The following is a 72,089-nucleotide window of genomic DNA, read 5'->3' on the forward strand; positions in this document are numbered from 1 at the left end:
TCTCAATGACCTCTTGCGCGCATCTCTCTCCCTCAATCATCTCTGGTGGGGGTGTCGCGTGACGGGTTATACAGGCCACACCCTCAAACCTTCGCGAACCTCCCCGGTCGTTGTTTCTCCGCCCTCTCAAGCCAAACCCTTTGTACCTGATTGGTCGGCAAGGGCTGGCTCACTCCTCCTTCCGATGACGAGGGCGGAGACACGCCTTTCTTCTCCGAACCGACCGCGTGTTCAATGGAGGGTGAATGCAGTTGGCAATTGAGGCTTTGCACTAGACAGGGGATTCTACCTTATTTCAATTTGATGCAATGCAGAGTCAACTAATGGGAAACACAGCCTTAAGCTAATATACATAATAAGGAAATAACTATTTAGAAGGGTATATGGTGGCCTGCATGTATGTATATGGAGTAACTAAGAGGACGACCTTTGACCTTTACACACAAAACGGAGATATTTACAAGAATTCATTAAACTTAGAGGGTGATATTTACAACAATTACAAATCTGCAACAATATATATATATATATATTTATATGTGGGGAACACTTCTTGATCATAACAGAAGTTCACCAACAGATTGAGAATGATGAACTTTATTAAATACCAATTAATACAGATCTGGAGGAAACGGAGACGTCTACAGCACGAATGACCGTCATGCCATGTCCACCTTCCTAAAAGCACATTGATTCACAGTTCAGTTATATAGGGACACGCTTTATCAGGGAATCTCCGAGAGGACAAAGGAACTGGCAAAGGTTCCTCCCACCGTCATCCCCAGTGGGCCGAGCCCCCACCATCATCCGTCCTTTCGTCTTGGAGGAGTGAAGCACGCACCGTCAGGATCCGGACCAGATGTGGTTTCAAGGCTCCGAGGTGACAGAAAATATAACTCACCGAAGGGGGATTGCATTCTTGGTCCTGATAAGACCATAAAGTGTATGAGGCCGTTCTGATGAGTTCCAGGTGTTGAATGTACCTTCCAGTTCACATTTCTCATTTAAACTTAAATTCAGAGCATATTTATCGTAACTCAAGCGTCACTGTGATTATACAAAATATAGTTAATGTTTTAACAGTTTATCAAAAGGTTTATGTCTACGATCCAAGCATCCTACATAAAGTTTCACATTCCACACGCATATAATCCGTTTTCCTGCCTGCTCGAGGCGCCGTCTGCGCAGAAGGGAGAGAGTTTACAACTAGGCTTATCTAGCCTTCAAAGGGCGCACGTATACAATGAGGCCATCTGTTCAGCACAGATGAAGCGAGTATTTTCTCATTTTAAACTATAGCAAAGCGAAAACCTTTTATTAACTTATGAAATAGCATTTTTAAACAGCATTTATAACATAGCTTAAGCAGTAACATATCAGTCAAACGACATCTATAACAGAGCATTAAGCAGTAACAAATCTGCGACCTGACATCCCTTCCTCTTGTCTCGTCGAGACAAAGTATCTCAAGAGACAACATGCCGCATCGGGCTTTATTGAAAGACAATCGTGTAATGCGGGTATCTCCCAAGGGCATACCGTGCGCCCATAGCGCCTCGCCCGTGCATTTGGGGAACGTGTCGTGTGGTGCGTGCTTGGAACCTGAGGGCTCAGAACATGAAAGTCCATTAACGTTTCGGATCCACAACGAAGGCGTCTGGTCCAGATGAGGTTCTGCCCCGCCAGGGGGCCAGCCACCTCCCCTGCGGAACTTGCTCCCCCCACCCTTTGCAGACGCGGTCCTTGCAGATCTTCGAAGTTAATCAACGATCATGCCCATGAGATCTCTCACGTGCTGCTGTTCTGGGGAATACATAATGTTGTCAGTATCTTGTGTCTCATTTTCCTGGTCAGGGTACAGAGCGTTAAAATCCGAATCACTTGAAGCATTTGAACTTGAAACTTTTGAAGCAAAGAGAGGGACTTCCTTTATGTCAAAGTCTCCCATGGACGCCTGGTCGGCTTGCGGGTCTAGGATATCCACGTCGGGTCCCTCGACTGCCAGACCCAGCGTCGCAATCAGATCCATAGTTGGGTCGGAAGGGGGTGTACAGCTGTGAGCTTGTAATACATAAGAGGCGTTAGCCAGTACACGCAAGGGGTTTACAGCACAAGTATCACAGTCATCACAAACATCAATACAGGCAGCAGCCAGTTCCCACATGGGATTTTCAACACAAGTATCACAGTCATCACAAAAATCAATACAATTTTCTGGAGCGCCGGTCACATCTGCCTTGTTGAAGGACCCATTCAGGTCGACGGCCTCTGTGGTCAGAACCATAGTCGTTGTTGGCGGCTTCTTCACTTTCCATCCTGTAAAGTACTTTCTCATACAGAGGAGGACTAAAGATTTCATTAGTGCCCCCCAAATTACTACCCCGATTATCACGGTCAGTGCGGTCAATAACCACTTCACTATAGTGCCCGTCCATCCCCGGAACCAGTCAGTGAGCCAGCTAAATTTATAAGAGTTCTCGCGCGCGATCCGATCAATCGTCAGGGCGTGGCTAGTTTCCCTTAGTCTGACTATTGCGGCTGACACTCCTTCGGATGGATCAGGTATGTAAGTGCAACATTTTCCCTCTATTATTCCGCATACCCCTCCTTTCTCTGCCAGGAGCATGTCCAAAGCCACCCGATTCTGCATCACCATTGTACGCATGTGAACTACCGTGTCCAATAGTATGTCATGAGCCGTAGCGGTGTCGTTTGCCACCTTTTCTAGGGCCAGAGCCAATTTATCTATCCGGAAGCTGTTCATGGCTGTGCCCGCACCTGGGAAGAAGAAACCTAACACCTTTTCCCATAGGCTCCCGTGTAGTTTAGTGGTTCCATCTTCGTTCATGACTGACCTCTTATGTCGCCTGTCCAAGGACTTTGGGTCTAGCTCATCCAGTATCTCAACGTCAGGAAGGACTGAACCAAGATAACATGTGCCCCCCCCAATTATTTGGTAAATAGGGGTAAGCCTTGTCGCCGCATATAAACATTGTCCCATGGGGTGGGACCAGGTGGGTGGATAAGCACTGGAGTCCCTTTATCACCCCATTAATCCTACTACCCCCCCTAGAGAATGTTATAGCCGTTATGTTGTGGTTGTGTTTATCTTTCAGTACTATTCGTAATGTAATCCCCGAGCTCCCTTGTCCCAGCTTCCCGGGGAGAGTGTAGGCGCATTCTGATTCTCCCATACGCAAGTGGCCGGAACCCTGGAGGCAGACCATCCCTTTCTGTGGTTTGACCCAGACGGGGGCAGGCCTCTCGGCCACATGGGCAATCATTGACGGGCGATAATTAAATTGTCGATTGCAACTCTTGCCGTTGCCAACCCCTTCTCTTTCCAGCATGGTGACTAAACATGGGGAATCAATAGGTTGTGAGCAAAGGTCATTGAGGGACAGAGGTAGCACTATCATGTGTATTCCTGTGGTGCCTGCTTGGGGAAAGTGCATGCACGACCAGCAGTGTGTCCTATTTTGGATTGTCGCCACCTCCCTTGCCACTTTCCAATATGTGTTTTCACCCTTCTTTGGGGCCTTGTCCTGGGGTTGCGGCGTGAGTATGTATTCGATGCATGGTGTGTATTTAGTTTCGCCACTGGCCGCGCCAGGGGTCCAGACGCTGCACCGGACCTGCATAGTCATGCCTTTCTCTAGGCGTGTGCGTGTTTGTAGCTTAAAATCAGGGGTTCCCTATTTGTATCCTGGTTGGGCCAAGGTCTTAATGCTAGCTTGCCCGTTTTCCCGGAACTCTCGTTGCTTTCGTAGTACAATGCCAACGCGTCCAGGCCCTGCCGACAGTGCTAGCCATCTTACGCTTACCCAATTTGTGTGCAGGGCTTTCTGTTCGAAACATGGTAGTGATACTCTTTGTCCCCATGTTACGGTGAGGTGTCGGGTTCCGTTTTCGCATCTATTGGAATCGGAGCTTCCCCTAGCTGCTGTCGCTATCAATAGTATCGTACCTATGATTAGTCCCATCCTTACTGTGGTTGCTGTGGTGTAGTGTCTGGTGCTTGTATGGCCAACTTACAGTGCGTGGCGTGGATCCACGAGGTCTTGCCCTCGCAAAAGACAGCCGTTGGTGTAGTCAGCAATACCTGGACTGGTCCCTTCCACCTTGGTTCCAAGGCGTTCTTGCGGGTGAAGTGCTCCACGAACACCTGGTCTTTTTCCTCTGGTGGAACACCTGGTCCACAAGCGCCCTGGGAACACCTGGTCACCAATTTCCTAATCCACTTTTTCCAAGTGGATCCAATTTTATCCAATATTCGATTTTAAATTCAATCCAATTTTCTCTAATCCTTCTCTCAGCATCCCATTTGCCTGTTTCCTACATCAATAATAAATAAAAAATAAAAATAAACGAAAATTATTTCAGCTAGAGTTTCAACTAGAATTACCACAAACAAACCACCATTAACCTCCATTAACACAAACAAACCACCATTAACCTCCATTAACACAAACAAACCACCATTAACCTCCATTAACACAAACAAACCACCATTAACCTCCATGAACCTCCCCCTATTATTTATTTATTTTCGCGAATAAACAAATCATAGAAATAACCTGGTCTATTTATTGGAAATATGTCTTACTGTCTGGTCAATTTCAATTCCAATTTTTGGTCAGTTCTGGTGTCTGGTCACACACAATGTTTTTCTCACCCACTGTGATTCGCTCAAAATAGATTCTCACTGTTATTATCTATCTATAATTCCAGTAATCTCTGTGTGTATGTATGTATGTATGTATGTATGTATGTATGTATGTATGTATGTCTGTGACTGCTGTTTCTCGACAACCACGGGTCCGATATACTTTAAACTTGCCAGGTATATTGCTGGGGACCCGAGGATGTGCCTTTTCAAGGTTTGAAATTAATCGGACAAGTAGTTACCGAGCTATGTCCAAAAAACGATTCAACCAATCAGAGAGCAGCGAGCTATCACGTGTGCCGAACGTGGCGAACAGACTCTGCCTCGGACGGCACATTTGAGAGCGTATTCATTTATTTCACGTTGGCAAACTATGTTGGCGTTCAACTATGTTTTAAAACTAATTAAAACTAATTTGCGATTCATCGTAACTGCGATTTGCGACCTTCCGGACAGTGAAGACTTCACTTCCGGCAGCCAATCACAGAACGAGCCGAGCCGAGCGCGTGCGCCATTACGGTTCGTAATTCGATTTCTTCCGGAGAAAATAATAATTTCTCGATTTCTTATGCGCATTATTTCTCCCAATTCAGTCAGAGCGAAGGGCGGAAGCGAAGAGCGTTGTTTTTTTTGTTTACGGGCGTACGGGCGGGGTAGAGCGTACGGGTAGCGTTTTTTTTTTTTTTTGGCAAGGAACGGGCACCCACGTACGGGCATGCCCTAGTGTCTGAAATTCGTCTCATGAAAACCCATTCAAGAGTCCGGTGTAACAGACAGACAAACACATAGACACGCCGAAGACCCCAGGGTACCCATCAAACTAGCTTGTCCCCAAATCAACAAAACAAAACTTCTAATTTACTCAATTTTTTCTTTTCAATTGTCGTCCCAATTGTCATTCCCTGTGCAAATTAGAACACTCCGGACTATGTCAACAACTGAACTTCCAAGACAACAACGATAACACACACCACCTGTCATTCACAGTAGACAACTGCATCTCCTTCCTTTCATTCATCCAAAGCAAAATTGATGACCTCTACAACGGCTCAATCACCACAACCCGCTCTATCCTGACAAACTGCATCACTGAAATAAAATCCTGGCTTCAGATCAACAACAACCAACAACGACCTCAACCACCCATAACTCTGCCCTCAACATTGATGGTTTCCCAGTATCCACCTTCCCTCACATCCGGAATCTTGGCATCATCATTGACCAAACCCTCTCCTTTGACAAATACACTAAACAGATCATAAAGACAGCCTTCTTTCACCTTAAAAACATCGCCCGTCTCCGTCCATCCCTCTCCTCCATGGCTGCAGAAACCCTCATCCACGCTTTCATCACCTCCTTCCCACACACTGTATCATTTAAGCTGACTACTCCCTTCTGAGACTTGCGCTTCCCAGTCGCCTCTTATACTATTGCGCTCCCCCGTCATTATAATCCACCAATCTGTTACGTCCCCTACTACAGGTAACTCTCCCTCGGCGAGCTTACACTGCCATATTTCCATTACCTATAGCTTAATTATGCTATATTTCACACCTTACCTCCATGGAACAATGATGCCTGAGCACTCAATTAGCCCTCCATAGGATCGTACCACTGACTTACAATCAGACAGACAGACAGACAAATAACAGAGGCGTGTCACCAGCCTCAGCACAGGACATCACCTCTCCAGACAGGCACAATATAATCCACAGTATCGAAATGCCAACTTCTACCTGGAGCCTCGCAAAGCCAAAAATCGGGCATGTTCACTGCATTTCACGCAATTGCAACCTCCAACCACACGGGGTGTTCCATCCTGCTCCATGCTCCATGCATGCTCCAAGCTCCACCAAGCTCCATGCATGCGTGCTCCCCCATGCAACCCGATCTGTACTTGGTGCGCCCCCCATAATCAGCAAGTTATAATAACCACAATACACCTGGGCACCCACCTCTTGATACCACAACTTAATCCATGTTACTTGCATCTCTTTGCATCCTCCCAAATGTCCTCCATTTAACATGACTATCCCCAGAGCTCGATCAAACACGTCACTGTACTCGGCCCGGTTAAATTAAATTCAAAGCATACTGTACCTGACGCTTCCGGTCGGCACCGGAAATCTGTTTATTTCTTGAGTCCCCTGAATCACCTATTGAGAGGTCAACGACAATCACAACAACAAACAGAACTCGATATTCTCTGTTCACTAATTACGTACATGATTTCAGTTTTAACCAACAGTATATGTCCTTTCTTTCCAGATTTAAGTTCTATATCCTGCCGTTAAAGCAACACCCAGTAGACTGACTCAGCCTGTCGTTCTTCCAAGGTTAGTGAATTACCTCTGACCTCTTTCCCTTGCATATCTCGAACAAAGGTCAAATAAACTTCAAAAGGTCAAACTTCAAACGAAGAAAGGTGGTACAACCGTCGAATTGGGGTAACCAGCGCTTTCATCCCACAAATAATACAAGTCCGGCGACATTCCACCCCTGCAGGAACTCCACATCCGGACAGACAAATGACCATTATTGAGGCTCCACATCGCAAAATGCCAACACCCTATGAATCAAACAACCGTCAACAATCCGCCCAGGAACTTCCGTGGGAGACGTGCTCTACCATGCAGCACCCTTACTACCTGGTGCACACCTTTCGCACATCCCTCCTCGTTCGCACACTTCATCAACACACCTCCTCGCGCCCACACAACTGCAACCCCCAGTGCCCACCCAGAGTGCCCGATCTGCGACCCACAATCCTCTCGGGGCACACACCTCCTCCATTAAATCCATGCCTCAGAAATATAACTCCACAGAACAGACAGCAATGAAACCACAACCTCCGCTCTCCCTTCAGATCAAAGGTGTGTATTTCGCACCTCTGGCCGCATTTCCCACCATGACATAATTTCACACCAGCAAAACTGTAATCTTTCTCATTACACGACCCATTGACTCCCAAGGTCACATCGGCCTCAGGGATATACTCATACAATCCACAAGTCACCAATACACAATATAATCGTTAATCGCATAATTCCTGCCATTAAATTCAAGAAACCCTTTGCCAATCATTCCCGGACCTCCCACCGTGCGGGGCACATCCTTTTTGAGTAGGCAGGTTATCACCTGCACTCTGAGCAAACTCCGTATTCTAAATTCAACTTCTGAATTCAGTTGAGTTGACTGAATTCTTCAATCTGCCATTGAATGAACTCTTCAATTCAAGTCAAACACACATTTCGATTCAAATTCTGAATTTAGTTCAACAAATTCCAAATTTCTGCCCGACTGCCACTCGAAAGACAAAGGCAGCCCATCTTGTAACCATCTCCAAGAAACCGCTTCATATCAACGTTCCTCCGAGTGCTCTCCTGACCCGATTTATATCAAATCGCTCCCAAACACTCCCAAACAAATGAAAATCCGGACTCAGTTAAGGACCTCACCTGGTCCCTCGGATAGACGCTAAAATCGACATTCCCGGCCTGGATTTCCGCACGTCAAGCAGACAATTTACAAAGCTTCACACCGAAACCCTCTGCTTTGCATATGTCATACAGACAAATACATCGGCCAGATACACACGTCAATTAATATCCCAATATACATTCATTCCTCATTCGTATTCCAGTGAGTCTCCCAGACTTCGCGCGAAAATCAGATCGACTCAAATCATGCCCCTCCTCCAGCCACTCACATGTACAATCTTTGTTCATTCATATTACGTCTCTCATTCAAGGAAAAAGGATTTTTGGGACGGGTTGGACGGGGTGGGTTGAGGTGGAAAGGGTATGGCAGGGCGGGGTGTTGTGGTGTTGCCTAGAGCCCCGGGACTGAGCTCAGGTCTTGGGGGGGGGGGGGGGGGTGTGGTTTGCACGGCCCAATTCTGCGGCTGTGGAGGGGGCCCCTGCATGTTCCAGTTTTGGGGAGGGGGCCCTTTTTTCCTGGACAAGCATTTGCAACATGTCGTCCTTCACATCGGCCTTCTTATCGTCGCCGTCGCCACATTGCTCGGCCGCTTCAACTAATTGGTCGGTTGGCATCAGTGCGGCTGGCATCAGTGCGGTGTATACCCCGGCCAACAATAGGTCGACAAGGGCATTCCAATCGACGAGGGTCTGGGCCACGGTTTGGGCCGGGGTTGGTGCTACATTTGGCCAGCGTGCGTGTATTTTGGCCTGGTCCCACACCCGCGCGGGCAATACAGCCTTCCCCATATGGCAGACGTCCCGCCAATCTGCGCCTGTATCGTGTATCCACAAACGCATAAATTCCGGTATCTGACCGGGCTCGTCGGCCAGCAAGGCTCTCACCCGCTCCTGCATAGACGCCAAATCTGATTCTCTCCAGGGTACCCTGATGTTAATGGGTCCCCCCGCTCTCAGTCCTATGGTTTTTAAGGGACACATCCCGATTGTAGGCTGTGGGTTCTCCGATTCCGTGAACCCTTCCTCTGAGGGGTACAGTTCTCCTAGCCCTACTGGGGCCGCGAACCCGCTGTCCGCCCCACTAACCTCTTGTCCTCTAAATGGATTACCCGGGCTAAGGTGAACCTGAGGGGCGGCTGGTCTAGTTCTCTGGGGGTCTAACCCCTGGGGAAACAGGGGCGGGGGTGGGAGAGGTGGCGCCTGTGGCCCGGGGACAGGGCTCAGGGCTTGGGGGGGGGGGGTAGAGGCATGGTAGCTACCTCCCCTACCGCGGGGTCTTGGTCCGGATTTTGGACGAGCGGCATTAGCCGCTGATTTACTTGCTTAACTGCTTACTTAATTGTCCTCTGTCCTTGTAGCTTCAATAACTACAGCTGTAATGCTTAAATTTTCAATATTTCAAAAACCACTTCTGTCCTTCCTACCTGTGGTTACCTGGCCCCTTGCTGTGAGCCTATTTATTTTCTCTTGTTCACCGGGTCCTGGTTTGTTTCTATCTGGATTTCTGTTGCTTGCTTCCTCTGTCCCTACAGCTTCAGCAACTTTCCTGCCCTCTTGTCTAAAGCTTAGTCTCGAGCTTCCTGGCTTGACCTCGTAGTTGTCACTACCTTCTTGTCAAGCCTACCTGGTACCTGCGCATTTCCCTTTTCCTGGCCATGTTCCTTTGGCCCTCTACGTTAGCCACAGCCCTTCTTTCCCTGGCATGCAATGGCATACCCCATCTTGTCTCTGGGCTGATCCTTCCTGGAAAGTTCTTGGCCACCGGCGCAGCTTTATGGCTGTCCGACCTCACATTTCCCCCTCCTCCTTGCTAACTGTAACGTTATCCTTAGCGTTACCCGTTACCCTCTTAACGTTATCCTGGTGAATTTAACAAAGGCTCGTCATTCTAAGGCTGGTAATTAGCCTTTACTTACAATTTTCGTTCGGAGAGCAGGCAGTGCAGATGACAAGGAAACGGACTGAGCCCGCTCGAGGGAGGGAGGTTCGAATTTGGAAAAGTAGCCCTTTAATACAAGACGATGCTCACCTTAAAACAAATCAGCGTGCCGGCGCCGGCCTCAGGCAGCCTCCCTCCTGTCGTTCAGGGTCCACTTCTCTTGTCCCTGCTCTGCTGCAATCCGAGTCACGGCACCATAAAAATGTGGGGAACACTTCTTGATCGTAACAGAAGTTCACCAACAGATTGAGAATGACGAACTTTATTAAATACCAATTAATACAGATCTGGAGGAAACGGAGACGTCTACAGCACGAATGACCATCATGCCATGTCCACCTTCCTAAAAGCACATTGATTCACAGTTCAGTTATATAGGGACACGCTTTATCAGGGAATCTCCGAGAGGACAAAGGAACTGGCAAAGGTTCCTCCCACCGTCATCCCCAGTGGGCCGAGCCCCCACCATCATCCGTCCTTTCGTCTTGGAGGAGTGAAGCACGCACCGTCAGGATCCGGACCAGATGTGGTTTCAAGGCTCCGAGGTGACAGAAAATATAACTCACCGAAGGGGGATTGCATTCTTGGTCCTGATAAGACCATAAAGTGTATGAGGCCGTTCTGATGAGTTCCAGGTGTTGAATGTACCTTCCAGTTCACATTTCTCATTTAAACTTAAATTCAGAGCATATTTATCGTAACTCAAGCGTCACTGTGATTATACAAAATATAGTTAATGTTTTAACAGTTTATCAAAAGGTTTATGTCTACGATCCAAGCATCCTACGTAAAGTTTCACATTCCACACGCATATAATCCGTTTTCCTGCCCGCGGCTCGAGGCGCCGTCTGCGGAGAAGGGAGAGAGTTTACAACTAGGCTTATCTAGCCTTCAAAGGGCGCACGTATACAACGAGGCCATCTGTTCAGCACAGATGAAGCGAGTATTTTCTCATTTTAAACTATAGCAAAGCGAAAACCTTTTATTAACTTATGAAATAGCATTTTTAAACAGCATTTATAACATAGCTTAAGCAGTAACATATCAGTCAAACGACATCTATAACAGAGCATTAAGCAGTAACAAATCTGCGACCTGACATATATATATATATATATATATATATATATATATATATATATATATATATATATATATATGTATTTATATATATATATATAAATAAAGGAGGAGTGTCTGTGTGTGTGTGTGTCTGTCTGGATGTCCGCTTATAACCCAAGAACTACACATCGGAGAAACGTTTTAGACACAGATTCGGAATCAGCATAAAATCCTGGTGGTTATAGGCTACTTTTTATTTTAATATCAATGGTTTAAAAAAACCGGGCCAGCGGCAATTCCATGGTGTAGTTTGTGGCGGCGCTATTGCCCCTTTCCGATCCCATGACGCATTGCGGTTCCGATTCGCGATAAGGTCTGTGCGCTATCACCGACACTTTTCCACCTTTTCCATACCTTTTAATCAGATTTACCTTATCGTCCATCATAACCACATTACGCTTGGAAACACTAGCATTATCCTTCTTCGGACCCATGGCTAACACAGACACAGTAAAGGAATACTGTACGTCACCTCTGTTTTGAATGAGAATCAGCAGTTGCGCGTATGTACAGTATACTGTGCGTACATATTTATATATTTATAATGTGCTATTTATTGTATTTGTTTAGCTTGTTGTTTTTTAGCTTCTTTTATTGTTAATTTATGTACTATTTTATTTATTTTAAATATATTTTTAAGGAAAACAAATGTTTTCACGTCCGTAGGAGTGACGTAAAGTCGCACATAATGACGTTCGCTGCCCGGTCATGAAATAAATTATGATTCTCTTGACAAAGTGACATGAAGATCAGGTAGTAAACCTCCCAACTGAGTTTCTCAACAGTCGTCAGCCTCAATTCTAAAATCCTTAATTTTCATCCTATTGACTTGAACTTTGAATAGGATTTACATATCGGCTTACTGAATTAAACCACCAACTATTTTTGAGATCGGCATAGGCCAAAAGGTCAACGTAGGCCAAAGGTCAACCACTTTGTTTTTTAGTTTCTAAAATCCTCAATTTTCATCCGATTCACTTGAAATTTGAATGGGATTTACATATCAGCAAACTGAATTCAACCAACAACTATTTTTGATATCACCATAGGCCAAAAGAGCAACATAGGGCAAAAGTCAACAACAATTTCAAATTTCTAAAATCCTCAACTTTCATCTGATTGACTTGAAATGTGAAGAGGATTTGCATATCAGGTCACTGAAATTGAACCACCAATTCTTTTTGAGGTCAGCATAGGCCAAAAAGTAAACATAGGCCAAAGGTCAACAACTTAAGGTGAAGTTTTAAAAATCCTACATTTTCATCCAATTGACTTGAAATTTGGATAGGATTTGCATATCGGGTCACCTAATTCAACCACCAATTATTTTTGAGGTCTAAAGGTGAAAATATCAATATGGGCCAAATTTCTAAAATCGTCAATTTTCATCTAATTGACTTGAAATTTGAAGAGGATTTGCATATCAGATCACTGAATTAAACCACCAATTATTTTTGAGGTTAACATAGGCCAGCCAAAAGGTCAACAACTTATTTCAGGAATATTTCAAGACATATTTCTGGCGCAGGGGCAATCAATGAAGGTTGTCGGCCTGAACTTCACAGAACAAGTGTTTGCCCATGGCCAGCTGTACGTGGGCTGCTCGAGGGTTGGAAAACCAAGCAATCTTTGTCTTGGCACCAAGTAAGAAAACCAGAAATGTTGTATACCCAGAGGTTTTGAGAAATTGAAAATTGAAAAAACGTCATGTAGGAAATGTACTGTGATATTGCTCTAAAATATACATGTTCTTTTCATCATATATTTGTATTATTCTTATTCAACCCGGGCGAAGCCGGGTACCTCAGCTAGTATATATATATACATATTCGCATGTAATAGTGGCCATGACGGTGTAGGTAGCTGTAGTATTTAGATTTTTTTTTTTTTCATTTTGTCATTCGTGAATGGCATACTCCTTTGTGTTTCAAGTTCATTGTAAGCCATGAAGCAAAGAGCAGAATAAAATGGGTAGAAATGGATGAAAGTCAGACAAAAGGATTTACAAGTACGACTTGCTGCCTGTTGTCTGTCGGTTAACATTTTTATTAACTTATATGTTCCATTTCAAGGTACTTTTGCTGCAGGAGGCTATTAATATTATTGCCAACCTATGGTTGTTTGTCCGTGTTCTATCCTTTTAAATGCTGTGTCAAGCAGGAAAAGCAACACGTATCGTTTTTAGTCTTTCATACGAGTCGGCCAGGTTTGAACCAATGACCTCCCCGACTCAGAGCGGACACTGAAAGGATTGATTAAACTTTTTCTTGAGTGTGTATGGGGTATGTCATCGTCATCATGCTAAAATACGCAATTTGGTGTCTGTCCGCGATACATTCGGCCGTTACTTATCCAATCTCAACCAAGCGTGAAAGGAGGAGTACCGGTAAGGTAAGGGTCACACGATGTAGTTTGCAGCGACCTCATTTCCTCGTCCTCAAAGGGTTTTTGCGTCTTGGGCGAAATCAGTGTTGAGGTGTATATCTGTGTTAAGATAGCTTATCGTGTCGTTTCTCCAATGCCGCTTGTATTAGTAATAATAAGGTAATAACACGAATGATAAAATCGGAATGTTAATGTTATTACAAACAAAATTAATAATTTGCCCTTCCCAAGGGCTTTTTCCTCCTTGAACAAACGCAGTGTTAACGTTTACAAATAGCTTATCATGGCGTTCTTTGCCTAGATCTACTGTATTCTATATATACCTCAGAGAGGTAATAACATGACCCTTCCTGCTGCTCCTGGAGGGAATGAGTGTACTAATCCTAGCAGAAGCGTAAAATGGCATTGAGAGGTAAAATAAATAAATAATAATGCCGACGCGGATTGCTTACGTCATTAAATGCGCCTGCTAGAGTGCTAGGCCTTTGGCCTTCAGTTTAAACATCATTTTGATTTGGATGGTTTTACGTTTTTTTCTTTTTTTTTTGCATTTAGTCATCGAATTGTAACGTAAGTGTTTTCACCAGTTTGTTCTACCAATGGAAGATAAGCAGCTGAGAATGTAAGTTTAAATAATAGCGACAGTAGATGTTTTTTTCTGTTTAATGAAACGGTGGGTGCGACACGATGGATGGTGCAGAGTTCGATTCCCGACCCGACTATAAACTGTCTGAATGGTGCATTGCAGGCAGGGCTTTAAATCACAAACGGACAAAGTGCGCCGTCCTTGGGATGTACTTTAAGCTGGGTGTTCCGTCTGCTAGCATTAACTGGAGGACATTAAAAAAAATAGAATGCCGCGGTGTCTTTCACGAAGAGTGGGCCAGTTATTGCCGGAACGGTGAAACCAGTTACAAATGCCTGCCGAAATCGCCTTTAGTCGAACGTCACGCCTGGACAGCCGGGTCGTGAAAGACCCGTCGAAAACGGTCCTCTGCGACCATGGTCGTACGTGATACTGATATCATTGCCCACATAACCAGGAGGGACGTTTATCGTGCTCAACCATGGCCGTACTGTACATGATCATTGATCACGGTGCTGAAGGTCTGCAGTGGTTCATCGTGCGTGACTCGTGGCTAGTGGCTTTCAGGGACGCCATGTGATTGGTTGTGTCACTCGTGTTGTAGATTGGTGAGTGGAGATGTGTGTGGCGAATATGACGTCATGTTCCAACGGGTGCGCAGCGTGATGAAAAAGAATGGCGATTTTAACGTGAGTACAAGAAATCACACGATTCTCCACCCCCTCCGCCTTCTCCTGCTTCCCTTTTCCTTCTCCTGCCCCCCTTCTTCTCCTGCCCCCCTTCTTCTCCTGCCCCCCTTCTTCTCCTGGCCCCCTTCTTCTCCTCCCCCTTTCTTCTCCTCCCCTCCCCTTCTCTTCTCCCCTCCTCCTCCTTCATTTGCATTTATTTATATTATAACAGGCTGATATTGTAGCACCTCCAAGCACTTGTCATGTTTTCTCTTGTGCAGATCTTGCTTTGTGTCGGAAGTTTTTTTGGTGACTCAGAAGCATCTCGAGAAGTTTGGCGAGAATACAAAGAGGGGAGGCGGGCAGGTAACATGAATATGACGATTTGTCACAAAAAAAAGATTGCCTGTCTTGACGTGGCCCAAACTGCTCGGCACATTCTGTTCCACCTCCAAACACCCTTTGATGCCCTATGACCCGTAGTTCCGCTGCCAACCTACATCCTTGGCCCGAATGATGCCTCCACTGTGGATTTGTTTCCTGGTGCAGATGGTACAGATGGTGAGGAGGTGGCTCCCGGGATCACCTACCTAGGTACAGTGAATATAAAAACGGCATTATTCATGATCATGTCTGGCTTAGTACCGGATGTATTGTGGCAGTTTAAGAAGTTTTCTTCTGATATTGCGCTCATAACCAACGGTTACTGTCATTCGAGTAAAAAGGCCGGAAATGTTGTACGCAGCAGAATTGCACAGAGAAAATCTGGATAGTCAGCTTGACTTCAGCTTATGAAGAATTTGCTCTGTGAAGTGAGGGTGGATTTTGATTAAATTATTTTACATTTCAATCTAGATGTAACAATTTGAGGTGAATGGAAACTTTTTGAGTGATTGTCAATTTGAGGTGGATATAGAAAAAAAGAAAATGAGCTACATGGTTGTGCCATGAAAGTGTGGGTGTACATGTGTATTTTGTATTTGGTCACAGGACATCATGGTGTGCTACGCACACCTACAGGCCTAGTTGTGGCATATTTGAGTGGGCATGAAACACGGAATGGAAAGGCTGAGGCTTGGCAACACACTGCCGCACATGGAAATGCTCTGCGGGAGATGGGGAGTAAAGAAATGGACATATTGCTGTCATCTACTTGGCCAGAGGGTGTCTGTAAATACAGCCCTGAGCCGGTACGATTGAGAGAAGGAAACAATGTTGAGCTATGTATGTGGTGATCTCAAGTATAGAATGTGAAATATAATGTGTGATTCCTCATGCAGGTATCTCATCGATAAGAGGTACCGGTAAAATTGCATTTCTACATAATTTTTCTTTCATTAATGGAATATTTTATTGCGAGTGTGATGTATAAAACGGGCTCGGTGGTGCAATTGTTGGAGTGTCCACTCTGAGTCTGGGAGGTCGGAGGTTCAAACCCGGGCCGAGTCATACCAAAGAATTTATTTTAAACAAGTCAGGAGACGACGATGGTTCACGAGCGAGCGGTATTCAATGACGAAGGACGGACTATCAAGTCGATCATCGGCGATTGATGCATCAAATCGGGACCATAATCAGTTATGAGGTTAGTTAGCTACACAATACCGAAAATTTGGTTCGATTCCAACAACTTTGAAAATTTGACCTTTGTGACCTTGAAAGGTCAAAGGTCGGAGATTCTGAAATTTGTTGGAAAACTTGTATTTCATGATGTATGTGATAATATAAGATCATGTATGACATTTCACCCTATCAGGAAGCGAACAATGTAATAAAACCGTCAAAAATCGACTTTTCTAAATTTCGTGACCTTGTGACCTTGACCTTGGGGCGAAAATGAAAAATCGAGCTCCGTGGGGCTGGACACATGACATTGGTTCTCACCAAATATCGAAACCCCTGTCAGATTCCACCAAACCCCTCAGTGAAGATGTAGCTTCAACTCGATTACCCCCTAAAAAGACATCTTTTTCGGGTGTGGCTCCGCCCACAATGGGCGCAATACGCCCACTCTAGGCAGGACACAACTAGATCATGATATCAACCTCCCACCCAAGTTTCACCAAGATCGGATGATATCATCGGGTAGTTATGCTGCGGACAGACAGACAGACAGACAGACACACACCAAATGGAGTGAAAACTGAGTACGCCTTTTGGCACTTTTCATTGGTTGGCGATAGAATAGGGAGGGGCTGTGTACAATATATAATATAACAAACATATCCTTCCCTTTATTGGTTTCGGGTAAAAGATAAATATCTGGAGATAACAGCAAGTTACAAATTGAACAAGAAATTGAGGCTGCAGATCGAACTAAAACGCACCATTAGAATTAATCATAGATGATGACGCGCACGATGAAAATGGAAGTGCTCCAGTCGCTGTTGTACATGCACACAAAAAGGTCCCAAAAAGTGATCACGCCCACGTGCGCAAGATTATTTTAATTAATCGTGAAACTGAGAATTATCAATCATATCAATTAGTGGTGGTGTACTGTAAAGCGCTATCGCTCTCCTACATAAATCTATGGTCGCTGTCGGCTTGTCAGGTGGCGTCATTCGCTGCTAGGATATGTGTGGTGTATTATCCCAGTGAAAATTGACTAAATTCAGGCCAAATTGGAATCGGCAAATCATTTTGAGGTTTGCCTTCTATAGGCTCCGAAAGACTTGCGATGACAAAATTATTGGCAGTCAAAGGATGTGATTCATTTTATAAACCTCTTACACTCTATTAGATCAGCAATGTTGGCAGCCCTTTTTGGCATCTGTATGATAGGACACTTTCTGTCCCGTCCCCCCCCCCCCCCCCCCCCTCCCTCCCCATCCCGCAAAATTGTGTATACATATATGAAAATAATGTTACATGTATATCTGACACTGAAACAGACAGGATATTCTTCCGTTCTTGCCATATACAGTACAATTGGCTCTATAAGACTCCAAGGCTTCCTTGAGGTTGAATTGCGGCCCTAATGGTTAAGCTAATTGGCGTTGCTTCAAACTTGTAATGAAATCATCCTTTGCCTGTCACAAACAGTTGCTGTTAATAATTGAGAGTTATTGGCCACAACTGCCATCGAGGTTGTGAAAAATGATTGTCAATGAGTTTCTGGTGTGCCAAATGGAACCTCTCATTTCCGCAAAATCTCACTGTCTCACCTTGTCATTCCGGCTTGATTGTCGAATGAACCTGCTTAACTATTTCCACTGTCAGGCAGTGGAAGAGGTTCTGTCTCCAACTTTTAAGCCTCACCGTCAGACATAAGCTTTCCTGGATATGTAGCCAAGCTGGCCCCCAAAGCAAGCGGCAGACTGGGTAGTGGGTATCCTCCGTCATTGTAAGCCTTTCCTTGGAAAATCAGAACTACTCACAGCTTATGTAGCACAGCGGAGTACTGCTCTCCCTTGTTGTCTGGTACTTTGGAATTACATCTGAGTCACCTCGATTCTGTGGAATCTACAGCTCTAAACAACATTGGAATCTCTCGTGATGAGGTTGAAGCACAATATATTGTTACGGAACCCAGCGTCGGCCTCTGTTCCCCTTATCGAAGGAGGATTAATCCCCTCGTTTATGACTGACCGACGTGGTCCCTGACGCTGCCCAGCTACCTCCGGAAAGGCAGGTGCACAGCCCCGTTCGTACCGCGGACAGATGTTTAATTGCCGAGCGGTTTTAGCAACCGCGGCACGAACTATTAACAAGGACTAGACCCGATCCTTGAACGTTGGCCAAATCGTGCCACAGGTTTTCAATGGGGAAAAGACAAAGACGAACGGATGTGAAGAAGAGGAAGACAAAAGTAGGAAGAACAAATATAATTTATTACTACTATTTACACAATCAAAGAAACCAAGGAAGAAGGAAGGATAATAAAATAAAGACAGAAAGAATGGAAGGAGACACAGTGCAAATATTAACTTATTCTAAACAGGTTTAACTTATACCCCAGGACATGACACACAGAACAAACTCACGTACACAGAAGGATGGAATGGCAGGGATGAAGGACTGGAAGGAGAGAGGAAGGTACAGCTGGGGCAGATGGTTCGGGCTTGATCCCGCACGGGACGTCGAGCTGGACCTCGACGGTCACCGATGCCACCGATCCTGGTTCCCGCATGGTAACGGGTCGAAGCTGCCTGGTGGAGTCAACGCTACTTGGTGGAGTCAAAGCTGCTGGGGGGAGTAAAAGCTGCTGGTACTGCTTGTGGTACTGCCTCGGGGCTCATCTGCCGCATCTCTCTCTCTCTCCCTGTCTGAGCTCACTCCCAAAGGCTTCCGCGCGCGCTTTTATTGCCCCTGGGGCGATCAAGCCGCCGGCCTCCAGGACACGCCCATCGGCGAGCTCGCCTAGGCCCTGATTGGCCGCGAGGGCCCACCGATCCCGCCCCCAGAGGAGGCGTTGGAAAGGCCACGCCTTGTTCCTGGCGCTGGGCTGACTCCTCCCACCTTCCGCTCCGAGATGACCTCGTGCTCAATGGAGTTTGGGGTGATTCGAGCGAGCCCCAGCCAAAGGGCAGCGAACGCTGCCGGCAATTGCGTTTTGGGGGCAATTGAAAGGGGATTCTACTTTATTTGAATTCGGTGCAATGCAGTGTTACTAGTGGGAAGACAGAACCTTAACCTAATACACATAATAAGGAGATAACTACTGAACAAAGGAAATCTATGATTTGCTATGTGATGGTATATGGATTAACTACGGGAACGACCTTTGACCTTTATACACAACAAATGGAGGAAGGAGGGTGATATTTCAACAATTAAACACAATTCTCATATCCATAACAATATGTTGCCTTCACATCACAGACAGGCCATTGGCCTCTGTTATTAGTCCGCTACCGGTGTACACCGGAGGGGACTATAGGTTTGCACTCTGTCCCTCCGCTGTCAGTCTGTCACGCAAAGAACAGTTTTCCGGACTTTTTTTTTCGAAACTCTTAATGCTAATGATTTCAAACTTGGCACATGGTTTCCTCATGATAAGTTACAGATCAAGTTCGAACTTCACGACGTTTCGATCATTTTTGACAAAGTTATGGCACTTTGAACTTTGGTAATTTCCCCAACAGTTTTCCGGACGACAGAGTGCCACATGTATTGTATTGCCACATGATGAGGGGACATGTATTGCAGCGCAATACTCAGGATGCTTGTTATTTTTATTTTATTTTCTTTACTGATTCTCTTTCTGCTTTCTCAGCCCCCTCATCCCCACCACCTTCCACCCCAATCTCCTCGAGGACATGTATTATTCGACAGTAGAAGCCCCTCTCTAGTTAAACTACCAACATTTCTGCTCCACCTCCGCTCTTTTGTTTCTCTTTTCTCACATTTGTGGAATTGACCTCCAGGTGTGGTTTAATTTCTCTATTCTTTCGAGAGCTGCAAGCAAATTGTGTACCCTAATCCCAAACCACAATCCCCCATCCCTACCCGTGATCTTTTATAATAACTATACCCAAGCCATTTGCAGGTTACTGTGATTTAACCCCTACTTCAATTGTGGCCTCACTAGTTGTTTTTGTCCCCCGTCGCACCGCGGAGCGAAAGGGGGACTATGGTTTTCCCCTCCGTCCGTGCGTGCGGACGTGCGTGCGTGCGTGCATGCGTAAGCGAAGGACCGAATTCTAATTTGGTGTGTGGGTGCAACTAGGCATAAGGAAGAACCCTATTGAAAATTAGGTCGCCACGTCAAAACCCAAGATGGCCACCGCCATGCATGTCTGACGCCATGTATGTCTGAACCTTGTGAGCGGAATATCTTGAAAAACAAGCATTCTGAGTATTGCGCTAAAATACATGTCCCCTACCAAAGTTCAAAGTGCCATAACTTTGTCAAAAATGATCGAATATGCAAATTTATGCACGGTTGATGCTGGTTTTCAAACTTGATCTGAGGTATGCTGAGACACGTGTGTCACGCCTCGCCTCGTTGATAAGCCCGCAAGGTTGCTCCGTGGAGCGGCCTGCACGTATTGCACTGTGTGAATTATATAAATTATTACCAACTCACGGTCTGACGTACTAGCGATTCAAGAGATATCCATTTTTTATGGCACATTGGAGAAGCCAATGCGAGGTTTCTTCTTCCTCAGCTTGTCACAACTCTGTCGAATGCGATCGAGTTTAAAAAGTCAGAATTTGACCAAATCTGTTTTATTTGTTTGTTAATATACCGCAGCTATTGACAAATCTTAAATTAGAATTTTATTTGAGGTTAAAATGACCGCGACAGGTTGTGTCCAACGATGCTTTCAGTCTGTACATTTGATAAATAATTAAATCTGCACACTTGACGCCTCTTAATCTTCACGCAATAACAACTTCTAGCTTCCAGACCGTACATCCAATCATCTTGAAATTTTGCACACTTGTTACTCTTCATGAATTCTACTACAGTATGAAGTTTCACGTCGATCAATAAAGCGATTCAAGAGATATCCATTTTAAAAATATTTTCGTTTAATTAAAGATATCTGCCAAACCACGTGAGCTATTGTAAATTCCAAAAGGACATTTTAGTAGACTGACATGCGGAACAGATCTGTGAAGTTTCCCCTCGATTGGATCAAAAATGAGGGAGGGGCTCGGTTTTAAAGGTTCATGCTTAAAAACGTCATAACTCTGAAACCATGTGACGCATGACGTCATGCTCGCTGACTTATTTGTTCGTCATGGGTATGCGATTCTGCCTGCAAAGGTTGGCCTCGATCTGTTCAGCCGTTGCAGAGAAAAAGGGGTTTTCGTGTTTTCACGGAAAAATATGGCGCCCGAACCACGTGACCTGTGACGTCATAATTACCATTAAAATATTCTACAGACCGAGTCCGTCCTATGGTGAAAATTTGATCTCAATCGGTCCTATTATTGCAGAGAAAATGGTTTTTAAAGGAAATTAAAACTTTAAATGGCACTGTGTTAAGGATCATCAGAATTATCAGAATTCCCAATGTTCAAAGTGCCATAACTTTGTCAAAAATGATCGAAACGTCGTGAAGTTCGAACTTGATCTGTAACTTATCATGAAGAAACCATGTGCCAAGTTTGAAATCATTAGCATTACGCGTTTAGAAAAAAAGTCCGGAAAACTGTTCTTTGCATGACGGACTGACGGACTGACTGACGGACTGACGGACGGAGGGACGGCGTGCAAACCTATAGTCCCCTCCGGTGTACACCGGTAGGGGACTAATAAGCGAAGTACCAACGTCTAATCTGGTGTGTGGGTGTATCTTGGCATAAGGAAGAACGCTATTGAAAATTGGGTCGCCACGTCAAAATCCAAGATGGCCGCCGACATGCATGTCTGAACCTTGTGAGCGGAATATCTTGAAAAATAAACGAACTACTAACTTCTAATCTGGTGTGGGTGTATCTATGTATAAGGGAGAACACTATTGAAAATTGGGTCGCCACGTCAAAATCCAAGATGGCCGCCTTGCATCTTCCACTTTGTCAACTCACATCACTTCAACGACGGGGGACCTAGGCGTAACGCTTGTTTTCATATGGATCGTCAATCCAACCTCTTGCTATACTTCTACAATTAACCTCTGGAAGAATTTCATTGACAAGAACTCTGAAACAGTGCGTTTATCCATGAGCTATCTTTGGCAGATAACTTTACCCATCTGGCTTACAAAGCTAGCTGAAGAGTGGGTACTCTCTGCATCACTTTGTATCACTGAACTCCTAACTGCTTACAAAACTACATCTCGTACAAAGTAGTGGTGTTTTACCTTGTGAGCCAAATAATGCTCAGCTCACCTCTCTTGGATGCTGTGAATTTGAGGAAAATATTTCATAAAGCTTATACAGGTACAAATTTTATTCTAAAATAATTTAGTAACTTGTGTGTGTGTGTGTGTGTGTGTGTGTGAGTGTGAGTGTGAGTGTGAGAGAGAGAGAGAGATGGTGTATGGTGATGAATTACCCGTAAACCTAACAAATGCCTCGTCGGACCCCTCCCATTTGAAATGTACAGTTTCTGCACCTCAATCTCATTTTGTTTTCATTTACGGTACATTAATCTAAACTGGCCTGTTTTGTATTTCCATCTTCGCACACACAACATGAATAGTGAGTTTGGATCACAATTTCAAACTCCATATGTTTTTAAATATCCTACCCAGAGTGGACTATAGGTTTGCTCTCTGTCCGTTAGTCAGTCCATCTGTCCGTCTCACCTGTTGTTTTTCAAACCTTTTTCCCCATACCCTTTCACATATTGAACTCAAACTTGGTACATGGCTTTATTATGATAAGTTACAGAGCAAGTGGAAGTTTCAGGGCATTTCATAAAAAAATTTAAAAATTTTGTTGTGGCTTTACTATTCAAAATATTGGGACCGATATGGGACATGTATTGAAAAGCAATCTCCCTCTTCTTTTTATTGTTTCTTGTCTCCTAATGTCTTAATTGAGGTAAAAGTACAGTGATGTTTCATAATAACCTTGTCTTTTTGTTGTATGTGCAGTCATGTGAAAAAGTAAGTACACCCTATGTAAAGTTTTGACTTTTTCAGCATATTTCAACATACAGCTATTTGATCTTCATTTCAACAATATTGATAGATAAAGGTGATATAATATAACAAATATCATGAAACATTTACATTTTATAGTCCATTGTATAATTTAAATAAACATAAATGCAAATTTTGAATGTGGAAAAAGTAAGTACACCCTTGGTTCTAATAGGTGGTATTGCCCCCTTTGGCAGAAACAAATTCAAGTAGGTATTTCTTATAACTGTCTACCAGTCTGACATCAACTGGGAGAAATTTTTGCCCACTTCTCCATGCAGAATTCTTTCAGCTGTGTGATGTTTGAGGGGATTCTTGCATGCACAGCGTGTTTCAAATCCCCCCACAACATCTCGATGGGATTTAGATCCGGGCTTTGACTTGGCCATTCCAGACCCTCCATTTCTTTCTTTTCAGCCATTCCTTGGTGGATTTACTGGTATATTTAGGGTCATTTTCATGTTGCAAGGTCCACCTTCGGTTGAGCTTCAACTTTCCGACAGATGGCCTCACATTATCCTCAAGCACCCTCTGGTACAATGAATAATTATTCATAGTGGATTCTATGATGGTGAGCTGCCCAGGCCCTGATGCAGCAAAGCTGCTCCAAACCATAATATTTCCACCACCATGCTTTACAGTTGTTATCAGGTTCTTGTGGTCAAATGCTGTCTTTGGTTTTCGCCAAACATGTCTTCTGGTACTGTGGCCAAATAGCCAGACCTTTGACTCATCTGCCCAGAGCACATTGTTCCAGAAGTGCTGGTCTTTTGCCTAGGTGTTCATTGGCAGACTTTAGTCTTGCCCTGATGTTCTTTCTGGACAGCAAAGGTTTCCTCCTGGCACACCTCCCATGTAGATCAAATTTGTGCAGCCTCTTTCTAATGGTAGACTCGTGCACTTTGACATCAACAGTGGCAAGAGCTACCTGTAGGTCCCGTGATGACATTCTGGGGTTCTTAGAGACTTCTTTCAGCATCTTGCGGTCTGCTCTCGGGCTGAACTTGCTGGGGCGGCCTGGCCTGAACAGGTTGGCAGTTGTTTGGAATCTTCTCCACTTGTAGATGATCTTCCGGACAGTCGAATGATTGATTTCAAATTGTTTGGAGATCTTTTTGAATCCCTTCCCAGACTCGTAGGCATCTATAACCTTATTTCTGAAGGCCTCAGATAGCTCTTTTGATCTAGGCATGGTGACGCCGCACACTTCAACAACAAAGAGCAAACCAAACTAAATGTCTGAGGTTTAAATAAGACAGGTTCCTCCAAGATCCTCTCTGACGATGTTCTAATCATTTGCACCCGAGCTAGTGCACCTGATTCTAATTTTAGGTATTTGAAGTAGTGATAAATGTAGGGGTGTACTTACTTTTTCCACATGCTAAATTTGCATTTATGTTTATTTATACAATGGACTACAAAATGTAAATGTTTCATGATATTTGTTATATTATATCACCTTTATCTATCAATATTGTTGAAATGAAGATCAAATAGCTGTATGTTGAAATTTGTTGAAAAAGTCAGAACTTTACATGGGGTGTACTTACTTTTTCACGTGACTGTATATGTATACGTATATGTACATTAAGTCTCAGGTTTACATCGGGGATGCGTTACTGGAAAGTGCATCGAATATCGAAACAACGTAAATTAAAGCAATTTTTCTCATAATAATTCTGACATTCACATAGAAATGCTATTTACCCTTTAAGACAGTGGATAAAGTTCTTTGAAATGGATGATATTGGATTAAAATATCTGATGCTGAGCAGAATGTACACTACGTGCTAATCGTCCAGGAAATGTCTTCCCTTGCATTCTACAGCTATCCAAGTGAAATAAATTGATATGATGATCTTCATATGTTAATTTAATGATTCCATCCTCAAATGATATCTCATTAATGTTTGAAATTTTAGCTCCATGTCCATAATAACATGGAATTGCCCATATTATACACTGTGGTTATATAGCGCATGCCCCTTTCACCACAAAGGAACAAAATGCCAAGTGGAGTGAATTTTTTTTTTTTTTTAACCATCATGAAATCAAATGAAACTTGCACAGGCAAAAGTTCAGGGTGCCCTCATTAATCCTTGAACGATTTGCAGCTTCCTAGGTCAGATCCTCTTGGAGGAGTAGTAGATGAAACATGCAACATAATATATGATGAAACATACAACCTCCATTATATGTATATATTATTGTTATCTAAGAGCATTTTCTAGCACGAGTGTGATGGAGAAACCTTTTCAATTGCACAGGTGAGTTTGCATCGGACTGCCGAAAGCTCTGTTTTGGCAAATGTCTGCCGTTACCTCCAACCCAGATACCATTTTGCTGGTCTCCAAGGCTTTTTCCATGAGCGAGTACCTTTCAGGTAACCACACATGATTCATGATCATTTGTAGCAGTGTCATTGTCTCCTTTCGAGCTCCATCCCAGGAATATTGTAATAAAATCACATTCGGTGCATCTTGCAAATGTTACATCGTGATTGTACCACCTTACCCTAACAGCTCTCACATCACACTGCTGGTAATAGGTGTGTATTCACTGTGATATAATTATTATAGCTCGGATGTTTTCCAGCAACAAAGTCTAGATGTTCACCTTGTTCTTTGGCCCAGATGCATTTTAAGACTTTGATTTGTTATTTTCCATCTGTATCATTCAACACATGTTCACTTTGAATATGTAACCTGTAATAACCTTTTTCCTTATCTCCCCTCCACCCCCCACCCCCCACCCCCCTCACACCTACAATACCTCACCATCGCATTACAATATAATTTTAAATTTGTTTCAAATACTACCCTTGGTTAGCACTGCATTTATACATGTTAGGGTGTTGAAAATGCGTTGTATAAACAAAATATATAATCAGCCAAAAACCCTTTTTCAAAGGCCATATGTAGAGATACCACTTGGGCTGACAGGATGGCCTCGCTAGAGGTACGCACACTCACCTCTAAGCTGTCTTGCCTCGGTTCGAATCCCGACCCAGCTATAAACTGTCAGTTCGGTGTTTCACAGGAAGGGTGATTCAACAATGTGTGTGCTGTCCCTCGGATGGACGGTAAACCTGGAGTCCCATCTGCCAGCATGGGTTGGTGGACGTTAAAGATCCCGTGGTGTTCTTCACAAAGAGTAGGCGAGTATCGCCGGCACCATGGCCAAATTCCAAATTCCTGCCCTAATTAGGCGAACGTCAGGCCTGGCCAGGCCGGTTCGTGAAATACTTGGGCTAAGCTTCCCCCGGCCAATCCCACAAGGTGCGATAATAGTGGCCGTTAAAGAGCAACAAACAAATGTAGAGATACTATTTATCATTTAAAAGCTTTTGCTTTATCATCCTCCGAACTTAACTCGTTTCCCATTCCATTTCCTGCAGGAACCATGAGGTTTTGAGAGAAAGGCCAAAGCCAGTAACCAGGTTTATTGGTCTTGCTGGAGCTACAGCCAAAAAAGGAAGGTGGCTGTATGCATTTTCCATGACCCCTTGGTCCAGGAGCCCTGCTGTGGACCTAAATAAGCAGCCGCCTGATGTCACAGAAAATCCTTGGAATCTTTCCAAAGTGGCTAAAGCAACTTTGGACTGTGGGGAGGTGTGCAACATGTCACCTCTCCTTTTAATATTTCTAGCACATATTTTTCATTCCTCCCGCCCATACCTCCTCCCAATGCATCTGCATTTTTAATTTCTCTCTTCTCTGTTTCTTCACCTCCTCATTGCCTCTGCCACCAAAGGTGCATGCAGGTTATATTTTCACCCCATCTGTATGTTTGTCTGTGAGCAGGATATTAAAAAAAGTTATCGACGGATTCGGACAAAATTTCGTGGACAAGTTGGGTGTGTGACGAGGATGAATTGATTAGATTTTGGTGAAGATCTAGTTACTAGAATTTTAAAAGTGATTCTTGATCATTGACAGGGCCAAAAACGATATATGGCACAATATCACAAAAAGTTGTGGACCAAATGATAAAACTTGGTGGACAGCTTAGGTGTGTGTGTGACAATGAAGAATCGATTAGATTTTGGTGAAGATCTGAATCCGGATGCAGATACGAGAATTTTTTATGTGATTCTTCACCATTGAGAGATAGGACCAACAATGATGTATCGCATGATATTTCTAAAAGGTTGTGGACCACTTCTGACAAAACAAGGTGGTTGAGTTGGTTGGGTGATGAGAACAAGCCGATTTGATTTTGGTTGAGGTCTGGATCCAGATCCGGCCTATCAGTGGGAATCAAAACGTAACCTGTTCACCCTGGTGTAGGTGTGTGCTCCACTGAGTGCCCGTGCTAGTTCTGTCTGTTTCCCATTGCTGTTCTTCTGTTTGTTTTAACATGACGTAAGCTTGCTGTCATTCATCCATTTATTTATGACATTCATTAATTTGCTGTCATCACCCTGTCATAGACGTCCACCTCAATCTCCTGTTTGCTCCCTTCCCCTCTCTCTTTCCTCTGCTGTCACCAATAATTCCCTCTCCTACTCAGGAAACCCATGAGGCTTTGCAGTTTTTTTTTGATCTTGGGAACAGGGGCAAAGAAAGAGGCCACCAGGCAAGGGGTCATCGACGGGGCCAAGGGGAAAGGCGATCTGTCATGGATGAGGGTCTACCACTTGTACCCAGCAAGCATCAGAGGACGACAGGGTTCTCCCCAGGTTTTTGAAAGTTCATTGGCTAGAGGTGGACGTAAATAAAATGATAGAGTGTATATCGCAATGACAAACTCCTTCACTGTTTTGGGACCAGGAACCATGTGCCACACTGGCTATTGTCGTCTGGATCCTGATCAGCGGGGGGTGTTTGCCCCCGCACTATCTTGTCTGTGATCCACAAGCAGATCTGGAAAGGCAGCCAGCTCTTCCGGCCTTGTCCAGACTGACAAAGCAGTTTCTGCTCCTCACTGCAGCCCCCTATATGATAGGTCATACAGCATTGATTGTTATAGGTATGATAATGTTGCATTTGTGTCTCGACCTAGTGAGGCAGCTCACCTTGGGGCAGGTGAAGGTGGGTGGGTGGGTGGGTGGGTGGGACAGGGGTGGGAGAAGCATAATTTGCAAAAGTATGTTTCTGTTTGTTTCACAGTCTTCAAAACAGAGCAGATGGCACAGATGACTATTGGCAGATGGACCCTGATCAATGGGATGTGTGTGATACACATTACACACCATCCTGTTTGTTGTTCACACACAATCTGAGGAGCAGGATTTGTTTGTCAGACTGCACAAAGCCGAAGGGTTTATGCTTTAAAGTTATTGTACATTGTACATTGTACCTATATAATGGAGAGAGAGCTAGTCTTGCTGTTGAAAACGAGTGACATTCTACTTTGATGGACAGGTAGAACAATGCAGGGAATTTACAGGACGTTGACTGAAGTATGCTCATCACTGTTGGAAGAAAAGAGAAGCTGACATTTTGGGTGTTAACCCTCTTTTGCTCTGATAAAGGATTATTGCCTGAAATGGCAGCTTCTTCTTGCTTCCATTGACGGTTAGCATACCTCAATCAAGTTGGCATACCATACCTCTGATTCCATCCACTGTATGTTGTACATAGTTTGGTTCCATACTAATTTACAAGGAATCCTTTCAAGATTCAAAAATCTTTCTTTTATATAATATGAACAATCACTTGAGGGTCTTATTAAAATTATTTAAACTAGGACGTGCCCGTACGTGGGTGCCCGTTCCTTGCCAAAAAAAAAAAAAAAAAAAAATTTGTGTAGGGGTGTGTGTGTGTAAACATCCTAGGGCGTGCCCGTACGTGGGTGCAAAAAAACATGCGTGCAAACAACAACAACAAAAAAAAACTTTGAAACCACGTGGCAGTAACGACCACAGAACCCCCCCCCCCCCCTCTATTTACATGAATGGTTTGGTCCATTCGCAACGACCACAGAACCCCCCCCCCCTCTATTTACATGCAATGGTTTGGTCCAAAGCGAACGGCTTGCAGTGTTTGGTAAAGAAATCGCCATAGCTCGGTAACTACTTGTCCGATTAATTTCATACCTTGAAAAGGCACATCCTCGGGTCCCCAGCAATATACCTGGCAAGTTTAAAGTATATCGGACCGGTAGTTGTCGAGAAACAGCGGTCACAGACAAACATACACACATACACACATACACACATACACACATACAAACACACATACACACAGAGATTAATGGAATTATAGATAGATGATCAAAGGATTAGGCACAGTATCTAGTAGTGTTTTTGAGGACGTATCTTCATAGATTCTTCGCTATATTGTTTTTTTACCTGTTTTCTCAAATTCTGTTTTCAGTCCAATAATGTTTTTTTCCAATAATAAATAATATAAGTAATGAATAATAAAAAGAAATCATAAATAATAAATAAATTTTCCAATAATAAATTACATGATGGGGAGTTGTGCCAGCAGCTACGTAACCACTGTTAATGAATTGGCTCAGCTGAACCAACGTTATGCACTGTTTCCTGAGATGTTTAATTCAATTAGTCTTGTCAATCAACCTCCAGGTGACTTGCACCGCCACTGGAACATGAGAAATCAGGACACGGATTATTTATAATATGTATTCAAGCAAAACGCATATTTACAAGGGGGCAATTTACAAAGCACAAATATATCCCCCCATGACCCCTACGCGTCATTCGTGCGTGCCATTGGATGCCTTAGTTTGTCACGTATCACCTCTATGAACTAGATGGTATTCATAAAATACTTACCTTGTGCAGTCAACTTGGTGCAAGCCAACTGTTCTGTTTTTGAACGGTTTTTTTCTTTGATCCAATATGGCCGTCAGATCACGTGAGCAATTACATCATAAATTTATATTCTCTAATATAATTGTTGCTTAGATCACGCTCAATACATTTCAAACTTATCAGACTAAACGTTGTCCCTGTTGAATTATGGCGTCATAATTATGGCACCAATGACGTCATCGATAACGACACCTATTCCCCATGTGGAGTTCTTTACAATGAGGCACGTTTCAATTTTTTCCATGGAGCGGTTTCAGAGATATGGAGGTGCAATGTCTTTTCGTTTTTCCAAGATGGTGCCTATACCACGTGACCTATGACATCATAATCATCATTAAAATATTCTACAGGTAGGAGGTGCTCCTATGCTCAAAATTTCATGCCACCAACAATTGCAGAGAAAACAAATTCATACTGATCGGATGAAGCGTTATACTCGTCAAATGATGATGTCATAACGAAGGCACCGATGACCATCATTAACCTATCTTATTCCCCATGGGGAGTACTTGACAATGTGCCATATTTAATTTTTTCCCATTGAGTTGTTTCAGAGATATAGTGCTGCAAAGTTTTGTTTTCAAGATGGCGCCTGTACCACATGACCTATGACGTCACAATCATCATTGAAATATTCTACAGGAGGAGGCACTCCTATGGTCAAAATTTGTGCCACCAACAATTGCAGAGAAAAATTATTCATATTGATCGGATGAAGCGTTGTACTTGTCAGATTATGACGTCATAATTAAGGTACAGATGACATCATTAACACATCTTATTCCCCATGGAGAGTACTCGACAATGAGCCTTGTTTCAATTTTTTCCATGGAGCGGTTTGGGAGATATAGGTGTAACGTTTTTCCAAGATGGCGTCCATACCACGTGACCTATGACGTCATAATTATGAATAAAAAAACTTGTGCAGGCGGAGGCGCTCCTATGGTAAAATTTTGTGTTAATCGGACCAACGGTTGCTGAGAAAATGAATTTTAAAAATGCAGACACGTACGCAACCGAATGCCTAACCCTGCTTTCGCTTCGTGAGTGCAGGGTAAAAATGGCGCCAGTCACATCTGACAATGGAAGGGGGAGATGAGAAAGAAAAAGATGGGGATGAACCGGGCCATTTGACATGTTGCGCTAACTCTGTTAAGCCAAATTTGAGCACAAAAACTCTGGCACAAATGTCTGTCCTTCTCCGTGTCCTCCTCGCTCCACCCTCGCCCCACTCTGCGTGCCACCGAACTGCCATGCCTCTCCACGCACCCGGGAATGATGATGTTCGCATTGTGGGTTTTGGCTGGAATGCTCGAGCAATGATGGGGCGAAGACTCCGAAGCGGGCGAAAGCTCAAGGTCATGGAGGGGAGAGGAGTCGGAATTGAAACAAGAGCAGAACCCAAGGAAGCGCAAGGATTGAAGACCTCAAATTCTAGGAAGACCAGAGTCAGAGACAAAAGACGAAAGGACTTAAAGAAGAAAGGCTCTGAACTTCACTCCAATAAAAATAAAGCTTAACCAAACAAAATATGATGGAATAACTGAAGTTATACTATCAGAGTGGCTGCTTTCCCCCTTAGAAGCCAAAACCATCACAATATGTAAGGGCTGTAAAATAAATTTCTCTTTGTTGGTCTCCTCCATCCTCCCCCACCCTCTCACTTCTCTCCACACTAGCCTTTTCTATTTCAACTTTTATTTCTGCCATTCTTTATATCATGGCCAGTAAAGTTTATATGATGGTCTTAGCACTATTGTATTCATGGTGTCATTTGGCTTATGAAGAGCTTCTTTTCGCAAGTTTCATATTGATAATTTGTCCAAATGGTTTTGCCATTGAGACAGAAACAATGCTGTCCAGGACTGGTGTTGATGTCAATTTGTGAAAATCCATGCGGCCATTGCATGCCCTTTTCGGTGGTGGCTTTCATACAGTACTAGTTTGTCTAGCACTGTATTTGGTCTTTCATTTGATTACGTTTGCACCATATCCTGATGCTGTCTGAACTATGAACTGTGATTCCCTGCTGACGGACCTCTGGTAGCTTGTAATATATATATATATATTGTTGTGGAAATGAGAATTGTGTTTTTTATTGTCGTAAAAAATATCACCCTCCTTCCTCCAGTTGTTGTGTATAAAGGTCAAAGGGCGTCCCTTAGTTAGGTCATATACAATCACGTTAGCCAATCATAGATTTCCTCCTTGTTGGTAGTTATTTCCTTATTCTGTGTATTAGGTTAAGGCTTTGTCTTCCATTAATTAATACTCCATTGCACCGAATTCAAATAGATAGATCCCCTTTTTCAAATTCCCCCAAAGCCTTTATTGCCAACTGCATTTATTACCAACTGCATTTGCCTCCAATTGAGCACGCGGTCGGCTCGGAGAAGAAAGGCGTGTCTCCACCTCGTCATAGAGGGGAGGAGTGAGCCAGCCCTTGCCGACCAACCCAGAACGAGGGGTTTGGCTTTGAGAGGGCGTGGGGAGAACCGTCGAGTAGGTTCGCGAAGGTTGAAGGGCGTGGCCTATTTAACCCGCACCACGACGCCCCCCATAAGAGACGCGCAAGAGAGGAGACGAGATAAGAGACGCGCAAGAGAGGAGACGAGATAAGAGACGCGCAAGAGAGGAGACGAGATAAGAGACGCGCAAGAGAGGAGACGAGATACGTGCCGCGCAAGAGGTGAGAGAGAGAGAGTCCACCACCATCAGTTTGAGTCCACCACCATCAGTTTGAGTCCACCACCATCAGTTTGAGTCCACCACCATCAGTTTGAGTCCACCACCATCAGCTTGGAGTCCACCACCACCAGCTTTGAGACCACGCAGTTTCGACCCGCTGCGACGCGGGAGCTGGATTGCGGTGGCATCGGTGGCCGTCGAGGTCCCGCCCGACGTCCCGTGCGGGATCAAGCTCCAGCTCCGGTTCCCGTTGGACCTTCCTCTCCTTCCACCGAATCGTTCCTGCCTTCATTTCCCCATTCGTGTGAGTTTGATTGTCGTCCGTTTTGTGTGTCTCGTCCTGGGTATAATTAAGACTGTAGGTAAGCTAGCGTTGCACTGTGTCTCCTTGATTCCTTCTGTCTTTATTTTATTATCTTTCCTTCTTCCTTGGTTATTTTGGTCCTGTAAATAGTAGGAATAAATATAGTAGCATTTTCCCTTTTTTCCTTCGTCTTCCTCTTCTTCACATCCGTGTCGTCTTTGTGATTTCTCCATTGGGCACCTGTGGCACGATTTGGCCAACGTTTATGAATCGGGTTAGTCTTGGTAATAGTTCGTGCCACGGTTGCTAAACACCGCTCGGCAATCAATTAACATCTGTCCGCGGTACGAACGGGGCTGTGCACCGGCCTTTCCGGAGGTCGCGGTACGGCGTCAGGGACCACGTCGGTCAGCAATAAACAAGGGGTCTAATCCCCCCTCAAAGGGCAACCATAGGCCGACGTTGGGTTCCTTTTTTTTTTTTTTTTTTACTGTTCTAACTTAGGAGCGTCTACAGTGGTGCCCGGAACCATCTTGCACGCCGCCAGGATTGGTGGTCTTACTTTCTCTCTCACTCAAACTGCAGATACCGACTGGGCTAGCTTCAATCTCTCTTTCTGCAAACAAACATCATACACTTTTCTTACTCATTTACACTCCTCACCTTTACATTCTCTCTCTTTTATTTCTCTTTCCTCACATTTATCAATGCAGTTACTTCAATTAAGGACTGGCCTCGATGAGGACTATATAGTCTGTGACGAGCTTTGAACATTAAAAAAAATTATGCATACATACATACATACATATATGCCGGAAGATTTGCAGCCCGTATCCTGTTCGTTTACAATCACAACAAGCATTCTGAGTATTGCGCTGCAATACATGTCCCCTACCGGCAGTCTGTCGTCCGGAAAACTGTTGGGGAAATTACCAAGGGTTATTTACCCACAGGTTCTGAATCGTTCCCAATCGCTAATTACCTCAGGACGGGCTCACCTGTGATTCGCACTCGGGACTTCGATTTATACACCTTGCAGACAGGTCAGCAGAAGCACGAGAAAATAAGTTCCTTCTTCCTTGGTTATTTTGGTCCTTCCTTGGAAAATAAGTTGTTGATAAAGAACCTTTCGAGTTACTAAATATCAGTAATTTATTATATTTTCGGGTTCACGATCAATGATCGATGTGTATATATATGTTGCTCGGCTTGGCTCCGCCCCTCCCCGAAAGCGCGCGCTGTGTCGCACTTTTGACGTTTGCGAGACGAGGCGGAGGGCGCGCGGTACGGCTTGAGGAGAACTCTAGAATAAACAAGAGATATCCATTTTTTAAATATTTTCGTTTAATTAACGATATCTGCCAAACCACGAGACCTATCGCAAATTCCAAAAGGACATTTTAGTAGACTGACATGCTGAACAGATCTGTGAAGTTTCCCCTCGATTGGATCAAAAATGATGGAGGAGCTCGGTTTTAAAGGTTCATGCTTAAAAACGTCATAACTCTGAAACCATGTGATGCCTGACATCATGCTCGTTGACTTTTTTGTTCGTCATGGGTATGCGATTCTGCCTGCAAAGTTTGGCCTCGATCTGTTCAGCCGTTGCAGAGAAAAATGGGTTTTCGTGTTTTCATGAAAAACAATATGGCGGCCGAACCACGTGACCTCTGACGTCATAATTACCATTAAAATATTATACAGTCCGAGTCCCCCCTACGGTGAAAATTTGATCTCAATCGGTCCTATTATTGCAGAGAAAATCTTTTTTAAAGGAAATTAAAACTTAAAATGGCACTGAGTTAAGGATCATCAGAATTATCAGAATTCCCAAAGTTCAAAGTGCCATAACTTTGTCAAAAATGATCGAAACGTCGTGAAGTTCGAACTCGATCTGTAACTTATCATGAGGAAACCATGTACCAAGTTTGAAATCATTAGCGTTAAGCGTTTAGAAAAAAAGTCCGGAAAACTGTTCTTTGCGTGACGGACGGACTGATAGACTGACAAACTGATGGACTGATGGACGGACAGACGGTGGGACGGCGTGCAAACCTATAGTCCCCTCCGGTGTGCACCGGTCGGGGACTAATAATGGGAATAAAGTTGAAGTATTTTGCAACTTGGAAAAAAAAACCCACTATTCTATGGAGGTGTGAATTTAGACTACTGTGCAGAATGAGGAGAACAGCTTTGCTGCATCAATACACTTGGTTATAAGAATCGCTAATGCTAACGTTTTCAGATTTTATTCCAGATTTTGATACTTATTAAGTGTATGGGATGTGATTCTTAAATCTGAAGCCAGGTTTTGATTATACGCTTTAATTAGTCCATGAGAGTAGATATTATTTCCAAGCCAAGTCACATTTTAATAGGCCAAAACAAAATGGTAGCTTAAGAACCCAGCAATGTCACAGAGGGCTGGCAAAGATGGCGGAATGCCATTTTGTTAAGGCTTATTTGGGTTTTTTGTTATGAGCATCCCATTAAATCATCTTCAAAATGGGTGTTTTAACACAACCAAATACCCTGTTTTCATTTAAGCAATCCTTTGAAGTTTGAGAAGTATGCATGCAAAGTTTGGGGCTGCCAGGTTTCATGGTTTTGGAGTTATGGGGGAGACTCACACTAACGCACACTGCATTTTACTATATATTGTTACAGTTATTAGAACCTTCACTAGTAAATTTTAGTAAATGTTTCCCTTATAAATGTTCCCCTGTAAATATCCCCATCAATTGGCTTGTTAAAGATCGCACCCTAGTTAGTCCATGTACAACACGTAGCGAACCATAGGACCTCTCCGTAGTTATTTCATTATTATGTGTTTCAGTTAAGGATCTTTTCCCAATAGTTGAATCTGCGTTGCATTAATCAAATAAGATAGGCCCCAGTACTTCGTTTGCCAGCAGCGTTCGCTGCTCCTTGCCTTGATGCGGTTGTTGGCCCCAAACCGCCATTTGCCATGCGGTCAAGCCGAGGAAGAAGGGGGCGGAGCCACCAGAACAAGGTGTGGCATGTCGACGCATCGGCAGAGGTGGAGTCAGCGAGCCCTTTGCCGGCTAACCAGCGCCGAGGTGAGCCAACTGGTAGGCGTGTCATCAGAGCCGGCGGCTTGATTCCAACACGAACAATAAAAGCGGCTGGGAGGGACTGCTTCACGAGAGAGAGACGTGATCCGGCAGATGAGGGAGGTACCAGGCGAGCATACCGCTAGATCGTGAGGCAGAAGAGTGGGTCCGTGATGGCGACAACAATACAGTAGTCAATTGACATTGTCCGACCGTGTGTGAAACCGAATACGTGGAGCTGCTGCTGGCTGTTCGCTTCCAGCCCGGAGCGTGGACCTGGAGCGGACCTCCTTGCTGTGCCTTTGCCCGAACCTTCCAGCCCTGCTGTCCCACTTGGACCCTTCTCCTTCGTCCAGTCATTCCTGCCTGCCATTCCCTGTCGTGTGAGTCTGTTTGTCTGTCTTGGGCTTTGATAATTAAGACTGTTTTAAGGTTTGCCCTGTGTATCTACCTCTTCCTCTTCCTGTACAGTCTCACCTTTCGTTTCTTCTTCATTTCTTGTAGATAGTAAATAAACCTGTTCTTCCTTTACCCTTTTTGGTTCTTTGGCTTCCTCTCATCTGGTCGCTTTAGTCTTTTCCCTGATTGAATACCTGTGGCGCGATTTTGGCCAAACGCTCGTAGTCGGGTTAGTTCGTTGTTAATGGCTCGAGCTGCGGATTGCTAAACCGCTCGGCAAATACCATCTTGTCCGTGGTTCGAGCGGTACTTGTCTCCCTGTTTTGCGGAGGGATTGGTAAAGGTATTCGGGAGAACACCTTGACCAATAACCCTGACCAATTTCACCCCGCAAAAGAGCGTTATAAGTACCAGGACCAGAGACGGCCAGCTTAACAGGCCAAGGGGATTAACCCCCCCTTGCTAAGGTGAGTGCCGTCTCTGAGATCCGTAACAATATATATATCTATCTATATAATTATAAAATTGAAATCTTGCGTGTTTGTATGTAACATTCGATCGGTCCGGGGGCGTGTTTTACCCCTTTGAGAGAGTAGTAATATCCACCATTTTATTAACTTGCATAGCTTTGAGGCCTGTTTTGTAGGCCCGTGGTGTCTTGCTCTCTCTCTCAGTTTTATTTCAAATCAAATTCGATATATCATTTCATTTTTCACAGTCGCTAACATAGTTTTAAACTCAGTTGAAAAAAAACGGGAAGAAAATCCGATGAAAGTTTCCGTTTATAGAACGAAATGAATTCTGAAAGGCTTGTATCTTCAAGGCCATTGAGTCTGTTTCACGCCTTTATCTTCAATCTAAGTCGCCATCTGATTTCATTTTTATCGATGGTTTTAGACTCGGTAAAAGAAATAATTGAGAACATTCACGCACACACGGGAAATTGCAGAGATATATTTTAAAAATCGCGCCACGTTGATATACGAAAATACACCGCCTAAAATAACAGGCATACAGTATATATCTTCGTCATTTCATTCAACATTATTACCCGGAAGTAAAATATGTTTCAGGAAATTACCGAGAGATATTTCATCGATTTTTTTTATTATTTATATGCGCATACACTTTAAATAGGTTTATTTGAAATCTTTAATTTTCACAATGTAATTTATTTGTCATTTGATGATCGGCAAAACGATAGCACAAACACAATACTATTTGCAGGAAGAATGTCGTATCAACCCTCCGACGGCGCTACGGATGCGGACAACGAATCACACCTCACGTCTATGGACGTGAATAGCAACATCCGCACGAATCAGTCATCAATGATTTTCATTGACACGCCTGGAGGCACAGGGAAGACGTTTCTTATTAACCTGATTCTCTCTAAAGTGAGAGCGAGTGGAGAAGTTGCCCTGCGGTGGCCTCATCTGGCATAGCTGCTACCCTCATGCCTGGTGGAAGAACAGCGCACTCAAGGTTCCAAATCCCTCTGACACCGAGGGAAGATGGCGTATTGGCGTATGCAACATCGATAAAAATTCCACTATCGCAGACCTCTTTCGAAGTACAAAACTCATCGTGTGGGATGAGTGTCCTATGATCAGGAGAGAGAGTTTCGAGGCTGTGGATCGCACGTTGCGTGATGTATGTGACAAAGACGAGCCTTTTGGAGGGATCTTGACGATATGCTGTGGTGATTTCCGTCAACGTGATCGGAGATAAGGGCCGAAATCACGTGTCACAGGTAAGTGATTTAGAACGCTGGAGAGGTGAGCCTTATGGCTTGCTGGCCCAAATAATCTCCCCGATGATGTCCAGCGTTCGCTTTAGTTCTATTCTCATATCTATTCAAACTGACATTGACCCAACGGGTCATGGGTCGTCTAGGGGTAGCATCATCATCATCATTGGCTGAGGGGTAGCATCATTGGCTGAGGCGTAGCATCATTGGCTGAGGGGTAGCATCATTGGCTGAGGGGTAGCATCATTGGCTGAGGGGTAGCATCATTGGCTGAGGGGTAGCATCATTGGCTGAGGGGTAGCATCATTGGCTGAGGGGTAACATCATTGGCTGAGGGGTAGCATCATTGGCTGAGGGGTAGCATCATTGGCTGAGGTGTAGCATCATTGGCTGAGGGGTAGCATCATTGGCTGAGGGGTAGCATCATTGGCTGAGGGGTAGCATCATTGGCTGAGGGGTAGCATCATTGGCTGAGGGGTAGCATCATTGGCTGAGGGGTAGCATCATTGGCTGAGGGGTAGCATCATTGGCTGAGGGGTAGCATCATTGGCTGAGGGGTAGCATCATTGGCTGAGGGGTAGCATCATTGGCTGAGGGGTAGCATCATTGGCTGAGGTATAGCATCATTGGCTGAGGGGTCACATCATTGGCTGAGGGGTAGCATCATTGGCTGAGGGGTGGCATCATTGGCTGAGGGGTAGCATCATTGGCTGAGGGGTAGCATCATTGGCTGAGGGGTAGCATCATTGGCTGAGGGGTAGCATCATTGGCTGAGGTGTAGCATCATTGGCTGAGGGGCGACATCATTGGCTGAGGGGCGACATCATTGGCTGAGGGGCGGCATCATTGGCTGAGGGGCGACATCATTGGCTGAGGGGCGACATCATTGGCTGAGGGGCGACATCATTGGCTGAGGGGCGGCATCATTGGCTGAGGGGCGACATCATTGGCTGAGGGGCGACATCATTGGCTGAGGGGCGACATCATTGGCTGAGGGGCGACATCATTGGATGCGGGGCGGCATCATTGGATGCGGGGCGGCATCATTGGATGCGGGGCGGCATCATTGGCTGAGGGGCGGCATCATTGGCTGAGGGGCAGCATCATTGGCTGAGGGGCGACATCATTGGCTGAGGGGCGACATCATTGGCTGAGGGGCGACATCATTGGCTGAGGGGCGACATCATTGGCTGAGGGGCGACATCATTGGCTGAGGGGCGACATCATTGGCTGAGGGGCGACATCATTGGCTGAGGGGCGGCATCATTGGCTGAGGGGCGACATCATTGGCTGAGGGGCGACATCATTGGCTGAGGGGCGACATCATTGGCTGAGGGGCGGCATCATTGGCTGAGGGGCGGCATCATTGGCTGAGGGGCGGCATCATTGGATGCGGGGCGGCATCATTGGATGCGGGGCGGCATCATTGGATGCGGGGCGGCATCATTGGATGCGGGGCGGCATCATTGGATGCGGGGCGGCATCATTGGCTGAGGGGCGGCATCATTGGCTGAGGTGCAGCATCATTGGCTGAGGGGCAGCATCATTGGCTGAGGGGTCACATCATTGGCTGAGGGGTCTTCTCCTCACTGCTCATTACTAAAAACTGCTCTTCTATGTGAGGATTGATAAATAAAAGCAATTAGAACCAGTAAATTTAGTTTTATATGGCATTTTGCCTCTCTATTAGAAAGTGTGAGAAAATTATATATCTTCGCCATAGGTTGACCTTTGACCCCCACTGTAACCATGGTAACCCCTTAATTATATATAATAACATTGACTCAACGGGTCATGGGTCGTCTAGTATATATATATATATATATATATATATATATATATATATATATATATATATATGGAAACGGAGTATGGCGCTCCCCTTAGCGGGGGGGGGGGGGGGGGTTAATCCCCCTTCCATTTGCACTGGCCGTCTCCGATCCTGAAGCTACCCCGCTCCCCTGTGGGGTGGAATTGCCCGAAGTGATTGGTCAAGGGATTCCTGTACACCTCCGGCAATCCCTTCACAAGGCAGGTTGGTAACTCCGCTCGAACCCCGGGCAAGATGTTATTTGCCGAGCGGTTTTTAGCAGCCCGCGGTTCAAACCATTAGCAAAGACTAAACCCGATTTTATGCGTTGGCCAAAATCGCACCACAGGGACTCAATGTGGAAATCTCTAAAGCGACCGAATGTGAAGAAGCAAAAGGGGTTAAGAAAGAACACAGGTATTTATTAATTATTTACACACAACCAAAGCAAGAGAAGAAAAGAAATGTAATTTCCAGGGACAATGGAAAAGCAGATACACAGTGCAGTGGTTAACTTAAACAAGCTTACTTGTACAGCTTAACTTATACCCCAGACAACACAGACAGACAGACGACAGTCAGACTTACACGAATGGGGAATGAAGGCAGGAACGAATGGCTGGAAGGAGAGGAAGGTTCAGCTGGACGCAGGAGAACGGCTGGGCCGGGAGTGAGCAGCCGCCGACTCTCCACCCTCGGGTCCACAACGCCGGGATGTTCGCAGCAGCGCGTCGGAGCTTGACGTGGCAAGGCTGGTTGGAAACAGCGTCTCCCTCACTCGTACTCCCGCAGGTTGCACGTCTCTCTTCACCAACTCAAGCGCCTTCCTGACAGAAACTGCCTTCGTGCTCCCTCGCTCATCTGACTCCCTCAATCATCTGCTCGGTGGGGGCTTCCCTCGACGGGTTATATAACCACGCCCTACCAAGCCATAGCCACACCTTACCAAGCCATAGCCACACCTTACCAAGCCGTGCCCACCGAGTCCTGGTTGGGCGCAAGGGCTTCCTGGCTCCACCTCCTGATGACGATGGGCGGGCCACGCCCTTCTTCCCCAAGTTGACCGCGTGTTCAATGGAGGGCGAATGCAGTTGGCAATGGAGGTTCTGGGGCAATTGAAAGGGGATTCTACCTTATTTCATTTGGTGCAATGCAGAGTCAACTAATGGAAAACAGAGCCTTAAACTGGAACACATAATAATGATATAACTATTGAGAGGTTCTATAATTGGCTACGTGCTTGTACATGGACTAGCTAAAGGGACGACCTTTGACCTTTACACAAATGGAGGTATTTACAGGAATCATTACTATTATTTACAGAGGGTGATATTTACAACAATTACACCAAGTGCAGGATTTCCCAAATCCGTTACAATATATTGTTACGGTCCACGGATTAGATGTTGTTTGCCGAGCGAAGGCTCCGCGACCGAACAGTTGCTCCCCGTTTCTTCCCTTACACTCACCCGATTCACCCAGACATTGGCCAAATCGCGCTATGCCAAATCAATGATAGAAAGGACACGACGACTGGGATAGATGAAACGACGCAAGGGGTACAGTTCTCAAGACCTCCGGAGGAGGGTATAATTACAGTGGTGGAGAAAAGGGGGTAGATTACAAGGCAGAGTGAGGTAAAGACACAGAAGAGATGGGCACTTAAATACAGTCTTATCTATACCCAGACAGACCACGGACAAACGGACAAGGTAGACTTACACAGGGATTGATGGCAGGAAGGGACAGGTAGGTCGATGGCACAAGGTGCACCTTGGCTCGGGGACAGGATAAACACAGTCCAAAGATGCAGGGAGGTGTCACAGCGCTCGGAGGGGACGTCTTGCTTTCTCTCAGCTCGGCGCGCATCTGACGTCACCTCCCTCTCACTGCGCATGCTCAGCGGGGAGTGACGCGCCCTCGGCTGGTTGGTTCCGCCCCACTGGGGCCGGTCCGCTGCTTCCATTGGGTGCGGGGGTTACCGGGCTCTGCCCTTGACGAGGAGCCGACAGGGAGCCACGTTCCGCCCCTGTTGGGTAACCCCGTCGAGCACATGTCCGATGGCTGCTCGTTGGGAAGGCCTGGTGCCCTCCCACCACTCCTACCAAGCCGGAGTGAGGACGCGCACTCCCTGCGCTCGTCGTTGTTGTTGTTGTTGTTGAACTGTGAGGAAGAGCTGCGGGGAGGTATTGGGAGGTCCTAAACTTCCTAACAGTGCCATACAATCACATTCTGGTGCAACGAAGGGTCAGAATTAATGGAAACGAATTCTTAACTGACATAGACAAAGAATAACTAGCAAGATGTCCTATAGTTGTCTTACATGAGATGCGGTGAACCTGGGTGCGACATTTAATGGGGGAAATAGGGGGAGGTCGGGTCTACAGAGTGTTGTTTACAGAAAATGGGACTAGGGAATGGGGGATTGGGGAGAGTTGGGAAGTATTGAGGAAATAGGGGAATATTTACAAGCGGATATGGATGGATGCAAATCCCATATCCGCAACACTGCACCCTTCTCGACCTCGGGGCGTCCCGACCCGATAAAATTTACCTACTTTAGTGTGGCACTCAGATGTAGTTCCCTCTACTATTAACTCAACCCTGAGTGCGACAGTTTTACAGATGTTCACAAATGAGTAAATATGTCCCCCTGCGACGTTGCACCCTTCTCCTAACAGAAACACACCCACAGGATAACCAAATCGCGGAAAGCATCCTCAAACTAAACATACAGCCGGTAGGGAGCATCATTTATACAAGACTACACTGATATTTACACTACGATCCAGGACCTGTTCTTTGAGGAACAAATGCAGATGTTATGCATAGGGAGAGCACGCATGCCAGCATTGATACACCAACCCACGAGTGCCCTGTGGCCCTACAGCCTTTAATAATGTGCAGAGCACCCCTTCCAAGCACCAAAAGCACCACCCCATTATGCACAGTCAGCACCATCCGGTGCACCAATAAAGTGTTCATAAAAATGCACAATCAAGTGTCCATGGTCACCGGTGTGTCGCAGCCGGCCGATGTTCTGCCGCTGGTCTTGCCTTCATGGAGTGCACTTGGCCTTCTGGCTTCTTTAGAAATAAAGAAAGGCGCAAACCGCGTCCATTTCTGAATTGTGGCCGTCAGGGGGGCCAACTAAAAGTGGTTCACCTGTATGGCATAGGTGCCACGTTGACCCAGGTCCATCCACGGGTGGTGCTTGACCGCAAAAGAACTGCGGTCCATTGTGGGCGGCCACAAAAATTGCGGTCCATATGGTGTATCGATCCAGGCAGCAAGCAGCGGAAGTACAGGTCCACAACTGCGGAGCCAGCACCTCTCTCTCCTCTCTCTGCCCCAAAGCCAGATCCTCGGAGGTGGGAGACAAAAGAAAACAAGAGAGTAAGGTGGTAAGTGCGCAAAAGTGCATGCAATACAAGGTAATGCACACTGGGGGCACATGGGAACCAGGTGAGACAGGTACGTTCCTACCGTACGCCCCCCCCCCCCCCCCCCACCAGGTAACCTACATTGCCCCTCCCTTACCCCTTACTGTATCCACAAAACACAACACTACCCATAAACATCTACTTTACACATCAACAAACGTCCCTACTGTCTTCCCCGTTCCTCCCATAAACCAAATTCGTCTTCTCTCCCTCCTAACCAATCAAATTTGCCATTTCCAACTCTCATCAAAATTTGCCATCTCCAACTCAACATCAAAATTTGCCATCACCAATTCATCATCAGTCCCTCCTAAGGAGGGAGAGATGGAATCACCCCAATGTCTCATCCACGTCGTGATGCGTCTCACAAATCCAAACAGCAATTCTCATCTCCTGCAAAACAAAACAAAGAAAACACAGGTGTGGAGTCATCATCATCACCTCAGGTAAGTGGCTGCGTATGGTGCGACAGGTTCATCAATCCTAACTATTTCCTCAATGACATTAACACACTTTACACTACCCGGGGTCTTTCCCTGCCAATCCATTGGCCAACTTACACTATGGGTTCTAAAAACCAATTCCCATTGACCAAACTGTGGTGCTTCTCAATTTGGGGTCTCACTCCCCCGATTCATCTCCTGGTGCCCTTGCACAATTTCTGGGCTGCGACGTGTAGCTCTCCCAGCAGGTCTACCCACCTGCACACCTCCAGCACTGCAGTTGCCACCCGAGCTTACCTAGCTCCTCACCCTAACCTAACTAACTGGGGAAGGCCCCTCCTGGCTCTGTCACCCCACTCGGTGCCCTCTGGCACTGGGCTACCCGGGTCCGTCCTCCGGATCCTCGGGCCCCATCCACAACAACTACTACCGGCTCCCAGAGCCCACCTGGCCGACATCCTCACAGTGGTGGAGAGCCCAAACCAACTACACACACTAACAGGCTACACGCCCAGCCATTTCCACAACACCAATGCACCCATCCAATCATCATTCTTCCACCCACACCACAGATGCCAATATCCAACCACAATTTACCTATACCCTCTACCTAACACTTACACTACCCGCCCCGGGTATCCGTGATGGGGGTCCACTCTTCCCCCATCCACACCTTCGCACCACGCACACCACTCCGTACCACTTACTCCAACTCTCTCCACACCACTCATTCTCTGCTCCATATATTCCACACACCTGTACTTGCACACCTGTGCTCTCATACTTGGTGCCGCCTGCACCCTTCTCTCCCCCAAGCGCATTCGCGCTGATCCACAACACTCACTACTCACCATGACACTCATCCGCAATGCTCTCTCATTCATCACTTGTACACTCACACACACCTCGGAGCATTGCCTCACCGATGCCTCATTTGAAGCTGCTCACCAGCACTTCCATTCAAACTGCATCATCTGCTCTGTCTACTCCCTTCTAAAACTCGCGCTCCTCCGTCTTCCCTTACACTCAGCGCTCCCACGTCATTATCAAACACTAAGCTACGACGTCCCCACTACAGGTATCCTTGTCACTAACTAAAATCTTGTCACCTATAGTCACCTCTAGTCCCTATCAATATAACCAAGTCCTCCCTGGCTCGGTTGTCATAGCCACCCCATAAACTATAGCGCATTTGCCCCGCATCATGGGAAGGGTGGCAGGGATGCCACCCTTACCCACCGGGCCCATTGCTCATCAATCCCCCAGTCCTCTGGCACTAATAAGCCCCCCTTATTCAGAGGTACTGGGTCCCGCCTCGGCAGCTAAAGCCGAGGCAATCCACGGGGGCGCCTGCTCGCCGGTGTAAGGCTTTCTAGTTTCCCGGGGTCTGGCGGGGGGGTGTCTGGGGTCGGCTAACCCGCTCCCCCCTGGGCGGACTTGAGGACCTCAACCGCCGGGGATCATCCCGGCACGTGGCTCGACAGTGCCGCGCCAGGTGACCCAGACGGTTGCAAGTATAGCACCTCACCTGATAAGGTGCTTGTCTCCGGAATTCCAAATTCCCCCCCCTGAAGGTCCGAATTGGATTACCCGCTCGTGGTCCACCGCGGGCCACCTCCGGGGCCGCCTGCCATGGTCCAGGTCCCGCCAGGCGCTGGTCCACCAGCCTCCGGACCATGCCCGCCAGGTCAGGACTCACGTCGGGGGTGGGCCCCCTAAGGGGTCCTCCCTCCATCGGGGGTCCCACCTGGCGGACCGCCACTGCGTGACGCTCGCTCCCCCGGGCCAGGGGCCTCGCTGCTTCCCAACGGGCTGCAGCGTCAGCCGCCTGGCTCAGAGTCTGCGGGCGCCACATGGCGAGCTGTTGCCGGAGTTCAATATCCGGGAGGGCCTGGATAAAATGGTCCAGCGCCAGGCTTTCCCGGGAATCCGCTGCCATGTTAGCATGTGCGATCCCCACTGCGCGGCGAATGTTGTGGGCAAGTTCCCCGATGGCTTCCTGGGGCTTGCGTTTTCGCAGCGCGAGCTGAGCTTTAACAAGCTCACTCTGCTGTTCAATGCCGAATCGATTAATTAGGGCGTCGCGGAGGGCTGGCAGGGTGAGAGCACCCGGTGGTAATGCCGTCAGCACCTCCGCCGCCGCGCCGCGCAATGCGGCCACCAGGTGTACTCCACCTTCGTCCTCACCCCAACCGTTGCCCTTACACACACAGTCAAACTGCGCCAGGTACGCTCGTAGATCACTCTTGCCGTCATACGGCGCAAGTGGGACCTTGTGGGACCACCTCGTATGCGAGTCGTTGCCCGCCTGCCGGACCCCGTGCGTCGCCCCTTGCGGGGTCAGCGGGGGGCCGAACCGGCCGGGCCCCCACAGTACATTACCCCCAAGGGGCTCCCGTGCCTCCCCTGTCCCTCTAAAAACTACCCCTGTTGGTGTCGATGCATGGGTCACGCTTCCGCAACCCGCTACCCATTCCATACCACCACAACCTTGCTCACTCACACCTCGCACCTCTCCCATCACCGGACCCTCTTGCTCGCACCCTCGTTCCATACACTCCGGACCAGCCATACACCTCACTCTTGGCCTCTCACGAACATCCGGGTCCATCTCGACCCCCAAGCTTATTAAATCACCTGGCGCATCATACGCACGACCATATTGGTCCCCACTTACACCGGGTCCTCTTTCTCTTCGCTTCTCCTCCATCACCTGCGAATCCCTCATCCGGTTAATGAGCACATCATCACGATCCGAACACAGACTTTGGACCAATTCTTTTACTTCCTCTTTTATCTCTTTCTTATCCTCTCTCCGTCGCTTCTTAATTTCGCTCACCCCTTCTTCCACTTCTTCTAATTTCTGCTTCACCTCCTTCATCTCCTCGTGCGCCCCCTTAAGTTCTTCCTCTAACTCCACCTTATTTTTTTCTATGTGCTCCCGCACCTCCTGCTCTTTAACCTCCATCACGTCTACCACCTTGTTCATTTTCCTCGTCAGGTCCTCATGTACCGTCTGACACTCTTTTTTAATTACCCCTACGTCCTTTTTCATCTCCTTCTGTGTTGATTTTAAACCCTCTATTACCGCTGTGTTCTTCTTTACCTGGTCCCCCAACTCCTTTTGTCCCACTGTCAGCTGTTCTACTCCCAGCGTCAACTCCTCTATACCACCTTGCAATTTTACAGTCCCCTTTCTCACCTCCTTCTCCATGCGCTCCTCACAGTGCCTCACCTCCTCGCGCACTCCTCCGACCTCCTCACTCACACCTCTTCTGATCTCCCCTCCCATCACTTGCATCTCCTGCCCAGATGCCACCCTCATCTGCTCCATTTCCTCCCTGTGAGCATCCAATTTAGTTTCTACCCCCATTCTGACCCCCTCTATCTGCTGCCCCATTTGTTTAACTTCCCTTTCCGCTTGGTCCCTCATGTCCCTCAATTTGCCTTCCATACTGTTTTCTAACCCCTCTAACCCCTTTTTCATCCCTTCCATTTGATTCTCTTGAGCGGCCATTCTGTTTTCTACCCCCGTTAACCCCTCCTGTATTTCCCCTAATCTATTGTCTAATCTCTCAAATTTGTTGTCTAGTCCCTCAAATTTGTTTCCTAATCCCTCTATTCTACTCCCTAACCCTCCGATCTGGGCCCCCATGTCCTCCCTCAATTTCTCGCTATTGGACCCCATGTCATTCCTTAATTGCTTGCCCATTCTTTGTTCCAATTGTCGCTATTCTGGGCCAACAGGGCCCCTATTTGCGCCATGAGGACCTGCATGTCCATCGGCGGCACGGGTACAGCTACCGCAATCCCCTGCGCGGCGCCGACCTGTTGTTCGCGCTCCTCTTCCCCATGCCCAGCGCCGCCATTTTGCGAACCTGCCGCCCTCACTGCTTCGCTCTCCTCATGTCCCTCAATTTGGTCCTGGATCGACCCTGCCTCACTCTCCTCTACCGGAACCCAGCCGTCTTGATCTCCCATAGCGCGACTTTCAAAATTCGGGTTTTTGTAAAACAAAAGCAATTTCGGTACTTTGTAATTTTGACCAAATTTTGTCTAGATGTTTTTTTTTTTTGTTTTTTTTTGGTTCGGGCCTCGTATCTCACTCCCCGACACCAGTTGTTACGGACCGCGGATTGGATGTTGTTTGCCGAGCGAAGGCTCCGCGACCGAACAGTTGCTCCCCGTTTCTTCCCTTACACTCACCCGATTCACCCAGACGTTGGCCAAATCGCGCTATGCCAAATCAATGATAGAAAGGACACGACGACTGGGATAGATGAAACGACGCAAGGGGTACAGTTCTCAAGACCTCCGGAGGAGGGTATAATTACAGTGGTGGAGAAAAGGGGGTAGATTACAAGGCAGAGTGAGGTAAAGACACAGAAGAGATGGGCACTTAAATACAGTCTTATCTATACCCAGACAGACCACGGACAAACGGACAAGGTAGACTTACACAGGGATTGATGGCAGGAAGGGACAGGTAGGTCGATGGCACAAGGTGCACCTTGGCTCGGGGACAGGATAAACACAGTCCAAAGATGCAGGGAGGTGTCACAGCGCTCGGAGGGGACGTCTTGCTTTCTCTCAGCTCGGCGCGCATCTGACGTCACCTCCCTCTCACTGCGCATGCTCAGCGGGGAGTGACACGCCCTCGGCTGGTTGGTTCCGCCCCACTGGGGCCGGTCCGCCGCTTCCATTGGGTGCGGGGGTTACCGGGCTCCGCCCTTGACGAGGAGCCGACAGGGAGCCACGTTCCGCCCCTGTTGGGTAACCCCGTCGAGCACATGTCCGATGGCGGCTCGTTGGGAAGGCCTGGTGCCCTCCCACCACTCCTACCAAGCCGGAGTGAGGACGCGCACTCCTTGCGCTCGTTGTTGTTGTTGTTGTTGAACTGTGAGGAAGAGCTGCGGGGAGGTATTGGGAGGTCCTAAACTTCGTAATAGTGCCATACAATCACATTCTGGTGCAACGAAGGGTCAGAATTAATGGAAACGAATCCTTAACTGACATAGACTAAGAATAACTAGCAAGATGTCCTATAGTTGTCTTACATGAGATGCGGTGAACCTGGGTGCGACATTTAATGGGGGAAATAGGGGGAGGTCGGGTCTACAGAGTGTTGTTTACAGAAAATGGGACTAGGGAATGGGGGAATGGGGGATTGGGGAGAGTTGGGAAGTATTGAGGAAATAGGGGAATATTTACAAGCGGATATGGATGGATGCAAATCCCATATCCGCAACAATATATATATATAGTCTCAAGCCTCAGTCGACCCATGTGAGGACGTCAGTTGATTTCGTACCTTTTGAACTGAGTACAGTACTGTTCTTCTATCAATTTTATTACATTGCATTGGACCGTGAGCATGTCAATTTTTTAATTTTTTTATTTCGGCATACACTTATCATGGTGACATGATGACTTTTTTCCAAGATTCTCGATGAAACAGCATTGACTAAATCAAAGCCACTCAAGCTGGTGTCCTTCTCAGTGATGTATCAAAGGGTTATGAGAGGACGGCCCCTTCTCGTTCCTCGGGCCTTCAGAGTAGAACTTTCTTTGCAAGTTCTTCATGTTGCATCACATGACCAGCAATGCGATGGTGGTGTTCCCTCACAATAACAGAGATGCAGGGCAAAGGACCATACAGATCCCTGTTAGTTATATGGTGTTGCCAAGAAACGATCAGGACTTTACAAAGCAACTACTCTCTCTGTGAACTGGAGATCTCTAAAACTTTATATAGGTCCTGAACTGTTGCCCCATCCTGAGCTTGTCTGCAATCTCAATCACGCTATGTTTTAGTATGGGAGCTGAGATATTTGAAGTCATTCACTCTATCAGACTTCCGGCAACTTTAAGTAGACCACACTCAGCCGAAGGATTGATGTGCATATGCTTTGTCTTTTCAGCATTGAGTATGAGCCCAATAGACCGAGCAGCAGCTTCAACCATGTGCAGTAGAAGTTCAGCTTCGCTTAACATGTCTGAGAGGCATGTCTGAGAGGCACTCAGGCTATGTCATCAGCAAAGTCGAAGTCAGAAATGTGCTGGGCTGGATGTCTGTGACTTCTATGCTGGGAGAGGGAGTTCAATCATACCAGTCTTCAATCACAGTATTTAGGGCCAAGGCAATGGTAAACATGTAAGGGGCGAGCGGGTCACCTTGAAGAACTCCATTATCGATTTGAAAAGTTGCAGTGTCTAGTTTAGGAGTTAATACCACTGCAGAGACATCTTCCTACATACTTTGTATAACTTCACAATCGACTCAGGGATGCCATATGTGTAAAATTTTTGGAAAAGTTTAATCCTGTCAATGGAGTCGAAGTCTATGATGATGATTACAGCCTCTTTTTGGTGGTTATGTACTTCCTCAATGATGCTCCTGAAAGGAAGGATCTGAGAAGATGTAGATCGAAGGGGCCTAAAACCATTTTGATTTGGGCGTAGGCCTATTCATTTCACATTATTGCACCGTGACTATGTCTAGACCTTTCATGTTGACCTTTAGATCTCTCAGGTTATTAAACCTTTCGACCTTCAGACCTTTCATTTCGTAAATAACATGCAAACTCCACTCACTGCACGGTGGGAAAACTGCTAGTAATTGTATAAATATGGTAATACTTGACTTTCAAAATGACGTATCAATGCGAATGGGGCCTTTTGTGCATGTGCTGTTAAGGTTAGTGTGCATTTCCAGTGACCTGTTTCTGCTCATCTGGGCACCTTTAACCTGCCGTTGCTCGTGTGAAATCTGATTCAAATAGTATTTTTATCATAATTTGTGGATGAGACTGAGAGGTGTTGAGTTCCTATCATTTTCTGTTAATACAAGCGAGTGGCTGCAGTGGATATGAAAAAAAAATACACCACACACACACCAACATCAAGCTGCTGTTGCCATGCTTCTAGACTATATATTGTAAGTGTCTAGCCTGATGCTTTTCTTATGTGCTATATTACATCTATTTTGTGCTAGATTGAGCATTATCTCTAATAGACCAAAATATCAACAATTGCAATAATCCATGTAATTATATCTACTTTAACGCATCACCTCCCCCTCTGTTTTCTATCATCTGCAGCAGTAACTCCTGATTCCTGCTGGTTTTGCTTGGCCTCTCCAAATGTAGAGAAACACCTGGTGGTGAGCATCGCTGAACATGTGAGTCCTTCAAAAGAAAACCTTTTTTTTTTGAACATACGCACAGCCCACACAGTTTTTATTTCCTAGATTTTGAATGTACTGCATTGCACACCTCTACTCCCTCTACTGAATTCCATTCAAATTGTTCTACATTTCCATCTTGTTCCAAAATCATAACCTTTGTAACATTTCGCACTTTACTGTTTCAACAGCTCCCAACCCCTTCAACCCTTCAGACAGCTTCCACCACATACAACTTAGAACCGCTTTTTTTTTTTCCACCCCTTTCGCTTTTCTCTTGTCCACCCTCAGATGTACATGGCACTGGCCAAAGGACCTCTTACTCCAGAGCATATGCTTCTGTCCCCTATTTCCCACCACCCCTCTTCCCCAACTCTGCCTCCCCCAGCATTGGCTGAGGCTCACAAGTTTATCCGCTCACTCAAACTCTTCCACGAGTCTCGTGGAGCTCGAGCCGTCGTGTTTGAGAGAAACTACCGTTCTGTACATCTACAGTTGCAGGTCACAACCACCATAAAACCTATCACGAAATCTAAGCTTCTCGAATCCTTGGCACCTGTGTACAAAAATCATGACCCATGCATTTTGTCAGCCTTCACACACTTGCTGCAACTCACACTTGTGTGCATCTTCCTCGTCTATCTCCTTACACTCCAGGTGGTGGGTGTTCCAAGTCGCTGCTCCACTGAGGATATAAAGGAAGCCTTTGAGAAAGACGCCAAGTTCAGAGGCTTAGATTTGCAAGAAATTCCTGAGAGCTCTGACCTTTCTCAGGTTTGCTTCTTTTTTTTCAACAAGTACATTCTGTATGTTAACCTTGTGTTCCTGATGATTATAATCTAAGTGTTTTGAAGGATCAAAGTGCTTTTGCCAAAATGAGTGTTTAGCCGATTGCTAGTTAGCTGGAGATCAACAATTGTGACATTCAAGAGATCTGAGAACTTTTGTATTTTTGAAGAATGCTCCAAAAACGTTTTCAGAATAGTAGATGAAGTTTGTCATCTTGTGGTTTAGAATGCTAATATGTCTGTTTATGTAAGAAATAATTCATGTAATCCATTTTTAGGTTATTTCTCGAAATATCCTCATAGAATGGGTCCAGGAGTCTGGCCGTACATACACTTACACTACCGGTCAAAAGTTTTAGAACAGCTCAATTTTTCCAGTTTTTATTGAAATTTACGCAGTTTAATGTCTCAATGTACTCTGAACTTAAGCATAGAACAAATAAACAATTGGAGATAAAAAGAAATCATAGAATCATATTGTTTAACAAAATTTAATTAAAATTTTTGACTCGGCAAAGTAGCCACCTTTTGCAGATATAACCACCGTACAGACACTCGTGGCATTCTTTCTACAATGGAAATCAAATATTGTACCGGAAGTTCTTCCCAACACTGTTGCAGAAGTTCCCACAAATGTGTTGCACTTGTAGGTTGCTTTGCTTTCACCCTTCTATCCAGTTCATCCCAAACCAGCTCGATGGGGTTTAAGTCTGGAGACTGTGCTGGCCATTCCATTATTTGAAGCCTACCATCTTGTTCTTTTCTTCGAAGGTAGCTTTGACATAGCCTGGAGGTGTGTTTAGGGTCATTATCTTGCTGAAGGATGAACCCCTAACCAACTATGCATATACCAGAGGGTATTGCATGGTGCTGCAAAATGCTGTGGTAGCCATTTTTGTTCAGGGTGCCAGTCACTCTGTGCAAGTCGTCGACTCTGGATCCAGCAAAAGAGCCCCAGACCATCACGCTTCCTCCTCCATGTTTGACAGTTGGTGTCACACAATGAGGAACCATCCTTTCGCCTACTCGACGGCGTACAAAAACTCTGCGTGATGAACCAAAGATTTCAATTTTGATTCATTGGTCCATAAGACTTTCTTTCCAGTCTTCAGTAGTCCACTGGCGGTACTTCATGCCCAGGCAAGCCTCTTTTTCTTATTTTGCCATCTTAGCAATGGCTTTCCTACTGCCACTCAACCTGTCAAACCTGCAGCTCGAAGTCTTCTCTTCGCAGTTGAAACTGAGACTTGCTTACTTCGACCAGTGTTAAGCTGTGCTTGAAGCTGTTGTCCTGTGAGCCACCTATCATGCAAGCTATTGCCTCTCAGAAACTTGTCTTCTGATTCTGTTGTGGCTTTGGGTCTGCCAGACCTCTTCCTGTCAGAGTTTCCTCCAGTTTACAAGTGCCTTTTGATGGTGTAGGAAACTGTACTCACTGACACCTTGGCTTTATTTTCCCGTTTTTGCTAACCTAAACTCTTCTTTTTTTTTTTACCTCAAGCAGTTTACTGCTTACCTTTGTACCATTTCAGGTTATTCACTGGTCTTGAATTGCTTAAATTTCAATAAAAACTGGAAAAATTGAAGTGTTCGAAAACTTTTGACCGGTAGTGTACGTCCGTTAACATTTGACTGAAGCATATATCTTTTCCTCAAACTACCAGACCGATATGGACCAAATTTGGTATGATGAATCAGAAGCGCAAGGTCTCATGGGGTTGTGATCCCCATCCAGATGCTCCCCTTATAAAGGGAGTGAAAGGGGGAGTTTTGCTTCATATTCTTTCCCAATATGGTTGGCGTACCTCTCAACATTTGGTTGAGAACATTTATTGTTGTTTTTCTTTTTGTACATGTGTACATGACCAGGGAGGCCCCTCTCCCTCCCCCTTTTACCTTGTACATTGCAATGTTGTACTTGTGTCCTCCAGGAAAACGTCACTACATTAACAAGGATCTGATACTCTCGATCCCCTGCCTTTTGGGTGGTACAAAGATTAGATGTGTAATATGAAAGCTAAATAGTGAACGTTTTTTCAAATATCGCATACATAAGCCGGTACCCGAGATGTTTGCCATGGCAACAGAATTCAGCCAATCACTGCCGTGATCTAATCAAGTTGACATCATGTTCTGAGGAATAGATATCTGCAATATGAAAGCGACTTGTTCAACAGTTTTTGAAATATCACGTACACAAAAGTACATGGATAGATGGTTGGTTGGACGGAGCTCATTTTAACGTGCCCCTTCTCCGGCCTTGTCGGATGGGCGGGAGACAACCTTCATGTATTTTTCCATCATCTGTTCCTTTTTGTCTTTTGTGGATGATGCACAAAAAATATTTTAATATTCTGCAGGTTGTCCCCGTGGGTGCTCCGTATTTTTACGTGGAGCTTGACAGTGGTCAGAAACTTCTGCATCGGATTCGCAACAAGTTTCCCTTGCATTTTGGAAGGTATAAAATTGTATGGTCAGTAATGTCCATCTTTTGGCTGTTATTAATCTTGCCTTTTGTTTGTCATGGTTTTTCAGTTGAACTCCATAGTTGAAGAATTTTCAATCTTGCCCATCTCTGTGTTCTGCAGGGAGGTGCTGGCTCATAAATGCCTGCTTAATGTAACTGAGCGAAGTGACTGGAGAGCCTGTCAAGATGGCCGTGAGACGGAGGAGATGCAGGCTGCAGCTTTCCGGAAGATGTTCTCCCCTTTTGACTTCACTCTCACAAACTAGGCTCTTAACCTGCTTCATGTGCATCTCACTCACCTCCATCTCTATCTCCTCCTTTTTACCCACATCTAAGCCTGGCCATCATGTGACACACTCATAACATTTAATAATAAAATAGACTTTGTAAACAAAGAATAATAAACCGTGTTTATTATTCTTTCACTGTCTATTCTAGGTAATCTTGCCCATCCTTCCTTTGGCGTGTGCGTGTGTGCGCACGTATGTGCGTGGCTTCCTCTTCCTCTTCAGCATTCTTCCAAACCTCATTTGGCTCTTTGGTGCTGTCTTTTTAAGATTACAATTTTTTTTGAATATGTATTTTATAAAACTAGGATGTATAGACCTGTACAGAGGAGCCATGGTGATATCTAGGAACATCAGTACGTATGATCCGTATGACATTTGCACATACCATGTAAATACCATGTCTACCAAAGGTGAATTCTTTTTTCTTTTTAATTTACATTTCTACACCTACGTCATGGCTTATGGAAGACAGTAAAATACAGGAAGGAGTTGTAAAATCATAGATAGAAACCAACTTGTTAAAATAAAAAAATTTTTTATCGTATCCTGAACTTCACCAAAACCGAATCAATTTGTCGTTTTCACACACCAAACCTGTCGAAGAAGTTTCATCCAAATCCATCCATAAGTTTTTGAGATATCCTGCTCACGGACAAACAGACAAGGGTGAAAAAAATAACCTCCATCCACATCCACTTTAGGTGGCGAAGGTAGAAAAAAAAAATTGGATCCGTATCTGGATCTTCACCAAAACCGAATCAATTCGTCCTTGGCAGACACCCACCTGTCCACCAAGTTGTTGTTTTTTCCAAATCCGTCCATAACCTTTTGAGATATTGTGCGATATATCATGTTAGTCCTATCACTCAACGGTGAAGAAGCACTCTCCTTTTTCATCTTCAGATGTCTAGGGCTGCTGAAGCAGTTTCCTAGTCTATAGGGCACGATCTTGGACGGGTCGCCACTCCGACGTAGTAATGGCGAAGAATCAATTCAAAAAAGCAAGTCTGGTATTAGCTTGACGGTTAAGGTGGCTGGCTAGCTTAAGATCTTAGGGTGTTGAGTTCGAGCCCCCTGTCGGGGCCGTTGAATTAACACCACGTGGGATGACTCAGCCTGTCATCCTATCGAGGTTAGCAAAATGAGTACCAGCTGACTGGTAACAGGGGCACTGCATCAGTGGCACAGCCACACTTCCAGAAAATGATGCAACCAGCAGCCATTTCGGCTGCATATGAAACGACTTTAAAAATTCTCATATCTGGATCTTCAGCAAAATCGAATCGATTAATCTTTGTCGCACACCCAACCTGTCCATCAAATTCGTCCACAAATTAATTTTACATATCTTGTTCACAGACAGACAGACAGAGGTGAAAACATAACCTCCGTCCACCATCTGTGGCAGAGATAAGTGAATGGCAGGCCTTCTGTTAGTATTGGTTCACGAGTTATCAAACAGAGTGACCACTATATTCATCATGGGTGTGTGTCTGTGTGTGTGTCTGTCTGTCCGCAGCATAACTACCCGATGATATCATCCGATCTTGATGAAACTTGGGTGGGAGGTTCATATCATGATCTAGTTGTGTCCTGCCTAGAGTGGGCGTATTGCACCCATTGTGGGTGTAGCCACGCCCGAAAAAAATGTCTTTTTAGGGGGTAATCGAGTTCAAGGTACATCTTCTCCGAGGGGTTTGGTGGAATCTGACAGGGGTTTCAGTATTTGGTTCGGCCAATGTCATGTGTCTAGCCCCACGGAGCTCGATTTTTCATTTTCGCCCCAAGGTCAAGGTCACAAGGTCACGAAATTTAGAAAAGTCGATTTTTGATTGTTTTATTACATTGTTCGCTTCCTGATAGGGTGAAATGTCGTACATGATCTTATATTATCACATACATCATGAAATACAAGTTTTCCAACAAATTTCAGAATCTTTGACCTTTGAAGGTCGCAAAGGTCAAAGTTTCAAAGTTGTCGGAATCGAACCAAATTTTCGGTATTGTGTAGCTAACTAACCTCTTAACAGATAATACATTCCTATTTATATATTTTCAATGTTGGTTTTGACCTTTGTCATTGAATACCGCTCGCTCGTGAACCATCGTCGTCTCCTGACTTGTTTTTATGTTTCTTAAAACTTATTTGATAATTCGGCAGTCTTATGTCATTTGTAGCTTTGTTAAATGATTTGGCATTGCCATGGTGATGGACTGTGTTTTCGAGTTGATGCTAACTTGTCTCTTGCAATGTACTTAATTGGTTCCTTCTGGCTTTCCTGTTTACCAGGAATTGAACTTGGACTAGACCGTTCTAATGTGTGTGTTCCCTCTGAGCTTTCCTGTGAGTCTCTGGCCTTGCATTTTCCTGGTGTGCATACTTGGCCTATATTGTTTTGTAAAAGGTTTTTAAAATTTAACCAAAACCAGATAAATTTTGTTCTTTATTTATAAGACAACAACCACGTGGTGAATGCACTCTTTTGGATATCGGTGAATGTGAAGAGGCCGGGTGTTTGGACTTTTGAATACCAACTACATTTTTTGTCAGAAAATATAACTCTTCCAATGAAAATTTGAGTTGTAGTTTATGAGAATAAAAATGGATTGTTTTGTAAAATACTTTCACTTTCTTTTACTGGGAATATTTCACAAAAGTCTACTTTTCTCATGCACTGGTTTATCCCATCTCATCTGTAGCTTTCATATTCCCCTCCTGGAGACCCTGACACTCTGAATCTCATGGAAAGGCGGTTGGCATCAACCAGCTTGCTTTCTCAACATGGAAACCGAACCCGACTGATGGTACCCGTTTATTCTGTCGTGCTAAGTCCTTGCTTGGCACACCTGAGCTCTTCACCACATACAAAGCTTTCATCCGCAGCTCAATGGAATACTGCTCTCCCCTCTGGGCTGGTGCTCCTGCCTCACACCTAGCTCGGCTTCACGCTGTTGAAACCAAAGCGTTCAGAATCATTGGAATCTCCTGCGATGAAGCCAACTCCAAGGGCCTTTCACTCACTCACCGCAGGCAGGTTGGTGGTCTTTCTGTCTTCTACCGACTCCTCTCCGGCCTTGCTCCCCCAGCTCTCTCTGTGCTCTGTCCCCCCAATATTCCTTCAGGTCGCACAAGATCTGCCTGCAACCCTCTTATGGTTAAACTGCCAAAGTCTGGGCTCTCTGCTCACCTTCACTCTTTCATTCCCCTTTTCTCCCGCCTCTGGAACAAACTCCCCCACTCCCTTCAATCCCACTCCTCCCTCCAGGTCTTTAAAACAGCTGTTCACCACCATCTCTTATCTTCCTCGATCCAAAATGTTGATCTTTTCTACCCCCGTTAAAACACCCCAAATCCGCCTCTTTAAATCCCAAACTTCTTTCCTGAAATTCCTCGAAGTGTTCATTTGCTTTATACCGTGTACCCCTTCCTCCTCCCCCTTCCACAGATCTACCGACGTCCTTGTTCTCTACTGTTGTTGTTTGTGCACTTCTCTCTCGCCCCCTCTTGTCTCCCGCTCCTTTCATTGCATGTTTTATGTCTGTGCATCTTTGCATGTTCTATGTGTTAGCTCTTACACGAGCCTCGATTCTGTATTTAAAAAAGAAAAAGCAAACATTTGTGAGGTCAAAAGGATGCCCCACTGAGTGCCATTATACTTTGTTCTCTTTTGCTAAGTGTCGCTCTATGAGCGATTTTTCATTTGTTACTTGCCGGAAAAGATTCCGGCAAGTATGTTGATCTGTTCGTTTGTCTGTCTGTTTGTCTGTCTGTCTGCAGCACTCCGTCTACACCGTTGCACGTAGAATCGCCAAATTTTGCACACATATTGGTCTTGCCCTGGAATAGACTGTGCCCAATTGATGATGTCATCGGTCACGTGGTTCGGCCGACATCTTGGAAAAACCGAAAAACTTTGCACCTCCATATCTCCGAAAGTGCTGAATAGAAAAAATTGAGACATTGCTCTTTGTAAAGAACTCTCCATGGGGAATAAAATATGTTAATGATAACGTCACAGGTCACGTGGTTCGGCCGCCATCTTAGAAAAACCGAAAAACTTTGCACCTCCATATCTCAAAAAGTTCTGAATAGAAAAAATTGAGACATGGCTCATTGTAAAGAACTCCATGGGGAATAAAATATGTTAATGATGACGTCATCAGTCACGTGGTTCGGCCGCCATCTTGGAAAAACCGAAAAACTTAGCACCTCTATCTCCGAAAGTGCTGAATGGAAAAAATTGAGACATGGCTCATTGTAAAGAACTCTCCATGGGCAATAAAATATGTTAATGATGACGTCATTGGTCACGTGGTTCGGCCGCCATCTTGGAAAACGGCAAAAATTTTGTACCACTACATCTCCGAAAGTGCTGAACAGAAAAAATTGAGACATGGCTCATTGTAAAGAACTCTCCACGGGGAATAAAATATGTTAATGATGATGTCATCGGTCACATGGTTCGGCCGCCATATTTGTCCTAAATCGCCGATAAAAAAGTGAATTCCGGCAAGGCCTCGGTCTCTGACCGATTTTTCATTTGTCTGTCTGTTTGTCCACATAGAATAAATATGATTTTCTCTGCAACCGTTGGTCCGATTGACAGGAAATTTTCACCATCGGTGCACCTCCACCTGTAGAATTTTTAATGATAATTATGACGTCATATGTCACGTGGTACAGGCGCCATCTTGGAAAAACCAAAAAACTTTGCACCTTCATATTTCCGAAAGCGTTGCATAGAAAATATTGAAACATGGTGTGTTAAGTACTCCTCAAGGGAAATAAGATATGTTGATATCGGTCGGTACCTAAATTAAGACGTCATAATTCGACAAGCTTGATAATAATAATAATAATAATTCATTTATTTTGTATAGCGCTTTTCCAGAAGCCCAAAGGCGCTTTGACAGAGTGGCAAACATAATGCATAACAATACATGAAAACAACAATTGCAAAAAGACAAGAATCAATAGGGAAATATTTAAAGCAAAAGGAGGGAGAAGGAGAAGAGATAGTCAGGGGTTAAATGCTGTGGGTTGAATGTTGAATGCAGTGTTGAACAGGTGGGTCTTTAGTGATGTTTTGAATGTGGTGAGTGAGGAGGAGTCTCTGATGGTGTGAGGTAGTGAGTTCCAGAGGGTGGGAGCAGCGATGGAGAAGGCCCTGTCCCCCCAGGATCTGAATTTGGTCCGGATGGAGGGGGTCAGGAGGTTGGTACCAGCAGAGCGGAGGTTGCGGGTGGGAGTGTGTCTGGAGAGGAGGTCAGCCAGGTAGGATGGGGCCAGGTTATGGAGGGCTTTGTATGTCAAGAGGAGGATTTTGTACTGGATTCTCTGGGGGATGGGGAGCCAGTGAAGCTTGTAAAGGACGGGGGTGATGTGGTCACGGGTCCGGGAATGGGTGAGTAGACGGGCAGCGGAGTTCTGAATGTATTGGAGTTTATTGGTGATTTTTGAGGGTGAACCATAGAGGAGGCTATTGCAGTAGTCCAGACGGGAGGTGATGAAGGCGTGGATGAGGGTTTCTGCAGCCGTGGAGGAGAGGGATGAGCGGAGACGGGCAATGTTTTTCAGGTGAAAGAAGGCTGACTTTGTGATCTGTTTAGTGTATTTGTCGAAGGAAAGGGTTTGGTCAAAGATGACGCCAAGATTCCGGATGTGAGGGGAGGTGGATACTGGGATACCGTCGATGTTGAGGGCAAAGTTATGGGTGGATTTTGTGAGCGTTTTTGGGCCAATGATGATTATTTCAGATTTATCACAGTTAAGCTTGAGGAAGTTGATTTGAAGCCAGGATTTTATTTCAGTGATGCAGTTTGTCAGGATAGAGTGGGTGTCGGTGGAGACGGACTTGGTGGAGATGAAAAGCTGGATGTCATCGGCGAAGCAGTGGAATTGGAGACCATGACGGCGGATTAAGTGACCGAGCGGGGACAGGTAAAGGATGAAGAGGAGGGGGCCAAGAACTGAACCTTGGGGGACACCTTGGGGGAGGGGAGCAGTGGGGGATTTGCAGTTATTGATGGAGATGAACTGGCATCTGTCAGAGAGGTATGATTTAATCCAAGAGAGGGCAGTGCCGGTAACGTTAAAGGTGGATTCGAGTCGGGTGAGGAGGATAGTGTGATCGATGGTGTCAAAGGCAGCGCTGAGGTCGAGGAGGACGAGAATGTTGAGGTTGCCAGCGTCAGAGGGGAGGAGAAGGTCGTTGGTGATTTTGAGGAGAGCAGTTTCAGTACTGTGGTTGGAGCGGAATCCGGATTGGAATGTTTCATACAGGTTATTGGCAGAGAGATGATGTTTGAGTTGAGTGGCTACAGCGCGTTCCAAAACTTTTGACAGAAAGGGTAGGTTGGAGATGGGTCTGAAGTTGTTTAGGGTGTCAGGGTTTAGACCAGGTTTTTTAGAATGGGGGTAACAGCAGCAATTTTGAGGGAAGGTGGGACGATGCCTGTAGACAGGGAGGAGTTTATTGTTGCGATGATAAGTGGAGAGAGAGCAGGGAGGGAGGCTTTGACAAAGCTGGAGGGGATGGGGTCAAGAGTGCAGGTGGCAGTTTTCATTCCTATGAGGAGTTCAGAGAGGTCAGTAGGGGAGATTGGGGAGAACCGAGACAGGGGATGGCAGGACAAGGGGGGGCAGGTGGTTGGAGGGGGAGCGGGTGCGGAGGTGGTCAAGCTGTTGTAGATGTTGTCAATTTTGCGTTGGAAGAAAGAGAGGAAGGAGATGCAGTTGTCTACTGTGAATGACTGGGTGGTGGTGTTCAGGGGGCGGAGGAGTTTGTTTATTGTCGAGAAGAGTGCTTTTGGGTTTCCGGAGCCAGAGTGGATAATTTGAGAGTAGTAGGCAGAGCGGGCGCGGGAGAGGGCATCTTTGTAGTGTTGTATGTGGTCCTTGTAGGCTTGGGAGTGAACTGTGAGACCCGTTTTATTGCGGAGTCTTTCAAGTTGGCGAGCACAAGTTTTTATCAGGTGGAGTTCAGGGGTAAACCAGGGAGCAGAATGGGTGAAAGAAACTGTTTTGGTTTTTACAGGTGCAAGCTGGTCAAGGCAGGAGGAGAGAGTGTGGTTGTAGTAGTCAGTGAGGTCGGAAGGGGTGTGGAGGTCAATGAAGGGAGAAGTGGACATTTTTTCAGAGAGGGTGGATGAGAATGAGGTAGGTGAAAGAGCGTTTAGCTTACGGAAGTTGATTGTGCGATAATGCCTTGGTGTTGGGGCGGGGATGTTGATGGTCAGAGTGATGGCTAAGTGGTCAGAGAGGGTGAGGTCGGAGCCATAGAGATGGTGCAAACTTAATCCAGTGGAGCAGACAAGGTCCAAAATGTGACCACGGATATGGGTAGGAAAGTCGACATGTTGAGTGAGGTTAAAGCAGGTAAAATCAGTGAAGTCAGTGGTTATTGTGGAGTCAGTGGAGTCCATGTGGATATTGAAATCACCAAGGAGGAGGATTGAGGGGGAGAGGGAACATAGCTGGGTCAGAAAGTAGGAGAAGTCAGACAGGAATGATGGGTGTGGTTTGGGAGGGCGGTAGACGACAGCCATGACTGACTGCGTGTGACCAGAGAGTTTTAAAGCCAGGTGTTCAAATGATGGAGCAGATGAGATGGAGATGAGGTTGGTCTTGATGTCTTGACGGTGGATAACGGCAATTCCACCACCTCGGCCCTCCGAGCGTGGTTTATTGACGTAGGAATATCCATTGGGTGTGGTGAGGTTAAGTGTGTAGTAGTCCAGAGGTTGTTGCCAGGTTTCGGTGAGACAGAGAAAGTCCAGTTTGTTATCCAGGATGTATTCGTTCAGGATGAGGCATTTGTTGTTGAGGGACCGGGTGTTGAACAGGGTGAGCTTGATGTTGTTTTGAACAGCAGGGATGAATTCAGGTGATTTAGCCAGGGTTCGTAGGCAGGAGGTGCGATCGTGTGGGTTGCTGTGACCAGGTGCGCTGGGACGAAGAGTGAGAGTGCGCAGAGCCGACCAGAGGACGGGGATGGAGTGACCTGATTGCAAATAAACAAACTTACGACCGGAGCCACGGTGAATGTACCTGGGTCGTCGGAGGAGTCCATTTGATTTGATGGCAGAGATGCATGATGGGGTGGAGCGGGTATTGAGCAGAAGAAGCCTTGCGGCGGAGTACCTCAGAGCCATGCCAGGCAGGAGCGAAGGGACGAGTACGAGGCCAAGGTCGAGGAGGTAAAGCGGCAAACGCAGCGGCAAACGCAGCGGCAAACGACTGCAGCCGCTAATCAAGACCACAGCGGCAAACAGCCACCGCCGCAAACAACGGCCACAAACAACGGGAGTGGGCCTGAGGAAATAGTGGAGGAGCCGGGCAGGCGAAGCCAGGAGCAGAGCCGGGACCGAGCAGAGGGCAGACCCAACGGTCAAAAATCCGCCACGACCACCAGAAAAACAAACTATGTACAATGGCCCAGTCGGAGAAGCGGCGAACAAGTAACGCCAGCGTCCTCTCCAGACCGGACCGGAAGCGGAAGTGAAGATCCTCTTGGATCCAGAAGAAGATCCTTTCCACCTTTACCACGTCCAGACATGACTCGCGTTAAAAAAAACCCAATTAAACCAAACCATTGATCCGATCAGTATGATTTTTTTCTCTCCTATTGTTGGTCCAATTGACACATACATTTTCACCATTGGAGCGTCTCAACCTGCAGAATATTAGTGATAATTATGATGTCGTAGGTCATGTGGAAGAGGCGCCATCTTGGAAAAACCTCGCACCTGTATATCTCTGAAACCGCTCCATGGAACAAAATTGAAACGGCTTATTGTCAAGTACTCCCCATGGATAATAAGATATTGTTATGAATTTGGTAGAGCAATATCTAGAGCTAGGTAGATCTGAATAGGTAGGTATTCGGCTGTCGTGACAGGGACTCTACATGTAATAAGTTATCGATGTTTAGGCGTTTGTCGGGGTAAGATGTATGATTGTGGATCTACCTGGAGGTCCGAGTGTTAAATAGTGAGGGATTAAAGGTAACACCCCTGTGAGTCTCACCTGGTAGTCAAACCTCTGTCCATTATGGCACTGCAAACCACATAAACATTAGTTAGGTCCTTAGCGCAACATTAAATAATTCCCTTTCCCTGACATTGACTTCGTAATAAATAGACAGGAAACCAGGCCAAAAACACCGCCACGGTTGGCCGCCGCCGTTCGCACCTCAAAGGCCTACCAACCTCGCCTGGGACGGGTTACACCAGGACCGTGGGGTCACGGACGGGAGATGTCAGGAGTCGCATGCCGCAGAGGGCGTGACCTGGGCGAGTTGGGAGGCTGTGATTGGCTGAGGAGTGCGCCAATGTGACGTCATCGGCCACCAATATATGCGACGGTCGGACGCCATTTCGTGGCAGACGCAGGCAGACACCGGAGAGTTCGTAGGAGTTCGTTGGAGCAGGCAGTTGACACAGTTGGACACACGTCGATGAGCGATCAAAAGCGGCAGTTGGTGGAAAAGCTCCCCGAAGGCAGTTGGTGGAAAAGCTCCGCGAAGGCAGTTGGTGGAAAAGCTCCCCGAAGGCAGTTGGTGGAGAGTTCGTTAGCACACCAAGCACACAGAGCACGCGGCAGTTCGCAGCAGTTCGTTGCAAGTCGAGCCCTCCGTTGAACCATTGGTGCACGGGCCTTGTGGAGATCGTCCTCGTGTGAAGCTGCTGGCCACGCGTCGGACGCGGGTGCTTGGAGCGGGGCCTCGTAGAGCTTGGAGCGAAGGACCTGGTGGTGTGCGATCGGGCCAAAAGGAGCGGTGTGGATGGCCGCCACCAAGACGACGAAAGACCGATAAGCCGCATCCGCGTACATTTGAACGACGTGACGTGTTATTTTTGTATTCATAATCTCCCTCGTATCGTGTTTGCTGTCAGTCGTGTGGGGACGTCCCGATTTAGAGTTATTAGATTTACCGGCGCGGCTTTTTCACTGTATTACTATTCGATAATAAATCCTTATATTATTTTCTATATATATATCTGAACGCAGTTTTCCTGGGTGTTTGATTTTAATAGGTAAGGTTGCGGAGCCTTCGCTGTGTCCCGCCATTCCGCGCGTTTGTGTTGAACTTGAATCCGCAATTGAGTTTCGCCTCGGGAGTTAAAGTCTCGCAAATCGGCCATCCGTAACTGTGGTGTTAATCACAGTTGCGTAACAAGTGGTGTCAGGAGTGTAGGATTTGAACCCGTCGGACAAATTTTTTTTGTCCGCGGCGAGACATCGACACGGTCGGACAAATTTTTTTGTCCGCGGGGCGACATCGACACGGTCGGGCGTACATTGCGCTCGACGTTCGAACGCAAAATTTTTATAGTTGAGGCGGAGAAATTTGATAATCAATTGGGCAAACGGAGCGCGATATCGCGTCTTCGTCAAATTTAAATTGTGTTTCAGGAATTATTAAAATAAATACGCGCGCGGGGAACGACCTTCCGAAAAGCGGATGTCGGAGGTCGACGAAATGGAAGTACGCAGCGAGGCGGCCGAGGCCTCCGTCAGCGTTGGGAGTGAGCCGGAAATAGGGGAATTTGATGCAGAGGTGAGCCTTGGAACCTCCCTCGTCCCGAGCACCAACTTATCCCCCTCCCCTACCGGGGAGTCGGGAACAAATGGGACGGCCCCGAGAGACGACCAGGCTTTAATGAAATTTTTAAAGGAATTAATGGGAGACATGAAAAATAAAATGGAGTCCCAGGGGAAGGAATGTAGGGAGGGAATGGAGGGAATGAGTAATGATATGGGAGAAATGAAAAATAAAATGGAGTCCCAGGGGAAGGAATGTAGGGAAGGAATGAAGGGAATGAGTGATCGATTGAAGGAACAAATTGATGGGCTGGAAAATAAAATGGAGTCCCAGGGGAATGAATGGAGGGAAGGAATGAAGGATATGAGTGACCAAATTAAAGGATTAAAAAGGGAAATGGCAATTGTGGTAAGTGTACAGGTGAGCGGAGAATGTCCACAGTTCGATGGGGAATGTGTACAGGTAGATGGGGAATGCCTGCAGGTAAACGTGGAGTGTCCACAGGTGAGCGGGGAAGGAAATTTGGAATGTGAGAGTTGTAATGGGGAATGTTTCCCACATTCTGGCCTGGTTGTTTATCGGGACCGTGTGGATGTCACAACACCCCAACCAGGGGATGAATTTGGAATTGTGCAGCACCAGGGCGGTGGTGCGGAGCAAGAGGGGGTAGAGTTTTTGGGGGTCCGTGCAATGGAGCCGGACCAGGTATTTATTGGGGATATTGATCAAAGCCTGGCGGGGCCAGGAATGATTTGTGATGAGGATGATTTGATCCAGCGGCTGGAGACCTGTGACAGTCCCATGGAGGTAGAGCTTGTTCAGGCCCAAAGGAGCCTGGGTGATGAGGTGAGTTGGTCCGAGGAGGTGGTTGGAATGACCGAGGGGACGCTCACTGTACACTGCTATTTGGAAACAGAGGCTCCAAAATTGGACAACCAGTTGGGGGAGTGTGTTGGCTCCGGGCTGGATTTGGATCTTGGAGGATCGGGAGATAGAGCTTCTGGAGATTTGGTCCCTGTAGGGAATTTGGATCAACTGCAGGGAGGGGCAGAACAACCGGTGGTAGAGGTTGTTCCCTGCAGCTGCGGTTTGGCAGTGGGAATGAAAATTTGTAAAAGAAAATTTAAAATAAAATTACAATGGGAAATTGATTTGGAGCAGCCATGGTGGGGATTGGTCCCCGGGCTGCGGGATCTGGACATGGCGAGGTCATGGGTGATGGCCTCGGGCCAAAGTTGCCCCTTTCAAAATTTGGGTATGCCAGCCAGCTGGGGGGCTGTGATGGCGAGATTTGGACGTGGGGTCCAGCCTTGGGTGTCGAGGTACGACCTGGGTCCCACGGGGGGTCTGGTGGAGTGTGGCGTCCCTTGTCCATCGGGGCGCCGTCCGAGCTGGTGGCTCGGGCCGGCAGGGTCACCGGACCCTGGTGGGGGTTAAGACCTCCAGGGAGGTCCGAGGTGGTTTCTCAAGCCTGGGATGGCAAATATTGAGGACCACTAGGGGGAGGTGTTGTGGGTCGCGCTTTGGTGGTGGCACCGCAGATGGCCAGCTTGGGCCTGATGTAGTGATCACCCGGGCATGCGACCTGACACCCTCTCCCTGAGACTCTGGGACAACCAGCATGTGGTGACCTGGCATGGTGGTTGGTCTATGGACGCGGGTCAAACCGAATGGACAGGGATGGAGATAGCCTGCCGGACAACCATTGGGGCATCTGTGGAACGTGATGGTGTGAGTGACCTTCCACAGATGCTCCGTTATGATTTATGCACTCTCGGGTTGGGAAGAGAGCCATGGGGATGTGAATCGGGAGATGTGTAACGAGCCGAGCATATGGGCCATGCTCGGCTGGCATGTGTATGGCAAAGCATCCTTCTTTGGTGAGGTTAGTGAAATGTGATAAATGTTTAGCATGGGTAATCTGTGGGTTAGATGGAAATTTAAGGGTGGATTTTGAAATGCCATGGTGGACACTGTACAGTGACGCCATTATTGATCCAGGTGTGTAGACCAAAGTGTTGGAGGCTGTGATAAAATTAATAGGGTAGCAAGACACAGCTTTCAACTGGTTGCGGGGGCAACTGTGCTGATATTTGGGACGCGGGATGATGGGGATGTAGTTGTGTAGCCTGAGGGTCAACGTGGTGCTGTGCGTGTCCGAGGTGTGTGGACCATGTCTTCTGGGTGGGTCTCCTGGTGGAGCATGGCTGTTGACTGGACCTTGGTGTGGTCAAGTGTGGGTGAGCACTGGGGGGCTGCAGTTCTGTAGTCGGACTGGGGGATGATGGGGAGGTGCAGGGGACGTGGCTGTAGGGATGCCACGCACTGCGACCGTGCCCCCCAGGGCCGAGGTTGTGTGTGCGGTAGTGTGTGTTTTGGCAGCAAGTGCTCACCACATTGGCCAGCTGGGGCTGCTGCAGCTGTGTTCCTCGCAGGGGGGCCGAAGGATGGATGGTGGGTCGCACCCTTATGGACACTCATGGGCCATGTTGGCGTTTTGACTGCTCACCTTGTCCCGGTGACCCTTGCACGGTAGAGGTGCAGAGCTGTCGTGGCCACAGGTAGTTGTGTAGTGATGATCACCGTTGGATGCGGATCCACATACCTGCCAGTGTAGTGGGGACAAAAGAGAAATTTGGAAGTATTTGGTAGGCCCAATGTGAAATTTTGGGAATTGTATGGGTGGATGACACTCTTGGACCTGACCAACCTGCAACTACCTGCACTTGAGGTGAGTGTTTTGAGGAGTACTGTCCCAGGCTTCAGGATTTGCTTTGGGAAATTGGGGACATGTAATTTGGAGTTGGGAGGTGAGAGCGAGTGATGACATGGCCGGTGAGGGGATGGAATGGGAGCCACAGTGTCTTGTGGGTGGCGTATGTTTTTGTATTGTGGTTAGGTGTTTTGATGTGGTCGTGAGAGTGGAACCTGGAGAGTGAGTCATGATTATTGGAGATAATGAGGGGCGATACTTGTGCTTTTTGGAAATGTGCTAATGGAAATGTGTAAGGATTCAATGATTCGAACTGTGAATGGGATTTCACATTGGCAGGCCATGGCAAGCCTTGTAACACCTTTTACACCATCTATGAATTGTACTGAATTGTGCTGAGTTGTGTGGAGAATTGAATGGCAGCGGGGGAGGAAGTGTGTTTTGGGGTCTTGTGGGTGGGGAAGGTGTGTGTGTCCGCAGGTACAGAGCAAGCTCTGAGGAGCGATGCCTGCGGGCCCCCCTCTGCGGCAATTACCCCTGGCAGCCGGTGGTAACTGGAAATTGGAGCTCGTCGGTGGAGGGTCTGGTTGGGCGCCGCGGGGTGAGGAAGTCCCCCGGTGACCCGTGTTGCTGCGCGAAAGCAGGAGGCAAAGGAGCCTGGTGTGTGTGGAGACCCTCACCGGCGAGGTAACGGCGGAAAGGGGCTGTTGGGCTGTCACGGGGCCAAGAGGTAAAGGGGGGGGGGGCAATGAACTTGTAAGTCGGTTGACTTGTTTTTGGGACTGCGGGCACCACAGCCTGATGCGCCCCCACCATCTTTTTGTGCGGTACCTCCCCGCTGCCTAGTTGAGGAATGCACACACACGTGAATGACATCAATGCCATGGTCCTGCAGGGGGGTGTATTGAAGAAGAACCTTATTGATTTTTGAAATGCCTTGATGACCTATGGAATGAGAATGAGTGGTTAAGGGGTCTGTGTAGCATGAATGTGGGCGAAATCCACCGAGCCGTGTCACTCACCTGTAACATCTGGACAGGGCCCGTGGAAATTTAGGGGGATGCATTGGGGATGGCCCCGCAGGTAAGGTTGTGTCTTGTGGCATCCACCGGGGGACGCGGTCTGTAGACCGGGGTATGTACAAAGGTTAGAGTTTTGAGTTTGGAAAGATGGTTAAGTTTTGTGGTTAAGTTAGTGTTGTGTGTTGGTTGTTTCCTCCCTCCTCAGGAACAATGAAGAAAATGTACATACTTGCATGATGGTTAAGGGGTTCAGCATGTTAAGGAAGTGTAGGTAGGTAGTCCGACTCACTTCCCACAGCCCTCCTGATTTATTTCATAGGTTAATTAAGTGTGTGACAGTAAGTGTTAAGGCTGGAATGGTAGCGCCTGCGGTGAACCTTGCAGGAGCTATGGTTCCAGGGGGGGGGGGCTGTGTTATGAATTTGGTAGAGCAATATCTAGAGCTAGGTAGATCTGAATAGGTAGGTATTCGGCTGTCGTGACAGGGACTCTACATGTAATAAGTTATCGATGTTTAGGCGTTTGTCGGGGTAAGATGTATGATTGTGGATCTACCTGGAGGTCCGAGTGTTAAATAGTGAGGGATTAAAGGTAACGCCCCTGTGAGTCTCACCTGGTAGTCAAACCTCTGTCCATTATGGCACTGCAAACCACATAAACATTAGTTAGGTCCTTAGCGCAACATTAAATAATTCCCTTTCCCTGACATTGACTTCGTAATAAATAGACAGGAAACCAGGCCAAAAACACCGCCACGGTTGGCCGCCGCCGTTCGCACCTCAAAGGCCTACCAACCTCGCCTGGGACGGGTTACACCAGGACCGCGGGGTCACGGACGGGAGATGTCAGGAGTCGCATGCCGCAGAGGGCGTGACCTGGGCGAGTTGGGAGGCTGTGATTGGCTGAGGAGTGCGCCAATGTGACGTCATCGGCCACCAATATATGCGACGGTCGGACGCCATTTCGTGGCAGACGCAGGCAGACACCGGAGAGTTCGTAGGAGTTCGTTGGAGCAGGCAGTTGACACAGTTGGACACACGTCGATGAGCGATCAAAAGCGGCAGTTGGTGGAAAAGCTCCCCGAAGGCAGTTGGTGGAAAAGCTCCGCGAAGGCAGTTGGTGGAAAAGCTCCCCGAAGGCAGTTGGTGGAGAGTTCGTTAGCACACCAAGCACACAGAGCACGCGGCAGTTCGCAGCAGTTCGTTGCAAGTCGAGCCCTCCGTTGAACCATTGGTGCACGGGCCTTGTGGAGATCGTCCTCGTGTGAAGCTGCTGGCCACGCGTCGGACGCGGGTGCTTGGAGCGGGGCCTTGTAGAGCTTGGAGCGAAGGACCTGGTGGTGTGCGATCGGGCCAAAAGGAGCGGTGTGGACGGCCGCCACCAAGACGACGAAAGACAGATAAGCCGCATCCGCGTACATTTGAACGACGTGACGTGTTATTTTTGTATTCATAATCTCCCTCGTATCGTGTTTGCTGTCAGTCGTGTGGGGACGTCCCGATTTAGAGTTATTAGATTTACCGGCGCGGCTTTTTCACTGTATTACTATTCGATAATAAATCCTTATATTATTTTCTATATATATATCTGAACGCAGTTTTCCTGGGTGTTTGATTTTAATAGGTAAGGTTGCGGAGCCTTCGCTGTGTCCCGCCATTCCGCGCGTTTGTGTTGAACTTGAATCCGCAATTGAGTTTTCGCCTCGGGAGTTAAAGTCTCGCAAATCGGCCATCCGTAACTGTGGTGTTAATCACAGTTGCGTAACAATATGTTAATGTAATCGGTGTCTTTGTTATGACTTCATAAACCGACAAGTATAACGCTTCGTCCAATAAGTATGATTTTTTTTTTCTCTGCATGTGTTGGTCTGATGAACACAAAACTTTCACCATAGGATCACTTCCTCTTGTAGAATATTTCTATATAATTATGACGTCATGTCATAGGTCATGTGGTACAGTCGCCATGTTGAGAAAACCGAAAACGTTGCACCTCTATTGCCCCGAAACCACTCCATGGAAAAAAAAATGAAACGTGGCTCATTGTGAAGAACTCCGCATGGAGAATAAGTACTGTTAACGATGGCATCATTGGTGCCTTAATTATGACGTCATAATTCGACAGGGACATTGCTTAGTCTGATTAGGTTGAAATTTATTGAGCATGATCTACGCAATAATTATATTAGAGAATATTTATGTATGATGTCATCGCTCACGTGGACTGGCAGGCATATTGGATCAAAAAAAAAAACCTTCAAAAACAGAAGAGTTGGCTCGCACCAAGTTGACTGCGCAGGTAAGTAAGTATTCTATGAATACCATCTCGTTACATGTGTTATTGATGACCACCAATAGAAAAGTTCGCTCAAATTTGAGCAAAATTTGAAAAGTTTGATAATCGTCCGAGGACGGCAGAGAAGGTAAATTCGGCCCTTACTCGTCCCTCAGATGGCCGTCTAGCCATGGGTCTTCCGCCCGTTAGCATTAGCTGGTGCAGGCGTGGAAATCCCAGCCAAGGTGTCATTCACAAAGTGCCGCGAGTTATCGCCGGCATCCTGATCATCACGACCTAAATTCCTCCTAACCACCTCCTTTCTAATGTATAAACCTCTCCCGTGTCTTCCAGCCGCTCCTCGTTAGTCAATGTCATGGCGTATTTTGTAGGCAACCCTGGGATTATCGAGTTGCGTGTCTGCATGTATTCGACATATGGACACGGGACCGTCAGACGATCAGACATGGGGGCAATGGCGTCACTTCAGGGTGCACGTCACAAGAATGGCGCCACCTTTCTAACCGCACTCAGGTGGGAATTTCCTCCTTCCATGTATTTCATTCTTGACTAGGAAAAGTTACGTGTGCGCTGGAACGTTATCCTTCCCTCCTTCTTTCCTTCCTTCGTTCCGTGTAAGTGCTGCTTCATCAGGATATCCGTGAGTAAAAGTCATCTTTAATCTTTCACCTCACCTACGAAGGGCGGTACTGGAAGTTGTGGCGTTGCGTTTTATGTCACCACTGAAGTTTGCAGCTCAA

General features: G+C 46.4%; 3 protein-coding genes across 6 annotated transcripts in view; all 3 read left to right on the top strand.

Annotated features, from left to right (window-relative positions):
- Nucleotides 1-13,138: 13,138 nt before the first annotated feature.
- Nucleotides 13,139-57,392, top strand: CWF19L1 (CWF19 like cell cycle control factor 1). 4 transcript variants are annotated; one of them, XM_078782654.1, is made up of 13 exons: nucleotides 13,139-13,175; nucleotides 14,743-14,827; nucleotides 15,088-15,172; nucleotides 15,290-15,400; nucleotides 15,797-15,996; nucleotides 25,617-25,732; nucleotides 26,747-26,960; nucleotides 27,862-28,030; nucleotides 51,145-51,224; nucleotides 51,519-51,728; nucleotides 51,885-52,001; nucleotides 54,376-54,473; nucleotides 54,604-57,392. In XM_078782654.1, the coding sequence occupies exons 2-13, from the start codon at nucleotides 14,780-14,782 to the stop codon at nucleotides 54,746-54,748; spliced, it is 1,593 nt and encodes a 530-aa protein (XP_078638780.1). In that variant the 5' UTR covers nucleotides 13,139-13,175; nucleotides 14,743-14,779; the 3' UTR covers nucleotides 54,749-57,392. The 4 variants fall into 4 exon arrangements, with proteins under 4 accessions (XP_078638780.1, XP_078638772.1, XP_067981742.2 ...); XM_078782646.1 differs by lacking the exon at nucleotides 13,139-13,175 and adding an exon at nucleotides 13,787-13,964; XM_068125641.2 differs by lacking the exon at nucleotides 13,139-13,175 and adding an exon at nucleotides 13,983-14,174.
- Nucleotides 57,393-65,566: 8,174 nt separating this feature from the next.
- LOC144889772 (uncharacterized) lies at nucleotides 65,567-66,842 on the top strand. Its single transcript, XM_078770973.1, has 2 exons — nucleotides 65,567-65,739; nucleotides 65,803-66,842. The coding sequence occupies exons 1-2, from the start codon at nucleotides 65,587-65,589 to the stop codon at nucleotides 66,754-66,756; spliced, it is 1,107 nt and encodes a 368-aa protein (XP_078627099.1). The 5' UTR covers nucleotides 65,567-65,586; the 3' UTR covers nucleotides 66,757-66,842.
- A 4,925-nt stretch (nucleotides 66,843-71,767) lies between these two features.
- The window catches only part of LOC137433168 (uncharacterized), a 182,872-nt gene continuing 182,550 nt past the window's right edge, over nucleotides 71,768-72,089 (top strand). Inside the window, exon 1 of the mRNA XM_078782663.1 lies at nucleotides 71,768-72,089. This exon is cut by the window's right edge and continues 389 nt beyond it. The gene's annotated coding sequence lies outside the window, so the exon portion shown is untranslated.

The sequence above is a fragment of the Myxine glutinosa genome, chromosome 1 (genome assembly GCF_964187855.1).
Source record: "Myxine glutinosa chromosome 1, kmMyxGlut1.1, whole genome shotgun sequence".
In the NCBI taxonomy this organism is placed as follows: domain Eukaryota; kingdom Metazoa; phylum Chordata; class Myxini; order Myxiniformes; family Myxinidae; genus Myxine; species Myxine glutinosa.

Bases quoted from the DNA above. Each gene is read 5' to 3' on its own strand.
- CWF19L1 (XM_068125641.2), top strand. From the start codon at position 14,152: ATGGAAGATAAGCAGCTGAGAAT. The intron at 25,733-26,746 runs GTAACCACACAT...CATTTCCTGCAG, and splicing joins CATGAGCGAGTACCTTTCAG to GAACCATGAGGTTTTGAGAG. The intron at 28,031-51,144 runs GTTTTTGAAAGT...TATCATCTGCAG, and splicing joins GACGACAGGGTTCTCCCCAG to CAGTAACTCCTGATTCCTGC.
- LOC144889772 (XM_078770973.1), top strand. From the start codon at position 65,587: ATGAAGGGAATGAGTGATCGATTGAAGGAACAAATTGATGGGCTGGAA. The intron at 65,740-65,802 runs GTGAGCGGAGAA...GAATGCCTGCAG, and splicing joins CAATTGTGGTAAGTGTACAG to GTAAACGTGGAGTGTCCACA.